The following is a 70,988-nucleotide window of genomic DNA, read 5'->3' on the forward strand; positions in this document are numbered from 1 at the left end:
AAACCGGGGATTCCTGTATAGGATTTTGGAACTGGCAGGAGAGCACATGTTGGTCTCTTAAACCTTCTAGGTTTTCACAGATCGGATTCCTGTGGATGAGAAAGTATATTTCAGAACAATGGCTGTACCTAATTTTTTTGTCTTTGAAATGGTAGGAAAATCTTGAAAGTTGGAGATAATAGCCATGAGCTGAGTTACCATAAGCCCAGAAATTGTGCCAAAGGTCTCTCAAGAAAGAATATCATAGTGGTTACATGCGGGAGCTTAGAAGCAAGTGTAGATTTGAATCTCAGCTCTGTTATTTATTAGCTTAGCTGTATAATCTCAGGCAAATGACCTAACTTTTCTGAGTCTCACTTTTCTCATCTATGAAATGGTAATGATAACAGTACTTACCTGGTAGGGCTGTTTTAAAGATTAAATGAGTCAATGCAGGTAAAATTGCTTAGCACTGTGAGTGCCTGGCACATATAACTATCACTTCTAAAATGGTAGCTATTGTTGTTCTCCTTAAACCTTCTTCATTCACATTACCAATGAGACTCAACGCCTGCAGTGCTGACAACTCATATTCTTCCTGAGCAACACATTTCTGAGTTCCGTAGGTATAATCCTCAATTTAACACTTCATTTTTTAAAAAAAGATTTTATTTATTCAGTTGAGAGAGAGAAAGAGACAGCACAAGCAGGGGGAGAGGCAGAGGGAGAGGGAGAAGCAGACTCTCAGCTGAGCTGGGAGCCCAACGTGGGGCTCGATCCCAGGACCTAGAGATCAGGACCTGAGCCGAAGGCAGATGCTTAACCAACTGAGCCACCCAGGCGCCCCAATTTAACACTTTTAAAGAAACAACACTGAATAGGAAATTCCCTAGGAAGTTGTCCACACCTTCTTTTCTTTGAGCTCACTCCATCACACTAACCAGCAGAGGGTGCACAGTAAAGAAAAGCAGGTGCTGGACTTGGTGGGAAAGTCTCTCACAGAAATAAGGACACCGCCACCCTTGCTTCAGATGTTCTTGACCAAAGCGAGCCTAATGAGGCCTGGAAACTGGCAAAGAATCTGGCCTTTAAGTTTGTCAGTCTGGTTAATTGCCTGGCTACCAATGGAGCAGGGATAATTAAGCATTCTACCCTTCCTGATAAAAGCTGGATATTCTGAATTCAGGCTTACTCCATTTCCAGCTTTTTGCACTGAAACCCCCACACTCACTGCACAGCTGGTGTTCCTTTCCTGGCATACAGTTTTCTGTCAGGTGGCACCGAGGATCTGAACAGTTCCCGGCAAACTATGAGGAAAGAAAAGAGTGGAAAGGTTAATTAAGAAGGGGTAGGCTCAGGGGCGCCTGGGTGGCACAGCGGTTAAGCGTCTGCCTTCGGCTCAGGGCGTGATCCCGGTGTTATGGGATCGAGCCCCACATCAGGCTCCTCCGCTATGAGCCTGCTTCTTCTTCTCCCACTCCCCCTGCTTGTGTTCCCTCTCTCGCTGGCTGTCTCTATCTCTGTCGAATAAATAAATAAAAAAATCTTAAAAAAAAAAAAAAAAAAAAAAAGAAGGGGTAGGCTCAATTCCTATTTCAGCCAGAGAGATGGGGGCAGAGAATGGCTGCTCTTGCAAGGTCCCAAACAGAGGCTCTGGGGAAGCTTCCCAACCCACCAGCACCGGCCTTGCCTCCAGACCCAACCTGGAAGAGCTCTGCCGTCAGAATTGCGCTTGCCGACCTCTTTGTACTTGGGTCTTCTGTCCAGCCTGCCTTGCTTCCTCCCGAAGTCCAGCCTCGCACGGGAAGGTTTAGCAAAGCAAGTCAGGTGGGCCAACGGCCTGAGGGTTCGTCTCCCCGTCCAGAATCGAGGAATCGGGGTTGGCGGGGAAAGCCGGGCTTCAGGGAAGGCCCTGCAATGCTGGGCGTCCCGCGCGCTCTGGGTGCCCCGGCCCAACTCCTTTGAAGAGAGACGTCTCGGCGCGCAGGTTTCTGGGAACGGAGCGTGGGACTCCCGGAGGCCCGAATTCAGGGCTTACCGTCACCACCACGCCCGGCCGCACGGGCTTTGCAGCCACCCCCTCTTGCCCTCTTACCGCCGCAGGCCCCGCCACCCTCCTGCACCGGGACGTGCTGACAGCGAGCGCCTGAGGGCACGCGTCCCGCGCCACACACCTCGCGCCGCTGTCCTCGCGCACTGCGCGTCGCCGGGCCCGACGTCCTTCCTCCTCCCCCAGCCCGGGCTGACGTCTGCCTGAATACGTCTCATCCCCATTGGCCGAAGGCTTCTCCGACGGCCAATCACAGGGAGAGGAGCACTTTGGGCGGGAGACTAAGTCTCGAGGGACTTGAGGGCTAAGCCAAGGTGGTCCGGCTGCCAGAGGTAGGCGGGAGGCCCCCCTCGGGAGGGATCCTTATGGAGGCCGTCTTCTTCCTCGGCACTCGACGAAATCACAGTGACAAGAGGGTCAGGATGCCCCAGTAGCGCATGCTCGAAGTCTTCCCTTTGAGGAGGCTATCAGTAAACGGCCCTGGCCCTGTGAGAGCGCTCCTGGCTTTCCAGAGGAAAAAGCCCGTGGATGGCTCTCCTCGCACCTTGATCAGGTCTCTCCACTCTCGGTAGATCTCAGTCCAGGGATGTTCGGGAACCAGGTCTTTAGGCTAGTGTCTAAACTCAGGCTTTTCACAGAATCTACTCTACCCTAAATCGCGGAGAACTGGTGCGACCAAGGGGGTTGCAGAACTTCCCGTGTGGAGTGGCCTCCGGTGTCCTTCCAGACGTGATTTATTTAGCGCACTTCCTGACTGGAAACAGCTGTTTTCAGGGGTGATATAAAAAAAAATCAAATGATTTCAGGATCAAACATTTAGCGAGAATGCCAACCCACGTTATGAATCTGGACAGCGATTCTTACCCGTGTGTGTGTGTGTGTGTGTGTGTGTGTGTGTGTGTGTGTGTGTGTGTGTGTGTGTGTTAGGACCTGGGGCCTGGTTTCGGTTAGATGCCCCGCGACGTCCAGCTCTGGACGAAGAGGGCTGAATCCAAAGCCATTGGTGACGGAGTGTGGCGAATTACAACGGAGCAGCTTTCGCGGAGGCCAGCTGCAGGCACAACGCCAAGATGCCTGCGACAAGGGGAACCTGCAAAGGAGCAGACAAGAGTGTCGAGAGGTGAGTAGTAGGGTGCTTTCAAATACGTCTTTATTGATATCTAACACCTGTTCAAAAAGGATTTGAGGAGTAGGGCAATTATATATTAAATATATATATTTAATAATATATATAAAATAATATATAAAAATATATATTAAATATTTTTAAAGGATTTGGGAAGTTTGACTGAAATATGGGGGGGGGGTGGAGTGCATTTCCAAGTCCGGTAATATTTTCCTAGTTTGAGGCCTCTGCTCTCAAGGTGGGTAGATCAAGGAACAGAAGGCGTTTTTGGTCGAAGTTATGTTTTGAAGAGCAAGCAACTCATGAAAGGACATAAAACTTAACAGAAGGAGGACACACACAAACAAGTAAGAAAAAAAAAAAAAAAAAAAAAAGAAAGAAAGACAGACAGACAAGGCAGAACAATGTTTGTTTATGGTATCTTACTGTGGAATCAAGACTCGAGTGGACAGGTGAAGTACCAGTAGAGGTGATCCTGTGGACTTGTAAGAGAAATAGAAATATTATATGCCCTCATGAGTTTATTGTTATTAGGATTAGATTAATATTCAAGAAGTAGAGAGGACTCACTTCTTGGTTTCTTCTTCTTCTTTTTTTTAATCCAACACCATCTAAATAAATCTTGTGATTGAATTTCTAAAGGGAATGATAAACGGCTATCCTACCCAGGGCTTTAAAAATGACAAACATTCGATGGTAACGTGTAGCCACCAGAGGGTAGAAATGAGTAAAAATATTTTGTCTTCCTTTGTATGGATAGCCAGTGCTTTTTGGAGTTGATTTTTTTTTTTTTTCCATTTCTTCTCCTTGGCATTTATGGTTTTAGCTATTTTAGAAGTAGAGACAGCACAGCACTCAGCCCTACATAATAATTTTAATATTCCTTTTTTATTTTTATTTTATTTTATTTATTTTTAATATTTCTTTTTTGTTTTGTTTTTGTTTTTGTTTTTTAAAGATTTTATTTATTGATTATCTTAATGACCAGGAAACAGAGGGGAAAAAGTTGAAAGACAGATACATGGGGTGAATAAATATGGAAGAGCCTGACGTGGGGCTCGATGCCACAACGTCAGGATCACGCCCTGAGCCGAAGGCAGACGCTTAACCGCTGTGCCACCCAGGCGCCCCTAATATTTCTTTTTTGAATACAAAATTATTTTGCAGGTCTTCCCTAATCTTTTACCATTTTATGGAATGTTGTTTTTTTTCTTTGTGTGTTAAGGTAATGGCTGTGGCAGGGTGTGTGTGTGTGTTCAACTTTGAGTGTTGTAAAACCAAGCACTGAATGTAATATTCCATGCGTTAAAAACAAAATAAAATGAAAACAAACGAAAAGGAAAAAAACCCCGAAATAAAAAACAACCACGGATCTCTAAACATATTCTCAATCCATGGACTTCTCTCCATTTTTACTGCTACCATGTAATCAACTCCGTATTACTGCAGCTTGACCTTCAAACTAATTTCCTTGCTTTCACCCTTGACCCTCTTTACTCCATTTGTCACATAAGCAGGCAGATCTTTTCAAAGTCTGAGTTAGAGCATGTCGTTCTGCTGTTGAAAATGCTCACAGGCTTCCCTCTACCTGAGAATAAATTAATCAAAACTTTCTCTAACCTGTAGAATACTTCGTATTTCTATCACTCCCTCTTCATTTCAACATTCTGCTGGGTCCAGCAGGTTTCAGCCTCACACATGGGGGCTTTGGCATTAGTAGTTACCATTGCTCATATGTTCTCATGGTTGGCTGCTTCTTCCCAGATTTCAACTTAAATGCCAAACTCTCTGGGGAGTTTGTCCTTGACATCCAATGTAGCACAAGCCAAAAGTCATTCTCATCAGTCTGTTTTAAATCTCTGCTTAGTGTTCCATCTGACATCTTATTTATTAATCTTCTCTCTCCCTCCACTAGAATGTAAGCTTTCTGAGAGCGGGGAACTTGTCTACTCATTATCTAGAAGAGTGCCTGGCTCATAGTAGGTGCTCAGAATAACCCAAGCGGAACTCATCTTTTTACTTTCAGTCACGTGAGTGTAAACAATTTTTCCCACTGAGTATTAATCCTTGTGATGCTTTATTTGGAGACAGCTGTTTCAGATAGATTGAACTTTCAGCAACTTTTTCACCACCAAGTTATCTTTTTTTTTTTTTTAAGTAGGCTCTTCACCCAATGTGGGGCTTGAACTCACGACCCCGAGATTAACAGTTGCATGCTTTACCAACTAAGCCAGCCAGGTGCCCCCTGAGTTATCTTTTTTGATTTGTACATAACTTTATTTCAAATGTTATCTATAAATTCATTAATATAAAATTATTTACCCAGGATTACGTAACTGGTAAGCCGAGAGACTTCATTTACTCTTCCATCTGTTGCTAAATGTAAGATATTAGGCTGAGCTCTGGGGATACACCATGAACTAGAAAGACACCATTCATGTCTTCATAGAACTTATCTTCTGGTGAGGGAGACAGGAAAGCAAAAGGAAGGCAAAATACTTGCAAGTTTTTAGTGGTGATGGGAAGGAAACAAGAAAAATCTATCTCTAGAAGATCATAGAATATTCTAGAATATGGCTCTGATCTAGGAATCAATGAATCAACAAATGTTTCTCCACTCCTCCCCCCCCCAACATTTCTTGTGCTGGCTGTTTTCCTTTGGCAATCATCTTTGGCTTTTGAACTTGCTATGGAGGATCAGGAATACTAGATGGAAAGTAGAGGTAGAAGCTGTGATAAGAGGGGTGCCTGGGTGGCTCAGTGGGTTAAGCGTCTGCCTTCAGCTCAGGTCATGACCTCGGGGTCCTGGAATCGAGCCCCGCATCGGGCTCCCTGCTCAATGGGGAGTCTGCTTCTCCCTCTTCCTCTCCTTCTGCCCCTTAGCTCGATCGCTCTTGCTTGTGTGTGCTCTCTCTCTCAAATAAATAAAATATTTAAAAAAGAAACATCTGATAAGATAGTAGGAGAAGATTCTTAGATAATGAGAATTAAAGGTTGTTCATTTCTCTGTTAAATGTATTCATTTCCCAGTCTGGTTTGTTTAAAGCCCATCAAACAAGTGCTGTGATGCCTACTTGAGAGAAATCCTTTTTTTGGTCACGTGAGATCAAATATGAGGGTCTGTGAAACTACAGACAGAATGTGAGAGGGTAGATAATGACTGGATCAGCTTCATTAGAAGGGCACATACTGAAGAGAAGTGGAATTCCAGTTTAGATAGATAAGGAAAGGTCAGATTATGGTAAATAAGTGTGAATTTAGTGTATTGAATGAATAAGTGTAGCACTTTGAAAGCAGATGAGGAACTTGGCCTTTATCCTGACCACAGTGTAAAGCGATGGAAAGAGCATGGGCTTTGGAGTCAGATGGATGAGGGGTTCACTTCATAGCCAGCTAATCTCAGGCAAGTTTCTTCACCTTGTTGAATCTTAATTTCCTCATTTGTAAAATGGTGGTAGTACTATCTCCATGGTGTTGTTTTAGAAGTTAGAGATAATGAGTGCAACGTGCCCTTCACTTGATATATGCTCCATTATTATTTGCTATTATGGGGCATTGTTGAGCCACCGAAGATTTGGGGGCAGGGTTGATACTGGTAACTCATTCTAGTGAGTTTATAACCAAATGCTGTACGTTGTTTTAAGAACTTTATGTGTATTTTAATTCTCACAGTAGTCCTGTGAGAGAGATATAGTTATTATCCCCATTTTACAGTTGAGGAAACAGAGGCTCAGAGAGGTTATATGATTTGTCCAAGGTCACATAGTAATACATTTACTTAAGTGTTCTTGCAGAGGAGGAAGGTTTGCAGCCAGACAGTCTGAGTGCAGACCTATGCTCTTAACCATTATTCTAGGTTGTGAAATCTTATGAAGATTCATTTGGCAGCAGTCTACAGGATAGAATTTAGATTTGTCACTAAGAAAGAAAAGGGAAATTTTAAATTCATCATTATCATCTTTGTTTAGTAACCACCGAATGACCATAAAATACTAGCCTTTGTCAAGCCTGTTATAAAAAAAATCCAATCTCTGTCCTTCATGGCATAACAGTGTTAAGAACATATTAAGGAAAATTCTTAACTCAGGAAAAGAATACTCATATAATCCTTTACTTGGGTTAAATGTAAAAAGAGAATGTATGAATTAGATCATCTTGAGCTTGAAGTGCATAAAGAAATTGAATTTTCTTAACAGGAGACTTCTTTTTTTCTTACACATGCTGTTATCTCCTCTAAATATATTGCTTACTTGTTGAATTCCATTTATTCTGCCCCTCAAACCCACATTATTTTGCTTTGGGGACAAATGGGAAGACAGTGATTTTCCTCAACAGCCCAGTGGATTCAGCCTCCTTCTAGTTGAGAATAGAGACACCAAAAACTGTTAACAAGTCCAGGCATTAATTTTTTCTCATTAGCTCTAATGCAGTTAAACGAAAACAATGAAATGGAGAGTTTACCTCAGATATTCCCTACCATCCCAATCAATACATAATAGTCCTATTTCTAGGATTTTTCTCTCCTTCCCTTCCTGTCTTCTTTTGGGAAAATGCCTTGGGGTTGAAAGCAACAAATCAAATACCAGCAAATAAAATCAGCTTTTCTTCTCCTATTTTCCTACCCAGAAAGGACAAGGGAAAGAGAGCAAGAACCCCACCATCCAAGAGAACTGATGCTTAGGCGTGCCATCCTAGAAAGCCCTTGTTCCTTCGCGTACCCCCCCTCCCCCCGGAGCTCTGCAGCAATTCCTCAGAGATTGTGTAGTCTCCACTTTAAATATAAATATATATATAAAACTTCCCCCTGTCTCTTTCTCTCCTCCTCTCTCTCCTTTTTTATTTTTTTAATTTCCTATAATAAAGTTTCCTATTGGATAAAATCAGCTCCCTGATTTATGCCTGGTTTCTATTGGAAGTTCTCAGGGGCTGACATCACTTAGGAAAGCGAGGGGGTAGGGCTGCCAGATCAGTTTGTCACCACCCAGGCTCCCTAGCCTTTGGCTGGGTGCAACTTCCATTTTAGGTGTTGGATCTGAGAGAAAAAAAAAAGAGAGAGAGAGACTGAGAGAGAGGGAGAGAGAGAGAGAGAGAGAGAAAGAAGAGCAGGAAAGATCCTGAAAGGAGGAAGAGGTGGCGAAAAATCAAGTACCTTGCTGGATTTGTCTTTCTCAGCACATTGACGAAGCCTTGGGTTTCTTTCTTAAAGGACTGGTTTTTAGAAGTCCACATCTGAGGTGTGTGCCTTTATAAAAAATGTGTGTACAGACGGGTAAAGGAGGAGAAGCCAAGTCGAATTTTTGTCTTACGGTAACCAGAAGGAAGTTAAAAACGAGAGAATCTGCTCTGCTGACGGGTGACTTTTAAGCAATTACTATTTTTCTTTCTAATTACTTTGGGGGAATTTGGGTATTTTATTATATTAAAAAGTAAAATATTTAAGACCCAGAAACAAACTTCTAGGTCTCTCTAATATAGAGATGAATAGATTCAGAGGGGTGAGAGCAAATTCACATTTACATGTAAATTTGTATTTTGGTGTGTTCTCTAATTTTATATTTTTTCTGGTTTTAAGCTAACAAACTTCTGTTTTCAGAGCCCAAACCAAAAGTTCGGTTTTTTGGCATGTTGGTGTGGGTTGGGAAAGGAATTTGTCCGGGTCGGAAGCTAGTTATACAGATGGTTCTTCATATGTTTCAAAACTTTTTTCTCCCCGTTATCATTAGATTTGTGGAAGTGAGAAGTTGTAGGGGAGCTTTGCAGCTTTAAATGGTGGTGGTTTTTCACCCCAGAGAGTTTGAACGGCCCAGATCAGTTTCAGCCCTGCTCTTCCTGGGTGGATCCCTCTTTTACTTTTCCAGGTGCGGTGGGTGGGAGCCTCATTCTCCTGCTAGACGTAGCCTCCCTGCTTTGCTTTATAAAAGAAAACAAATAGATCCATGTTAAACAGACTGCCATTCCTTTCTTCCTGAGACTACGTTTGACGGCAGAGATTTGTGGAGGTGTCGTGGACTTAGTTTGCAAGTACATAACGTTTGATTTATGTGCTTCAAGGGATAAGGAAATTCTAATCATGCGTTTTCAGTTCACCTGAATAAAGTGGCAACACACCTGGAAATATTTTCAGCTTTGTGCCCTCTGAAAGGGCCATGGATTAAATAAGATGAGGCTAAGAGAAAGCACTCAGTGCAAACTTTAGTGTTTAGAATGCATTTAAGAAAGCACAACAGGAATTCTTATTTTTAAGCCAACTGAAAGTTGTTTTTTGGAGGTGAGTTTTTTTGTTTGGTTAATTTGCCGTGAAATCAGAAATCTGTAAGAGCTGGAGGCCCATGACTGCTTTCATATATTTAATCTTAAGATTTGTTTTGATTTTGTTTTTGCAAATACATTCTTGCAAAAATACTGTTTGTAGATAATTATATAGCCAACTCATCAGTAGCTGAAAACTGAGTGTTCCCTTCTTTCTGTCTTTGAAAATGCGAATCGGTCTGAAAATTACAGCGGGAATAGATACTGCCCTGATTGTAACAGGATGGGCCTTAATAGATAAGCTGCTCTTTAGCTTTAAACTGGTATGTATCTTTAATAATCCTCTCTGGTTTTGTGCCCTCCTCCCATTTTTTTTTATACCACAACACTTCCTTGAATTTCTTTTCCAGAATGAGAGTATTTCTTGAAAGATGATTTCATCCTTGTGAGGTTGTGGCTTCAGAGGAAACAACTTTGTTCCCTCTTTTAATACAATCTATGCGAGGGCTGCAGTAAAATCTTGGTGTCTGGATCTCATAATTACAGCAAGTGCAGTTAAAAAGAGAGGAAAAAGACAATGTGTACAGTCTGTTGGGCTGTAGTTCTCGTTTAATATTTTCTAAATTTTCTTTCAAACATTTCTCTGCCTTGACTCCAGCCTAGGGGAGATTTCTTGGTGGATCTTCAGAGGGTTGGTCATGTTGCTGCCAGAGTGTCGGTTTCCCACTCAACCTTTAGGGGGAGGGATGAGGGAATCTGAAGGAGGAGTACAAAGGCAGTTTGAAAATAGGTTCTGGATGACTGAGTGGTGGTGATTTGGTTCCAGCTTTAAATACTGGGCTTTGTGTGGCTGCAGTGAGCATCCTAGTAACTAGCGTCCAGGACTATTTCCACGACTGAGGCTTTGTTTTGACTGGTGTGTACTATAGAGCTTTTGGGTTGATAAGATGGAAGATTTGTCTTTTACCTCGCCTCTACTAGTTCTTTCAGGGAATGTAAGGGGTGCAAATAACTAAATCTTTTATTTTTTTGTTTTGTTCCTCATTTTGGTTTTTGGGTAAAAAATGACAAGTAAGTACGAGTTGTGCAGATTTTTCTTTTTTTTGTTTGACTCCTATATACTGTTGGTTTCTTTGTTATATGACTAAGGTACGGTCTGTGTATTCCAGGTGGGTGTCTCTTTTGGGTGGTTAGAGTGCTAGTGCCTTTCTTAGGGTTCCAAATTATGGAGTGTCACAGGGGCAAGGATATGTTCTCTGAGTATAAAATTGGGACTATTGGAGATGTTTAAAAAAAAAAAAAAAGCTCCGAGTAATTGCAGTTCACCCTTAGGTTTATGAGGTAGTTGTTCTCTAGGGACGGGTGAGACAGGATGGATGCAAATAAATTAAGCATAGATCACCATGCAATTGGAATAACAAAATGATTAGCTCTGTATAATTTATTGCTTTCTATTTTAGTACCTGATGGTCCCCTGTTACTTACAGCCCTCTCTCCCCACCCCCTTGTTGTTTTTACTGCATGCTAAGCATTTTGCATAAACTATTTACTTAATTTCCCACAACTGTTTTTTAAGGAATGTGAGCCTCAGAGAAGCTGAGGTTTGCTGAAAATCTCACTGGCTGTAAGTGGCCAAGGCCAGGATTAAATCCTTGTCTGACTAACTACAAAGTCCATGGACTTAGCCACTAATGTACTACTGTTCTCCAGAGAGAACAGAAACAAGAACCAGAACTAAAGTGAGCCCTTGCTAGAGGCAGAAGTGTTTAATTTTGCAGAGGGCCAGTCCCCACTTAGATTTCCAACCCCCTGCATGCTGGGATAATAATATGTAAAAAGTCCATTTTCCATAAATCCCATAGGGAGCTGAATATGTTAGAATAGGTATTATCTTAGTCTTTAAAACAGGGATCTTCCCATATGCTCATCATTGCTGTTCTGATTTCTTAAACTTACCGGAAATGCCTCCAACTTTGATTATCAGTGAAATTTCTTCTTCCAGACAATTTTTAGGCATGTGGTTTGGAATGATCTTCCCAACTTGCAGGGAGAGGCTCGTAACAGTAGCTCGAATAATGTTTATCACACTGCGTTAAAATTGTCTACTTATTTTTGTCTTTCCCTCTAACTGTGAGCTGCTTGAGTGTAGATGCTGAGTTACTCTGTGTCCTCTTAGCACCTATCTCAGTGTCTGGTACATACTGAGGTGTCAGTAAGCCTTGGTTAAATAAGGCACTTGATGGGAATCACTGAGGGACTTTTGTGGGGAAGGCTGAAAGGAAGTTGAGATGGGAAGCAATACAACCTAGATTAATGAAATCACAGTGTGATGTAGAAACTTCTGCCGTAGTTTGTAGTTCTGACCTTTTACACATTTCTTACCTCTCATTTTTAAGTAAGATTTCTGGAGATAATTGAAGATTTAAAATTTCATTAAAAACAAAATTCTGTTTCTTTTCTGGGCAAGCTGTCCAAAATAGTATAAAAAGTAAGGGTCCTAATATTTCATAATCCGGGCAGCTGTTAACTTCAACCACTGAAACCTTAAATAAAGCCATTGTCTAGGGGGGAGGCACTGCTTACCTGGAACTTACTAGGGCAGCAGCATGGAAGTATTGCTTTCAGACATGTTGGAAGTGAGTGGTTTTTATACTAGTTAATAAAAACATAAAAAGCTTGGGACGATAGTTTTGAACATCAGTGTTCTAAAGAAAGTATGTTCGAATATCATTGTATTTTTTTTTTATCAGTGCTTCTGCCATGAAACTGCAGGAGATTTTGTTCAAAATTGGGAATTTTATGAATTAACCCAAATTAATTTTCATGGGTAATTTAGAATGATAGTAACAAGAAACTTGCCTAAAAGAATGATGCGTAGGTTATCAGTATGTGATTTCATGTTCTCTTCCATTGCACAAGGATTCAAGTGCCATGATCGTAAAGCTGAAATAGGGATCGTGCTGCCTAAATGTAGCTGCTTGCAAGGTTTCCAATAGAGAGCATTGATACATCCTGGCAAGGACAGAGTAAGGAGGGAAGAACTGATATTCTGGTTAGAACTAGCAAGGGGGAAATAAGTGGATGGATAGATGTGTATTTGGTTGTGTATAATGAATTTTTGGGAGTAAATGTGCCCCCCTCCCTCTGTATTTGGGATTACATGTCATTGGTTATTAAATATTAAGCATTGAGAATGGAGCCCGCATTTACTGTTGTGGTTCAGGGACAGTGTTCCGCATTTTTAGGGCCATTTCCTCTCCAGTGAGTCCTTCAGTCTGACTGGAGTGGTGTGGGCAATTTAGATCAGGCATTTAGTGGGGACATTATAAGGATTGTTTTCTTAAAGCCTTTTTTGCTGGCCAACAGGTAATTTGGTCATCACTTTTACAAAAGATACCCCATTATATGATGATAAAAGCAACTTCAAACTTTTAATTTTGAAAAAAATTTCGAATGTAAAGGAAAGTTCCGAGAATAGCATAAGACCGCCTGTGTATCCTTTAGTCACCTAGACACCCACAGTTAACCTTTTGCCTCAAATGCTTTATTATTCTGTATTTTTTGATCAATATGCTGACCAAACGGAATTTCCAGTCTAAGAGTTCCACGGATCTGGAGAGGCAAGGCAGTGTAGCGTAGTGGTTAAGAGCATGGATCCCTGAGCTAGTCTGCCCGGAATCGACTCTTGCACTGCTGCCTACTAGCGTGTAGCCTTGGGCAAATTGTTGAACCACTCTATGCCTTGATCTCCATTGGTAAAATGAGGACAGTATTATTGATCTCATAGAATTGTTGTGATGCTTAAGTGATTTAATATATGTAAAAATGGTGCTCAAAGTAATGCCTTGTAAGTTTTTGCTATTAGAATGGATGCTTTAAATGAATTCAGATATCTTTTGTCTGTTGGACTAAATACCCTTTCAGGTCTCTTAAATCCTAATATTCTGTGGTATAGATGTTTGTGTTAAAGATTTTATTTATTTATTTTTAAGGATTCATTTATTTACTTGAGAGAGAAAGAGAGTGCGCACGCAGCAGGGAGGGGCAGTGGAAGAGGGTGTCTTAAGCAGACTCCACATTGGGGGGGCAATCTCAGGACCGAGATCACGACCTGAGACGAAACCAAGAGTCTGATGCTTCACTGACTGCACCACCCAGGTGCCTCTAAGATTTTGTTTGTAAGTAATCTGTATATCCAGCGTGGGGCTTGAGCTTACAGCCCTGAGATCTTGCATGCTCTACAAACTGAGCCAGCCAGGCTCCCCAAACTAACTTTTGGAAAGATAAGTGTCTAATAATAGGCAAGTCTGGGGAGTTATTTGGGCAGGGTTGTCCAAAATACAGCGATGGAAAACTTTTAATAAAGTAAAGTGAGGCATTACTGGGAGAAGAGAAACAAATTGCAGAGCTTACAGTAATTTCTTCAGACTTGGAGACTTGGCTCTTCAGAAAAGAGCCCTACAGGTTTCTCCCATCTTTTCTTTTTCTTTTACTTATTTATTTGAAAGAGAGAGGGAGAGGGTGCCCACATAGGTGGTGGGAGGAGAAGTAGAGGCAGAGGGAGAAGCAGGCTTCCCACTGAGGAAAGAGCCGTAGGTGGGGCTTGATCCCAGGACCCTGAGATCATGACCTGACCTAAAGGCAGATGCTTACTGACTGAGCCACCCAGGTGCCCCCTCTCCCATCTTTTCTATCTACAAGAGACAAAACTCCAGCATCCAAGGGTAAACTTTAATTTTGCAGAGACTGGACTGGAAAAGCTTTGTTTGGGTTTATTATTTTTTACTTTGGACTAGGTTCTTTATCTTGAAGTATTGTCCAACCAGGATTTTGCAGGATAATATTCAGCTATGAATGGTTGTACAGGAAACTACATAGAAATGAAGGCAGGCTTTTACTATCCCTTTTCTTGAAATAAACTTCCCTCTTTTATGTTCAGGGAACATCATTCTCTATTTTTAACCCTTATTTCTGGATTTGTAAAACTGGGGTGTGTAGAAATTTTGAGTTCATCAATGCTTCCCATGAGAAGTGTGCTTCTAAGAAAGAGGTCTGCTCTTGTATGTAGAAAAGGCAAACTGTGGCCTGTGGGAAATATATATGTGTTACATGCAGCCTTGCCTGGAAACTTCTAGGTTTCTTCTAGCTGAAGGTTTTCCTTCTCGTCCTACTAACTAACCCATGAAACCGGTGTTCTGAATGGTATTTAAACTAATTTCTGCTGGCACTCCATAGCTTCCCCACCCAACTCTTTACATTTTTTTTTAAAAGATTTTATTTTTTTATTCGACAGAGGTAGAGACAGCCAGCGAGAGAGGGAACACAAGCAGGGGGAGTGGGAGAGGAAGAAGCAGGCTCCCAGCGGAGGAGCCTGATGTGGGGCTCATCCCAGAATGCCGGGATCACGCCCTGAGCCGAAGGCAGACGCTTAACAACTGAGCCACCCAGGCGCCCCTCCATTTTTTTAATCCACATTTCCGTTTGCTGATTCTTCTACATTTTCTCCCTTTTGTTTTCTTTCCTGATCTCTGGTGTCCCCTATCTTTTCTCCTGAGATTGGTTGTCTTCATGGGCATTGCTTTGCCTTGCTAACACTTAATATGGAAGAAGTTTCTTCCTTCCTTTTCTTTTCTTTTCTTTTCTTTTCTTTTCTTTTCTTTTCTTTTCTTTTCTTTTCTTTTCTTTTCTTTCTTTTTATTTATTTGACAGAGAGAGACACAGCCAGCGAGAGAAGGAACACAAGCAGGCGGAGTGGGAGAGGAAGAAGCAGGCTCCCAACGGAGGAGCCTGATGTGGGGCTCGATCCCAGGACTTTGGGATAACCCCCGGAGCCGAAGGCAGACGCTTAATGACTGAGCCACCCAGGCGCCCCTGTGGAAGAAGTTTCTGATTCTTACCATAGAATAAATTGTACTTATATGCTAAAGGTACAAGTATTAGGATACTGCTTCTGGTTTATTTCAGTTAGATCTAGATTAAGATAAATTGTGATTCAAGAAGATCTCTTCTAGTAATTCAGATTAGTTTTTATCTTTTTGATTTTCAAATCTCATCCACATTTACTAATGAATTACCCATTTTGGGTCACTTGACAGTGGAGCTAAAAAAATGTACTTTTCCAAGAGTAAATTACCAGTTTTATGTGTGTGCTTCCTGTGTTGTTTTCTGTTGGAATGCAGTAGCACATTGAGAGATTGCTTTGTGGCGTGAAAAGATTTTTGTTTTAGGGAGCTTGTATTTTAAGAAACCAAAATATATTCTGATGGTTGAGGACATAAGACATTGTTATAGAAACTGGGTCAACTTTTCAATACTTTTACCAAAGCACCTACAGTTTCCATTTCTTTGCAAGTGGAGTGAATCTCATTGAAACAAAGTAGCTGGTGTATATTCAGCACACTTTTAAAATAGGGTAGCCTGTTTTAAAGGAGAAATTAGTGCCAATCTGATTTGTTTCTGCTCTTTCTGTGTTGGAATGGGGAAAGTTCTGTAACCTCTCTGCTGTTCTCCTCTCCAGTGAGTACTTTGTCAACCAGGGCAGAATTGGTTGTTTGAATGTGTACCCTGCTGAAGGTCAGCCAAATGTGCAGGTCAGGCTACAAGAGACCCCAGCTGATGGGCCTAAGATCACAATTAGAAAAAAAAAAAAAGTATAGAAAGTTACATTAAATGGAAATCAAAGATGTTATTAAGTGCATTTCTAAAATTAAGTATTATCACAGATATTCGAAAGAAGGCTCCCAACAGTAAGCAAGAATCTTTTTACTCTTTCCTATTTTTATTTTTAAAAATTGCCTTCTTAGGCTATTTTAAGAAAACATGACAGCATTCTTTGTCCCATCCTTTTACTACCTTACATGGGCTCTTATATACATGTGGAAATATCTGTTTCTCAACCATTATTAAGACTCAGAAGACAATATATAGCCCAGCATATTAATTGAAAGAGTGAATTGTTGGGGCACCTGCCTGGCTCAGTTGGTGGAGCACACGACTCTTGATCTCAGGGTTGTAGGTTTGAGCCCCATGATGGGTGTGGAGATTACTTAAAAATAAAACATCTTAAAAAGAATTAAAGACTGAATTGTTTTGAATTGTTTTGCACGTGTATATGTCACTTTTGGTATAGAACTTCATTGCAAGAAACTTTTTTTTTTTGGCAGGAGAGGGGCAGGATTTCTTTACTCCAAATATTTAGTTGTAACAATACAAGAGTTGGGGCGCCTGGGTGGCACAGCAGTTGAGCGTCTGCCTTCGGCTCAGGGCGTGATCCCGGCGTTCTGGGATCGAGCCCCACGTCAGGCTCCTCCGCTAGGAGCCTGCTTCTTCCTCTCCCACTCCCCCTGCTTGTGTTCCCTCTCTCGTTGGCTGTCTCTATCTCTGTCTAATAAATAAATAAAATCTTTAAAAAAAAAAAAAACAAACAATACAAGAGTTATCTTTTAAATCTCCTAACAAGATGTAGTGAATAAACCTTCGTGCTCAAAAGTATAGAAAGAAAAATGAACAAAGTTGATTTATTTTTCTAAAATTTAACTTTCTGTTTTCAGTGGAAAAGTGAAACATCTTCATTCATTTAAAAAAAATTAGGGGGAGCCTGCTTCTCCCTCTGCCGGATGCTCCCCCTGCTTGTCCTCTCTCTCTCTCTGACAAATAAATAAATCTTAAAAAAAAATAAAAAATTTGAGAGCCTGTGGTATGCTATGCACTAGAATATAACAGTACACCAAATAGACCTCACAGAGTTTATAGTCCAGTTGGAAGAGATAGATAATAAGTAAATGTATAGTATGCCAGAGTGTGGTGATACAACTGAGAAAAAAATAAAGCAGAATATGTAGAGTGGTGAATAAGAAGTGCAAGGGTAGGAGTGAAGTTTTTAAATATAAGGAGTGGTTGGGGAAGGCCTCACCTAATAAGGTATGTTTGAGAGAGACCTTAAAAGATATTAGGGTGAAGTCATGTAGATAAGAGTAGAAAGTGCAAGTCCTGAGGCTGCTTGTTACCAGTGAGCAAGAGATATGGGGGAGAAGTAGACCTACTCAGAGAGTTTCAATAGATACGTGTTGGGGGGAAGAGGGGATAATTTAGGACCTTCTCATTCACTGTACAATGCAAAAAAGTGTTTCCTCCTCACTTAAGACCCCAGAGACAACGGATGGTAACGAATTTTTGTGTGTTCTCTGTAAATAGAGTTGAGGCCATACCTGACCCAGCGTCCATCTTTGTCCCATTGCAGAAGTTCCGTGTGAGTATAGTCAACAGGTAATTTGCAGAGTAGCAGATTTTGCATAGGTTGATGACCCTTGTCTTGGAGAATACAATAGCAGGGCAACTATTTACAATAAGCTTATATGTGTTTGGGAAGTGAGATAAAACATTTCTTCCCTAGAGAAATATATTTCTCTACTTTCTTACCTACATTGTCAATTTTCTATGAACAGGAGAACTGACAGATCTGGTGTAGTTTCCTTTTGAGTACATTTGTTGCTTTGGTTTATGACTACATATGCCCCACTTATCTGTTGCTTTTCTTTTTGTTCATTTGACCAAAAAGCTCCTGCTTCCCCAAAGTTGTAATCTTTGGTATTTAATGGCTTCAGGGACCACATTATAGGTCACCATAGTCCTATTTCTGTTTTGCACTGTTTTCCCTTTCCATATGTGTGTTTAAGCATTAAGGGTTATTAAAGCATATACTGAACCACTTGGCCTGGTTGACTTTGGTGGGATGGAGGAATAAGCACCAACTATTTAGTGATTGATGTTCTATGGCAGCCACATATGGGAAAGTAAAAGGATATTTGATTTTCAGAGTACTTGTGTCTTGAATCACCCATTCTTACTTTCCCTCTCAAGATAATCTGGTTTAGCTAGTCTTGTCCTTTAGTGAAAGAATCTCTCTGTCCTCCTTTCTCTCACTGTTTGGAGTTTAGCCCTGCAACTTGACCTGGTTACCCTCTGTCCTTTTCTTTAATTATACCTATCTAGTTGTCATCTTGTTACTTAATATCATCCTTGGAAGATGACCTCAATCAGGAAACATTTATTTCCTTACCATCCTCTTCTGCTTTGGTCAAGTAACTGTGTCATCTTGCATAGGAAATACACTAGGCAATCACAGAATCCCCTAATTTTGAAGTTGCTTTAAATAACTGCGTGATGCGTATTACTTCAGCATTCATAGATGCTTGCAGTTGTCTTTTTAAAAAATACTTATTTATTTTAGAGAAAGAGAGAGCGTGCAAACACATGAATGGGGAGGGGCAGAGGGAGAGAGAATCTCAAGCAGACTCCCCACTGAGTGCAGAGCCCCATGCAGGGCTCGATCCCACAACCCTGAAATCATGACCTTAGCTGAAACCAAGAGTTGGATGCTCAACCAGCTGAGCCACCCAGGTGCCCTGTGTTTGTAGTTGTCTTGGAAGTATGTTTTTGAATGGCATTCTTCTTTCCTAAATCTTTAGTGATGCATGTTTCCTGTGGAAATACTCTCTTTATGGTTCTTCTAAAAACATTTTGCTACTCGCTTGCTCTTACTCAAACCAGAAGTTAAAGTGACTTTTGCTTGAATGAGTGTCAGAGGTAACCCTTGAGTCAGTATTTTCAACTGGACTAGAATTATCTAGGGTTGTGAATTCTAGATTTGGAACTTTGGACTTCTTTTGGGATGGGATATAGAACCAGTCTTTGAAAATGTTGGCACAACTCTTTGTTTCTTGGAGGACAGTTGAACTAAGTTGTTTTAAAAATAATCAGGGCTGTCCAGTCTGCAGTGTAAATAGGGATGTTCTCCAGTGTACAGCTCAGGATTCCAAAAAAATGAGATAATTCTTTTCTAGGTTCTGAGTCTAGAGTATAGGATTTAGGACTGTGTCATTCCAGCCATCCTTGTATTTAAACCCATGCTTTCCAACAGCCTCTAATCTCACCTGGAATAATGATCTGAGCTGTTTGGTGGACAATAATAGGCCCAATACAGTATTTAATAACAAGTGCCCTTCTTGCTAGAGGAGTGTGGTGGTCAGAGGATTGCCCGGGATAGGCTAGTACGGTGGTTCCCAACAGCTGACTATCATTTTGAGAGCTTTTTAAAAGCATGAATTCCCAGGCATTCCCTCTAGAAATTGAGGTATGGGGGATGAGGAAGTAGATTTGGGAGATTGTATTTTTAATTTTTTTATTCTTTTGAAGTTTATTTATTTATTTAAGTAATCTCTGCACCAAACATGGAGCTCGAACTCATGACCCTGAGATCAACAGTCACATGCTTCTCTGACGGAGCTAGCCAGGTGCTCCAGAGATTTTTTTTTTTTTTTTTTTTTTTTTTTAAAGATTTTATTTATTTATTTGACACAGAGAGAGACAGCCAGCGAGAGAGGGAACACAAGCAGGGGGAGTGGGAGAGGAAGAAGCAGGCTCATAGCGGAGGAGCCTGATGTGGGGCTCAATCCCAGAACGCCGGGATCACGCCCTGAGCCGAAGGCAGACGCCCAACGACTGCGCCACCCAGGCGCCCCGAGAGATTGTATTTTCTTAAAAAGCTTCCCAGGTGATTCAGATCACTTAGGTTTGAGAACCATAAAACCTGAATATTTGAATTAAGCTACATATCTATGTGATTTCTCAGTTGGGTGGTTATTTAAATTAATATGAGAAGTAGAAAAGAATAGTTCATGGTAGTGGACATGGTGAGAAGGTGACTGATTTGAAGTTTTCTACCTCTGTATGCTGTATTGTTTAGTAATTACAGATGTCACTGCCTGACTTGGGGGTTATGCCAGTACTTAGTTAGCATGGTATGGAGGACTGGCCTGTTGTGAGGGAGGGAAACTTTTAGACCATATCTCCACTTCCCCTCTCCATTTTGAAATTGTGGAACACATTCAGGAGAGGATGTTCTCATTGAAACTCAGCTGGACAGTTTGTTTAAAACTCGGACAGGAAGGGCCAATGTTACTTCCTGTCTGAAAAGGAAGTGCTGGCTTCCTTCCCTTCCTCCTTGGCTAGCTCTGGCCAACTTCTAATGTGAGTGGGGGAGGGGCTGATCATGTTAATACTTTTCACTGGCTACCTGTGCCTTGGGAAATCAGGTTACCATCATTGTTCAAGTGTGAAAATATCATGTTTATTCCCTTCTTTCCTCATTTGAAACATGGAGACGGGTGCTGTGTGGTCTCTTGTGTGAGAGCCCTGTGCTCGGTTTGGCTGTTGCAGTCCAGGGAGCCTCCCAGTCTCCCAGACATTACTTTACATTTAACCTTATACCTCCCCTGTATTCCCTGACATTTGAAAATAGATCAAGGAGCTGTAGGGAAGAAACTCAAATCCATTTGACACTGAGGGGTAGGTTGCGGAAAAGAGAACATAATTGGGCAGAAGGGAGTGGGTGACAAAGGTTTCTTATTTTTAAATTGAGCCAAGAAAACATTCTTTCTGAGTGGGGCCAGTTGGCACTCTTCCTGCTATTTTAGTCCAGGCTTCTCCTTCCTACTGGCCAGTCAATTGTATTAAGTGTTTGATGTGAGTTTGAACTGTGGTCTCTGGGGTTGGGGGGAGGGAGCGTGGTGGAAACAGCTGGTGCCTTCATCAAGCTATCTCAATTACGCTGCTTTTCAGAGTGTTTGAGGGTGGGGGGATGGAGGATTGGAGGAATTGGATGTATGTTAGCAGAGCCCCAGCAACTCCCATGTAGTGGGATTGGACTCTCAGGCACTCTTAATACCATGTGGGATGCTGGCTAGTTGGAATGTAGCTAAACCTTCTTCAGTCACATTCTTTTCTCTGCCTCCCCACCCCCCTCAATTCTTTCAGCTTTGGGCCTGATTTGGAAAGAGGGGTATGTGGGAAGTTAGATAGCAAAACAAATTCATGCCCTTCCAACCACTGAGTATTCAGCATAAGTCTTGGGCCCCTCCGTTGACTTTCTCCTTACCCATTCATTACTCCTTTGGTTGGGTTTTCTAAATATGTCTGCAAACGGCCAGAGATACAATTAGAACCAGGATCTTTGGTGAAGTCATGCTAAATTGTAATCGGTTGGCTATACTGTTCTCCTTCCTTCCCTCACACCCTGGGGTGACTGTATTTCTGAGTCAGCACAGCTTTTCTGTCTCACCTGCTCAATTTGAGGCAGAGAACCTGCCAAGCATCCTTTTGGAGTGGCAGCATTGATATGGGTGTGGCCAGTCCTCTGGGGCGAGTCTTTCACAGCCCTCTTTTTTTTTTTTTTTAAAGTATCTCTGAAAACACTCCTACTAGATTTTTTGGTCTCCTTTTGTATAGCTGTCTCACATGATACTGCTTAATTGACTGATTTATTTGACCTGGGCTATGATGAGGGAGAATGGGAAAAGAATAGTAACAATTGGGGGCGCCTAGGTGGCTCAGTTGGTTAAGCGTTCCACTCTTGGTTTCCACTCAGGTCATGATCTCAGAGTCTTGAGATCAAGCCCCGAGTCAGGCTCTGCAGTCCGGGCAGAGTCTGCCTGAGATTCTCTCTCTTTCTGCCCCTCCCACTCATCCTCTCTCTCTCTCAAATAAATAAAATCTTTAAGAAAAAAAAATACTAACAAATGGAACTACTTTTTCAGTTATTCTTTAAAAAAAAAAAGATTTATTTTACTTAGCGCGCGTGGGTGTGTGCACGGGGAGTGGCAGAGGAAGAGGACCTCAAGCAGACTCATGCTGTGCACAGAGCCTGACACGCATCTTGACCCTGAGATCATGACCTGAGCTGAAATCAAGAGTCAGACAGACCCTTATCTGACTGAGCCACCCAGGCGCCCCTCAGTTACTTTTGAGAGAAAAAGGGAGTTAGTCTGATTCAGTGCTAGGTAAGGGATCTTAAACTTTTGTGTGTGTGCTTCAGTGATAGTTTGCAGTGGCTAGGCTCTGCTGTTGAAGTTCTGTTCTAAAGCCTAGTGTTGCTAAATACCCATTTTTCTACCCAGCCCTAGAATGGCTGACTGTTGTGTATATTCCTGCCCCACCTCCTTCTACCTGGTTATGCCAGATCCAGATATGAGTTAATTCCTTCTAAGTTGTGCTGTTTCAGACTTAGGCTTCTTTTGCATCATATACTATCTAGATGACGGTTCAGCCCAGACTACTTCTAGCAGATCCAAGAAGGGGGAAGGAGTTTTTAGGGGAAAGAAAAGGAGAAGAAGCAATGAGAAATGATAGCGTATTACTAGTACCCTGGTTGGAGAACTGTGCTGAGCCTGAGCTGTGCTTCACGCGGAGGGAATTGAGCCCTGTGGGCAAAGGGTGTTCCTTTGGATTTCAAGAATCTCTGGTTAATAGATTAGCTTGACTTCTATCTGAATCTTTGCTTCTGGGGTTTAGGGCCAACGTCCAGTGGGCTTGTACAAGATAACAGAAGAATGCATCATTTTTCCCATTCTTGGAAGTAGCTGAGGACCCTTATTAGAAAGGAAGGCTTCCCTCCCCTCCCCCCGCCCCCAGAAGAGGTTCCAAATCTATAGTCCCTGACCCACTCCAGGGGGAGTAGTGAGCAGGAAAGGCTGAGGTTGCTGTCTTGACCTCTTTGCTGCCAGGACTACTGTGCAATTCTAGTCCTCCCCTCCTTCCCTAAGGAGGTAGAGAACTTTGCTCCCAGCACCTGCTGGTGCTTATCCTGCCTCTTTGTAGGGTGGAGCCTGCTGCCTTTGTTTGTTCTCTGTGGGGCCTCTAAGAATCAACTTTATGCTTGTGGGGAAAAGGGTTTGAAAGACTGGAAACAGTGGAAATGGGTGACAGAGGATGTGTTTTAAAGTCATTCTCCAGGTGGGAATGTTCCGTTGACTGAATCCAGAGTGGCAATCAGACTGCCATCGTGAAGTTTTCTTTGGGATGTATCACATGTATTGGAACTGAATATCACAGCAGCAGCAGCTTTAAAATCCCCAAAGCCGTGCTTCCAAATTGAAGAAACTTGCCAAGTAGGAATCTTAAAAATCCCCTCACCCCCTTGAAACCCTTAGATCCACACACAGTGTCTTTCTGAGATTCTCAAAGGCCTTAGCTTTGTCCTATGTAGTGTTGGCTTGGGGCAGGGAGGAGGGTTGTTTTCCCGAACATGATAAGGAACTGAGCAGGGCAAAGTGGGAGCTCTGGCTGGTGATTGGTAGACAGGATGCCCTGGAATGCGGTTGGCCTGCAGCCCAGAATCCAGCACTTTGTATTTGTTTGTTTCTGGGAGACTGTGGTCTGGTGCTACTGTGACAGGAAGTGAGAAAGCTGGGAGTGGGGGAACGGAGAGGGGCCATGTCTTTGTGGTTCTCCTGTGAAATCTCTTTGTCCCTGGAGAGCAGCTCTGCTCCAGGGCTCTACTGAGAAGAGAGCAGCCTTTGTGTGTCTAATGGGTCTCCGAGCATCTAGCTACTCCGAGGGTTTAGGGAGTGTGAATTCTGACTGGCCTTTTGCGTCTCAGCACTTGAGTTATATAAATGGCCTCCATCTCCTAGCACTGGGGAATTTCACTGAGTTTTATGTGTGTTACTGTTATTTATAGATCTCTAGGATTTAATTAAGAAAGGAATTCTAGAAAGAGATAGATGTTTGTTTATATAATGTTTATTCACTCTGTATTGCAGATACTTTGTTGGGTCTGAAAGGGACAGAGAGAAACAGGCGATGCTGGGGCCCAGCATTTTACTTTTCACCCTTCCAGCTGGCACCCTACTACACACAGAGCTAGAGAAATCTACCCATTCTTTGATTCAGTATTGGGAGGTATTGGCAGTTCATTGTTTGCACATAACTAGGGAATGGTTGGTAGTTTCCTGGGATTCTTCTACCCCCCACCCCCACTGAAATAGCACCTGTAGCACTCTCTGTGCCCCTCCTCCTTCCTTTCCCCCCTTGTTTTGTGTTTTCCCTGCCGTCCATTCCAGCTGTGAAACAGGCATCTCTTCTAACTTTGTGGATTGGGTGGCTGAGTCCTCAACTTCTTGCCAAGCTGGCTAGTCCCTGAGCACACACACAAACCGGCCTTTGATTGCCCAGGAGGACAGCTGCCCCAGAGGCAGATTGCTAACATACCGCTAGAACAATCCCTCCCCTCTGTTCTGATGCTGGCCAGCACAATCTTCCCCGCTTCTAGTTCCTTCTGTTTCCTACCCAACTCTGATTTCTGCTTTTGGTTTAGTGAGATGCCACTTTAAAAATGAGAGTAGGGATATTTGTGATCAGGTTTTCTTTCTTGAGGTAGGGATGGTTTGAGAATGTGGCATGTAGCCAGATTTCTAGAGCAGGCCCTCCAGTGGAAGGATAGGTGATTATGTAAAAAGTTGTATTACTTTTGCCCCTAGCACCTTTCCCTGAATTCTTATTCCTTTATAAAATGGGAAATCTGAGGTAGATTGCAAGCTATTCTTCCTCAGAATCGGGTAAGTTCTTGCTCATTAAAATGAAGATAAGAGCCAGGGATGCCTGGGTGGCTCAGTCAGTTAAGCACTCCACTTTTGATTTCAGCTCAGGTCATTATCTCAGGGTCAGTCAGATCGAGCCGTGTCAGGCTCCGAGCTCAGCACACCTCAGCACACAGTGTCTGCTTCAGATTCTCTGCCTTTCCCTCTGCCCCTCCCCAAGCTCACGTGCACATTTTCTCTCTCTCTCAAATAATAAATCTTTTAAAATTTTTTTAAAAAAATAAAGTGTAGGTAAGACCCAAAAGTTTATCTGCTTCCACACCATCCGCCCCCCTCAAAAGTTTACTCTTGGTCAGCTTCTCTATTGGAATTAGAATGACTTTTAACCACAAGATGAGTAGAAAGTTCATACCCCCTGTACTCTATCAGGAAGAAGGAACATGAACTTGGAGCAGAACAGATGCGTTTCCACCACTCACTGGCTCTGTGACTTTGGGCAGGATACTGAGGTCTTCTGACATACAGTTTACTCATTTATAAAAAGGGGCCAGTGTCATCCCAGAGGTTGCTGAGAGGATTATGTGTGATAACTTGGGGAGATCACTAATCAATAACTTACAACTTTTCTTCCCCTATAAAGTCAGATTTTCTTCTTTCTTTTAGATAGGGAAAAACGTTTCCTTCAGCACTCTGTCCTATAGCTGACACAGGACCTTCACACTTCTCTGATTTCCTCATAGACTCTTTGTTGTTTGTCTCAAAAGGGGTGTATATTCTAAACCTGATGGCGGGGTGTCTTACTGCTCTTTCCAGTGCTTTGAGGAAGCAGGACTGTAAATGTGACTCAGTTACTTGCTTTCAGCTTTCCCAAGTCACTGTCAAAGGATGGGCAAGAGGGACGCCTGGGTGGCTCAGTCAGTTAAGCGTCTGCCTTTGGCTCGGGTCATGATCCCAGGTTGCGGGATCAAGTCCCGCATTGGGCTTCTTGCTCAGCAGGGAGTCTGCTTCTCGCTCTCCTTCTGCCCCTTCCCCTGCTTGTGTTCTCTTTCTCTCTCTCTCTCTCTGACAAATAAATAAATAAATAATCAATCTTAAAAAATGAAAACAAAGGATGAGCAAGGAAATGTTGAAAATGCCATAGATAGAAAGTAAGGGGGTTTGGTGAGAAGCTGCCTCTTTAAAAAAGGAATGTGAGCTCAAACAGTTGGGTGACCTCTAGAAAACCCTAAGGTTAAGCTTTTTTTCCATGAAATTTTTTTTTCTAGCCTAGGGTAAGGACGGGTATAAGGTATCCTAGTTAATTTTAGGATTTCTCTTTATGACACAGGAGTTACACAATACCTTCCCAGTTTGATTAGACTTTTTCTCATTTCCCATTGTGTACTTGACCTCCCTCTTTTTCTCCCTTCTCCTGTAGGAAGGAGAAAGGCATTTGGCCTCTCCCTTTCCTCCAGTCTGACACCTCCTTCTTTTTGCCCCTCCCTCTTATCTTTGTTTCCTTATCGGCCTCTCCCTAAAGCTCTGCTTTCTCCTTATAAGGCTAGGTGAGGCTCCTTTGGCAGGGTTGCGTCAGGGATCCAGGTAAGTAACTCATGTATCTCAGACTTTCAGGATTGAGAGAAAATTCAGCGCTGTCTGTCCCAGTGGAGGGCCTTGGAGAGGCACGTGGGTAATGGGGGTGGAGAAGGAGGCGGCCTGGCCTGAGAGATCAGAAGGACTTGTTAGACCAGTCCTGTGTGTGTGTCATACGTGCCCCAGAGAGAAGCAGGTTTTGTTTCTTTCCATACCCTTTCAGTCCTGGGCCCCTCACTAGCTGAGAGCCACACCCTTCCTTTGCTTCAAAGCCAGTCCAGCATTCAGCCATTTAGTATGTTTATGGTTTGGGGGGTTCCCAGAATACTCGGTAGGGGAAAAGAGAACAAGGAGAATGTTCCATCTGGTTTCTGAATTTAGGGTCAAGATGATGGAGTTTTGTTTTGTTTTGTTTTTTTTCTTTTAAAGTCACAGTAAAAAACTAAATTCTGATTATAACTTTGGGTCAGGATAAGAAGACTGAAGTGAGTTTAAGGTGTCTTGTTGATCTCTGGAGATTGCCAGCTTAACCTCCTTTTAACAAGTAGTTTTTTTTAAAAAAAGGAAAACGTTCATATATTTATTTTCCTTCTTTTCTCTGAAACTCCAATCAGAAGTATCACTCTTTCCTAAGAGGACAGTGATTTGTCAAAGACTCCCTTAATTCATCAGAGAGGTTCATGGTGGACACATTGAGATCTAGTCTTTCGCTGTGAAAATGAAAGTCCCCAGTCTGCCTTTTGGGTGCTCTTAAGTGGAGAAGCTGGGCCTTGCATCAGGCAAATCCACAGGGACGCTCAGAAACTGCTAACACCGAAGAGAAGGCCATTTCAGGAATATCAGTTGTAACTCTGAGAAGTGGTCGGTTGAGATCCCGAAGTGAGCAGAGTACTTAGGTCTCAGTACGGATCACGTCCAGGGACTGGGGCTTAGTGTGGGAGTTAGGTCTTCCTAACAAACGGAGGGAATACTGGAATTGTTCTCACTGAGCTTGGGATGGTGGAACCTCAGGTGGTAGGTGGGGCGCTTAGACCTTGGACTCTGGTACAAGCACTCTTGGTGATAAGAAGCCAGAGAAAACTATTGACAAAATACATTCCTTTGATTTAAAAATAAAATGGCAATTTTCTGTTAGTTGTGTGTATGGTTGAACAGGAATAATTGCTTTGAATTTTGGAGCACATGCCATTTTAGGCAAACAGATGCCTTTTAGGGATCTAGAAGACCTACCTTTGTTGGCTTGAGCGTTACGTGGTACAGCTCTGTGGTGTTACAGGTGCTGTATTTTATTGATTGGTATTCTTCAGTGCGAGGCTCAGTGTGCTTTTTATTTTTATTATTTTTATTTTTTTTTTTTATTTTTTAAGATTTTATTTATTTATTTGACAGAGATAGAGACAGCCAGTGAGAGAGGGAACACAAGCAGGGGGAGTGGGAGAGGAAAAGCAGGCTCATAGCAGAGGAGCCTGACGTGGGGCTCGATCCCATAACGCCGGGATCACGCCCTGAGCCGAAAGCAGACGCTTAACCGCTGTGCCACCCAGGCGCCCCTCAGTGTGCTTTTTAAAGTAGCCATGTGAAATCCCTAGGATGATGCAGAAGAGGAGTTTTGCTTATCCTTGCTTTTGGAGGGAAGGCATCACTTTGTGACATTGGTTTTGATTTAATAATAAAAAGGAAGGAGGAGAGCTGGCTTTGGGATTGGCTGCAGAAGATAAAATTTCTTTAAGAAACCCAAAGACTATTTTGTGGGGTTTTAGAGTTCTCCATCTGAGGACAAATACTTTTTCCTCTTTCCACAAGGGCTAGCTTGCCTAATTCTGGTCATGTCTTTGGATACACTTATCAGAATAGCATGGATGTAGGAGAGACGTTCAATCACCCAGCCTATAGTTTTACATATATTAGCCATTAAAGCTAAACCCTAACACGTAATAAAAGTGAAGCTTATAGGGGTTATAACTTCCCCTGCAAGCTAGTTCTCACAGCTATTTTTGGGCAGAGCCAGGACTTGAACCCCAGGTCTTTTGACCCCTAGTCTGGAATTTTATTTTGTTTTTCCCTTTGAGAGTGTCAAGAATTCCTGTAGTTTATTGGGCTACTTGTAAAGCAGGGAGGGGAGCATGTGGAGACATGTGTGGTTTATTCAAAAGTCCCATTAACACCACCAAGCTCTAGTCCCTTGTGTTAGCTATTTGTGGTAGTGTTTGTATCAGTAACCATATTAATAGCTTGCTGTGTGTCAAGATATTTTTCTAAGCACTTTATATGTATTGTCTCATGTACTTCTCACAACTACCGTTAGGTGTATTTTATTTCCCCCATTTTACAGAAAAGGAACCTGAGGTTTAGAGATTAAGTGGTATTTTGACCAAAGTTCTATAGCTAAGAAGCAGTGGAGCTGGGATTTGAACCTAGTCTGATTCTAAAGCCTGTATAACTTGTAAGAATCCTATTTCCAAATTACATTCCTATGGCCAGGTTACAGTAGAATAGGCCATTCCAGGGACTGTGTTATTGGTGATGTTTTCTACCCAGCCACCTGGTTGGCATCGTCTTTCTGGTCCTTCTGGGTATTTGACCCAATTTAACTTTTGGTTTGGGTTTCTTACAGAAGAGACTGAATTCTTACCATTGTCATCGCCTGAATGTTGGAGCCTGGCTGTAGACTCATAGGTCTATAGGACCTATGGCTTGTTACAAGTAAAACCAGTTATAGTCTTAGGGGAAAGTCTAGTCTTAGGGGAATGTCAGGGCTCACTTTATGCGTGGCCTTTCTCTCCTCACTTTGAGAATTCTGTGATGGTCTTTTTGTAGTGAGAGTCAGTGTAATTCATTTGAAAATCTTTTAAGAAAGGTGTTGGCCTGGACTCCTGTGACTTTAATTGCCAAAGTCCATTAATGGTTTGCAGATTCTGGTTTAAAGCATAATTTTTATGCGTATGGCATGGATGAAGACTCCTAAAGTCTGAGTTGTGAAGAGGCAGTGTACTGTAGCTCGCCAGCGGCTTCATTCTCTTCCCCCACTTCCGTCTTTTCCTCCCATTTGTTTCCATTCTCCCACTTATGTCTTATATGTAGACATTACGAATAACCCTTTAACGTAAGGAAAAATGGAAGTCCCCCCCCCCCCCCCGCTTTTTTCCTGTGATGTTTGGGCAGAAAGTGCAAGGACTGTGGAGGAGAAGGGCTGGACTGTCCATCTTATACTGGGCTGGTACTTTCTGGACTTGACAGCATGTAGTAGAAAGAGAACACATTCTTTGGAATGGAATAGATCTGACTTTAAGTTCAGAATTTGCTATTAACCGAAACCTTGGGTAATTTCTTCACCCAGAGCCTATTTTCTCATTTGCAGTAAAACTTCCTTCCTTAGGGTTGTATTACTATGATAATAAATGTAAAACTCTCAGTAATTGCTAGTTCTTTTCACCTTCCCTTTCTCTGTGGTCATAAACTGCTAAGGCCTCAAATAAGGGGTCAAGAACTTATTATAGCAGATGTGTAATGCTGCACTCTGTGTCCCAGAAACACTGGTCTGGGTGGGACTTCCTGGTAAATAGAGTTGGAGTAGGGGAGCCAGCTCATCCACTCCTTAGAACCCAGTTATACTTTTGATCCGGTTAGTCTCACCTACTAGTTCACAAAATAGTTTTGGGCTGAGGCATTGCCATTAAGTAATATAATTGGGAGATAGAAACTAACTCTTGAAACAACTTAATACCTCACATTTGTATGACATACATTATCTCACCTGATCCTCTTAGTAACTCTCAGTTAAACTGGGCTGGTGATGCTGGCACTGCTCAGATGAGAACATGGCAGTGACTTTCTGCCATTGTTGGCTAGTGACAGAGCTAGGACTGGGACTAGTCTTCTGCATCCTATCCTACACAGCCTCTGCTTCTGCCCTCTTTCAGGCAGAAAATCTCCTGATCCTATTAGGCCTAGGAATCTGATCCTCTCTTTCTACTTAACTGTGCTGTCCTCTTCTCCAAAATAGAGCCTGGTGGTCAGCCTTTAAAGCCATGAAGGGTGGGAAAAGATCCTGCGTATCTAGAGCCCTGGGTAGTTTAACTACTAACCTTCCTTAACTCCCTTTATTGAATTAAAGTTGTAGGGGTAGAAAGTAGCTGTTTACGGCAGGATGACAAACAGTTTCTCTGCAGCAGGGAGTGTTGTCACTGTATGCCCCATAATAGTGGTAGTTTGGGCTTTTATTAGCAAAGAAGATTACAGGGCGGAGGCTGCCAGAGTGGTAACTGCAGTTCAGGCGCTGTTGAAATCTAGAACTGGAAGAATCTCTCTTGAGCTTAAAGAGTCCTATTGGTGTGGAAGGATCATAGGTCAACGTTCATAGCGGATAAGGACAGTGCTTAAAATGAAGCAATAGAGATGAGGAGGGAGCAGCATTTTTTTTTTTTTTTAATGAGGTTGCTTATTAAGATGTTTGAGTGGCCTGTTGGGGTGTACGGTGGGAATACGAAAACTCAGCAACAGACCGGAAGGAAGAACAGGAGTTGATAAGTGACTGTGGGAGCCCGGAGCCAGGGTCGGAGGAATTTAAAGAAGGGCTGCCACATTCTTGGATTTTGGTGCTGGATCCACTGGAAGGAGTCTTAGTGGCGGAGGATTAATTAGGGATTTTATTGGACACCTGTCTATCTGTTCCTCTGGGTGTTCTTGCTTGCAGAATGCTGCATATACTCTAAAGCAAACAGGCCCAAGCGTTTGTGTTTGGTAGGGCCGTGGGGAGCGTGGGAAAGGGAACTGAAGCAAAAGGCTCAGCCTAGGCTAGTCCCCACATGTCTTCCTCACTACGACTACTGCGTTGGTTTCTCAGTGTCTTTGCGGACATGCTAGGACTGGGCTTTGAGGTTTCTGCCTTAGAGGTGGGAAGGAGGGGGAAGGGAATTTCAACAACAGAAATTTTTCCCCCCAGTTTGATTGCTGGGAATAGGGGGTAAGTGAACTTTTATCTATAGTATAACCTACACCTGGTTCTGTACAGAAGTATTCCATGACAGTAGAATACAGGTTTTAATAAAAACTACATCCAAGGTCCAGGTATCTGAAGACAGAGTAAAGTCCAAAGGGCATTTGTCACATTAAGCAATTCCAAGTCATATTTTACACGACTCCCTTCCATTCCCAGATTGTCTTTCTCCCAATACCTGCCCTGTTCCTCTTATTTTTTTTAATGTTTTGTGTATATTTTATTTTCCTCTCAATCTCATTTTTCCTCCAAATATTTCTGCAGCTCTCTCCTTCCTGCTTCCTCCTTGCTGTGGTGGCTGGGATGCTTCTCCCATGATATTTTGAATCTAGACTGGGCTGTTCTCTGTGTTAAAACCAATCAGTTACGACCTTCTCTTAACAGGTGTGTATGGAAATATGTTTCTTAAGAATAAATTTTTAAAGTGTCTTTTTTCTTTAGGGGGTTGAGAAGAGGGTGGGAAATAGGGGAAGAGAGTTTATTTTAAAACTTCTAGACATGGTGTATGTTGGACTGGCCATAAAGTCTCCTATAGCCAGTTTGTAAGCGAGACACCCTATGGAGTCCAGTGATGTGACTACTGTGCCCCCCACTTACTGGCCAACTTGCAGGTAATGCAGTAGGGTATGGGGAATTCTTCATTTTTATACAACAATCATACATTGTATAAATAGCACACAAATCCTCTAGATACTTGGATATTTACCCCGAGTTGGAATAAGTAAAGATGTAAAAATATAGTTGGTTTATTTAGAGCTTTCTGCAGGATAACAGGGATGTAGGAAGTTCCCAGCCATTGACTGTCTGGAGGTTAGAATGTGAACTACTTCGAGGGGCAATTTCAGAGTTTGAGCCTAATGTTCATTTTACTCTTTCCCCAAAGAGGTGAAGGTTGCTGCAAGCGGAGCCTTTTTACATAAGAATTTTTTGTGGTTTTACTGCTCTCATGTCTCCTTTAGCCAAGGCCCACGGATTGCCTTCAGTATTATAGAAGGTCTTGAAAGAAAGACTCCTTCATAAATGTATTAAATATGAGGGCCTTCATTTTGTTACCTGCGTTTGATGGTAGGAAGTATTTTACTATTTCTATTTCCGATGAGCATTTTCACTTTGCATATTCACTTAGTAAATTTTGCCACCACTGAGGCAATTTCAGTGTTCAGATTTGGGGATGTAAGTAAGATCTGTAGGTCTGTACTGCTCCCTTAATTCTAGAAATGGCTTGCCCCTGCAGGACAGTGAGTGCTGGTGTGTACTGTGGAGTTACAACTTTCATTGAGTTAATGCCAGCAAATTTTTCCAGGGAAAAATAATCTAATATTAATCTTCTGTCATGACTACAGCCCTTAGCCATATTCTCCCTCTCCTGCCAACAGCGTAGACTTGGATTTAGTTGCACCTTTCCATTCAATGGTTATTTCTGGTGAGGTGTTAAAGGGTAGTGGGCAAAGGATCCTGCTTGAGTGGACACTGGTGATGGGCTCCCAGGCTTGGTGGTGGCTGGCTTTCTGTGTTGCAGTAAAACCACAAGAGGGCATCTTTGGCTCTGGGATTAATGATTCATCTGTCTTCTCTGACCTGTGACCTTTTCTCTCCTCTCCCTTACCTTCTCTCGGTAGTGTGAAGTGAGGGGGGACTTCTCCCTCCTTGCTCCTCCCTCTGTGATCCACCACCTTCCTTTTTACCCTGCCCTGCGGCGGCTCCGCCCCTTACCTTCATGGACGACTCAGAGGTGGAGTCGACCGCCAGCATCTTGGCCTCTGTGAAGGAACAAGAGGCCCAGTTTGAGAAGCTGACCCGGGCGCTGGAGGAGGAACGGCGCCACGTCTCGGCGCAACTGGAACGCGTCCGGGTCTCACCACAAGATGCCAACCCACTCATGGCCAACGGCACCCTCACCCGCCGGCATCAGGTAACCCCTCTCTCCATCAGACCTGCAGGTAGGAGTTTGGCATGGTCATAGAGAGGCTATAATACTACTTGGGAAAGTACTTGCCTCATGGTGATGGGCTGCCCAGTGCCCATGTATCATGGTGAACCTTTCCAGTACTGATGTAAGAAATAGGGATATTGCTGCTCTGCTGAGTTGAATGGATGTATGGCGAGAAGCAGCCATCCGACTTCCTGTTTTGTCGAAGTAGGGTTTCTGGTTTGGGATGTAATTCTAGTCGTGGTGGATTATGTAGTTTGGAGCTGTACTTAAGGTCCTTCTGTTTTCTCTGATGTTTTCCCCCCAACTTGGTATCAAACATTCAGGAAGATAAATGCCTGCTTAGTGGTTGGCAAGGTTGGGCATCTTGTACTCTTCAGCTTCAGTTCAGTCTCCTTCAGGGAACAGTCTGCTCAGAAGGTGTGGCAGTGTCCATAAATTGTGTATTCCTGCTCCATATTGTCCTTGTATGCTTGTTTTGTTAGCTTTGCAAATCATGTCTTGGAGGGAGGGGGTCATTGGTAATTCTGTTGGTTAGAGCTTGAGAAGGAGCATCGTGCTGATATTTAACCCAGATAACCACAGGAGCCAGTGGTCTCTGGGCTGGCTGATTCTGTGAGTGACTTGGGGGAGTTGGTGTTAGAAACGAGAAGTATCTTGTGTTTCCTATGGTTTCTCTGGTCTGACTTCACTGTGATGTAATCTGTCTGAGGTTGGTTTTGTGTGTGTGTGTGTGTGTGTGTGTGTGTGTGTAGAGTAGACCTTGCCTGGTAGACTCCATCTTAAGAGATCTCCGGTGGGAACTAATGACAGTGCTTATGCTTCAATAGTCCTTTCTATTGATTACTTATTTATTTTTTTAAGACAGAGAAGATCCCTCATGCTGAGGAGCATATTGTGTGAGAGGACAAAAGTCCATTTAGGGGACTTCGAGGCAGTATGTTTGCAACATTCCTAGGATTTTTATAGGAACCAGAATAGAGGGTTAGGAATGAGAGGTATATATATTGAAAGGGGAGAGTGGGACTGGTGAGGCTTGGAGGTGGTGGGGAATTCCAGGATTTAGTACTCGGTTTTTCTCTCTTTTTTTTTATTTTTAACTTCTGTTCAGCAGTGAAGCCACACCCTTCCTTCTTCCTGAAAGTAATGTTTAACTTCCTCTCCCTGCAGCATTACACTCCCTATGTAATGGGAGTAGGGTGGGGGAAGTCTCCCAAGGTGGCTGCATCTCACTGTTTGCTGCTATTGGAAGAGAAGCAGTCAAGTATATTTTTACATAGTATAATGTTGTTAGATTATTTCCTGCTGCTCAAAACAGAGCAGCTTATGTTCTATGGCTCTAAAAATTGGTGATGATGATGTTGAGACAACTGTTTTTCCTTGAGGGGAAAAATTGGGGTACTCATTTTCTTCCTGCTTGGAAATGGAGACTCCTGTCTCTCACATCTCTCTTTCAAAAGCTGGCGGATGTGGGGGTTTCCAGTGGTGGCAGAACACGAAGATGCACGGAGCAATAAGGAAGGCTTTGGAAACTCCCCAACCTAGGTTTTCTAACTCTCCTTATATTTTTAAGGACTTACCTGACTCTGCTATTTACTCAGTAAATAGTTTTTGAGTGCCTGTTATGTGCCAAGCATTATTCAAGGTGCTGGAAATATATCATTGAACAAAACTGACCAAAAAATAAAAATACAAAAAGAAGTCTGCCCTCATGGAGCTTACCTTCTTATGTTCCAGAGACCCAGTCTGCCAGTTCCAGGCCCAGTGCCACTTTTGAGGAAAGTGCTAGAACTAAGGAGTGATGTGGTTCTTTTATAAGTACTTGACAGAAGGACTCCAGGCCACAAATATCTTTTTGAAAGCCCTTTTCCTGTTTGGAAAAAAAGATCATTTGTATTTGATAGAGCAAAGGAAGGCGACAAAATGAATTGTCTTCTTGTGGGCTATGTTTCAGAACGGCCGGTTTGTGGGCGATGCTGACCTTGAGCGACAGAAATTTTCAGATCTGAAACTCAACGGACCCCAGGTAATGTCTTTGGCTCAAGGTCTGGGTTTCTTCATTTTTCTCTTCCTACTTCCCTAGCCTATAAGAGCATATTGGTGCCTTGCAAAGTGCCTGGTACATTGTAAGGACCCACCCATTAATTAGCTTCATTCATTTAGGAAAATAAAATAGTGGAGCTTAAATGTATACACGTAGTTGTATTTTGGAATGAGTTTTAATGGCCATTGATCCTGTATTTGATCCCTCAGTTACGGCATCCCTTTTCTGGAATGGGCATGCTTCTATTTCTACCTGAAATCTGGCTGGTCTTGAGCCTTAGGCAGTTTCTAAAGAGTAACGGAGCTAGTCAGAAGATGGTTTTTTTGGGTGATTTTCTGGTTCATCTTAAAAGTTCTTTACTGGTGAACTTTTTTGAAGGATCACTCAGATGTAAATGTAGCCACAGTTAACACAGTTCATATTCACGTCGACGACCAGAACTGGGAAGTTAAATCTGCTGTCTCTGTCACTTGGGTGTGGAAGTGGCTATAGTTAACTCAGTTCATATTTGTTAAATGACTAGACCTGGGGACTTAAATCTTCTGCTCTTTTGTACAAGTTCAAAAGGTGGGGACAGCTACCCCACTAAAACTCCTGGGGCCCATGGAAGATGCATGAGGAGTCTGTCTCTAGGGTGACTGCTTCTCATTGGGTTGGACTGTTGATATATATGGCTTAATAGTCATTCCTTCCTTTTCCGCTTTTCCGTACAGGATCACAGTCACCTTGTGTATAGCACCATTCCCAGGATGCAGGAGCCAGGGCAGATTGTGGGGACCTACACGGAGGAGGACCCTGAGGGAGCCATGTCTGTTGTCTCTGTGGAGACCTCTGATGATGGAACTACTCGGCGCACAGAGACCACAGTAAGCTAAGTCTTGTGTAAGGTCTGGGATAATAGAGGAGGTCCTCCTCTGGTCTTTATTGGTGAGGGGGAGAGATTAAGCACTTAGGGTGGATGAAAAGTATTGATCCGTAGTGAAGGCATAAAGAAAGTGATCTCTGGCTGGACAGGGAAGATAGAAGAGAGGTGGGAAAATTGAATGGAATGGGGAAGGGAGAAGTCTACAAGGTCTATAGTAGCTTCCCTAATAGGCATAGATTTCCTGCCTGGGCACTTCCTATAAGGTGGAGAGAAGGGTAGATGGTAAAATGGAAGGCATTTCTATATAAAGTGAGCTGGCAGTAGGGGTTTGTTTCATTTCTTAGAGAGGTCTAAAATTTAGGCTTATATGGTTCACTCTTTTCTCTTTCTTACGTGAAGGTCAAGAAAGTAGTGAAGACTGTGACAACACGGACAGTACAGCCAGTCCCTGTGGGACCAGATGGGCTGCCTGTGGATGCCTCATCAGTTTCTAACAACTATATCCAGACTCTGGGGCGTGACTTCCGCAAGAATGGCAATGGGGGACCTGGTCCCTATGTGGGCCAAGCAGGCACTGCTACCCTTCCCAGGAACTTCCACTACCCTCCTGATGGATATAGCCGCCACTATGAAGATGGTTATCCAAGTAGCAGTGACAACTATGGCAGTCTGTCCCGCGTGACCCGCATTGAGGAGCGGTACAGGCCCAGCATGGAAGGTTATCGGGCGCCTAGTAGACAGGATGTGTATGGGCCCCAGCCCCAGGTTCGGGTAGGTGGGAGCAGTGTGGATCTGCATCGATTTCACCCAGAGCCTTACGGGCTAGAGGATGACCAGCGTAGCATGGGCTATGATGATCTGGATTACGGCATGATGTCCGATTATGGCACTGCCCGTCGGACTGGGACACCCTCTGACCCTCGCCGACGACTCAGGTAGGGAAGAAAAGGGGAAGGTAAGGGTCTTAAACCAAGACAGTGAAAAGGGGTAGCTCTTCCTTTTCCTTCTACGTGTTTTTTTGAATCAGAGACACTTGTGTCTTCCCTTTTGTGACTTTACCAAATATTGACTTGCTTTTTTGTCTTTTTCATGACAAAGGCCTATATTCTAGATTATCTATAGATAATGACTTGTGGTTACTGGTGTACATCCTGAAGAGTGGCCTTTGCTTCCATGCCAAGAGTTTCTGCTATTTCTGCCCATGATCTGGCTCCCTTTTAGTGATAGGCAGCAGCACAAAGGAGCTTGATGCTTTAGGGCTGTGGGATACTCCCTTGCTCCTGTGAATTTCTTCAGCATCTGGTTTGGTAGTAAGACAGAATTGAGGGTTTTAGGCTTTCAGGGCCAGAATAGACAGTTAAGGGTGTATGTGAGAACCCTTCCTGTGGTGATTTTAGTCTCAAGTTAAAAATAAACCTTGATCTCATCAAAGCCCTGACACTTTGTGTTTTGGTTCCTATGTTTGATTATAAAGTGAAATGGGGGTGGCATCCTTTGAGGGTGGTATATTAGTGACATTCTGAAAGGTCACTAAGCAGCTGCCTATTCTGACTTTGCTACTCATCTGGGGGGATTCTTTGGTGATGTGAAAAAGGGAGTGATTGATGTTTGGGCTGGTAGAAGGTTTGCCTTGAAAGAATGCTTTGGAATGGGGGTTGGCAAACCTTTTCTGTAAAGGACCAGATCGAACTATTTTAATATGCTTTGCAGGCCATATATCATTTTTGTTGAACGTTGTTGTTCTCCTTTTACAACCTTTTAAAAATATAAAAACCCCTTTTTAGCTCTGGGACTGTATAAAAACTGGTTTGGCCCGCGGGCTGCCAACCCTGCTTTAGAATAACTCAGAGACATGGTGTTTTCCAGGCAAGGAAAAATGATAAGAAATAAAGGAGAAGATCTACAGATGTCTTGGTAGTAAGGATATCCTAGCAGCTGTTGAATTTCTGAATGGGGTCCTAACCTTCTAAAGCAAATGCCTTGGTGCTCGTTTTCCTCATATTAGGTAGCTTTAGTTAATAGTGAACTGGGCTGGGCCTAGGGTAGAGGCCCCATTATCTAAGCCTGAGTCATTCACGTTTTAGGTATTGTATCATTTGGACAGCTAGTCTCAACTCCCATGTGACTCACCTTTTATTGGGGCAGGGGGCAGCAGGGTGGGCACCAGACTTCAGCTGGTGCGACTTGAAGCAGTGGTAGATAACAGCTATCACCAAAGGAGTCTGCCCAGGGCGTTGGCCTGTCTGCTTGTTAACAAGTCTGCTTTCCTGACTTCCTCATTAGAGTGATTGGACCTAGGTGGGTGTGGGTGGCCAGGTCATTCTCTGCTGTGTCAATTGATAGAAAAAAAGAGCATTTTGGGCCTGGTTTTTGGGTCTGTTCCAGGGTGGCACTGGACTTGGAAACCTGCTTGACTAGCAAGAACATTAGCTGCTTCCTGTTCCAGGCCTAGGAGAGTAATACAAGGTCAAACGGAAACAGTAAGGCAGAATGATTAGTGGAAAAAGCACTGAACCAGAAGACTTCTAGTTCTAGTTGTGCCTTTTGCCACTAGCTATGTAGCCTCAAGCAAGTCATTTAATCTTTCTGGGCACAGCTTTGTTATTTGTAAAACAAAGGAAAGAATGTCATGATCCACTGCTGGTAAAAGTGGGAAATACTACTGAGAGACTGAAATCTTCTTGGTTGTGGCGATTGTTTTTGTAATTGCTTATACTAAAATAATAATGAAAGTAAAACATGCTCACTACAAAACTGGAAAAACGCAGAAAGGCACACCAGCCATCTGGAAAGAACTATGGTTAACGTTTTGGTACACTTGCTTTGGGTTCTTTTTTCCTTTGCAGGTAGACATACTCGACATACTCTGACTTTATTTTTCCCCTACTGAAATGGAATCTTCCTTAACATTACTGTTCAGTAGCCTCCTTTTAAAACTTAGCTTTAGTGGCACCTGGGTGGCTCAGTTGGTTGAGCATCTGCCTTCTGCTCAGGTCATGATCCCAGGGTCCTGGGTTTTAGCCCCACATCGGGCCCCCTGCTCAGTGGGGAGCCTGTCTGCTTACTTGTGCTCTCTGTCAACTAAATAAATAAAATCTTAAAAAAAAAGAAAACAAAAACTTAGCTTTATTACCTGTTCATTTTGTTTCAATGATATTAAAAAATAGAGATTTTTCTAAATGCTTTGTCCATCAGAGTTGCTGTTGAGTGGTTGATGTTGACAGCTATGAGGCAGGGCCTCTGCTCCAGCTAACTTTGAGGGTTTGGTGACAGTGGGAGGGGTTTTGTGGAACAAACAACAGGCTTATTTGGAGAGTTCCACACAATAGATTCTCCTCTCTCCTATGGGAGCCAGAGTGAGATGAGCTCTCAGATAATGGGTCTCTTCCTTCCTGGTGGTTATGAATAAATAATGGTGTGACTGATTCACCCTCTAGTGGTTGCTGGTAGTACTGAAATTAGGAAGAATTCTCTCCGGTGAGACTTTCTCTAAACCTTCCGTTGGTTCGTCTCTTCTTTTTCTTAGTCATTGGGTATCCCAAATGCCGTGGTGTTCAGTAGCCTCTGTTTTGACAGAATCCAAGGTATTGTCTTTAGAAATTTGGAGGCTAGCAATCATATCTGGAACACATTTGTTGAGTAGCAGAGATGACGTTGGGTTGAACTGTGAAAATTAATGTTCAAACTTCTACCAAAGCCAGGTCCCCCTATGATGTAGCTTGAAGGCCTATACTGTTTTTACTCTTATCATCTCCTCTTTTATAATTTCCAAAATAAGATAAGGAGAGGCTTAAATAAGAAGTGTGTTTAAGGGTTTAATCCCAGCAGCTGTTTCCTGTGTGTAAGTGCCTCATTTCCTGTTTAGCTGAAGGCTTGTAAGAGTTGTTCTCAGACATTGTTTGCTGACTTCTTTGGTTTAACTCTGTCGTCTAAGGGTTTATTTCAGTCTCTATCCAGAGAGCTTAGCTGTCAGGTATCATTTAAGTGCTAAGCAGTCAGGATTTGGTTCTGTTTTTGTGATTAACATCTCTGAATGCTTGTTAACTCTCCTCTGAGCTAGTAAACTTGACAGGAAAATGGTAGTTTTAATCTAACTGCAGATGCCTTTAAAATTGTTCCCTTATCGCCTTAAGAAAAATTGATCAGTATATCATTTATGCAAAGGAGAGGTAAGACCTAGAGTACTAGAGCTGAAGTTACTCCTGCCTCCTGCCTTGGAGGTGAGGGGTCACGGGAGCTCACCAAGAAACCAGACTCGACAATTTGATGTATTCTTTCCCTCTTGGTTCTTCCAACACTGTAGGAGCTATGAAGACATGATTGGTGAGGAGGTGCCGTCGGACCAGTACTATTGGGCTCCTCTGGCCCAGCATGAACGGGGAAGTTTAGCAAGCTTGGATAGCCTGCGTAAGGGGGGGGCACCACCCCCCAACTGGAGACAGCCAGAGCTGCCGGAGGTGATAGCCATGTTAGGGTTCCGCTTGGATGCCGTCAAGTCTAATGCAGCTGCATACCTGCAGCACTTGTGCTATCGCAATGACAAGGTGAAGACCGACGTTCGGAAGCTCAAGGGGATCCCAGTACTGGTGGGATTGTTAGACCACCCCAAAAAGGAAGTGCACCTTGGAGCCTGTGGAGCTCTCAAGAATATCTCTTTTGGGCGTGACCAGGATAACAAGATTGCCATAAAAAACTGTGATGGTGTTCCTGCCCTTGTGCGATTGCTCCGAAAGGCTCGGGATATGGACCTCACTGAAGTCATCACCGGTGAGTTACCGGCACAGGGGCAACTATTGGGTTGGGGCTACTATGACCCGTAGAGATGTTGAGAGCTAGAAGGACTTTCAGCCCCTTTATATTTGACTCAAGGTTGTGGACTAGTGGTCTTTGGGGCAGATCCATCTCACTGATTTGTTTGGATCACACAAGGTTTTCAAAATTTTAAAGAATTGGTTGCTGATATTTAAAATTCAGAAGATTTCACCTAAAATTCCAGGTGCTTGGCTTCTATTAAAAATGTGTGAGAACTGGCAACAATGGATCTGTTGTGCTACCTGACAGTAGTTGGTCCGAGCTGACTGGTAACAGGTGTTCTCCCATTTGCAATAATCCTGAACATACTCCGTTGTCTTTAGCCAACTACTGCCATATAGCAAGTTGTCTCCCCAGCACTGAAGCTGAGTGTCTTGCTACTTTTCCACTCTCTTGTAATTTCTTTTAAATATCTGCTTGTCCTGACTCACCTGCCTGGCATGTGTAGACATTTGAGCTTGTGATCCTTGCTTTTAGAAGAGTTGTTTTTCATATTGTGGTTTGTGATCCATTAGTGTGTATTGAGCACGGTTTTGTGGATCCCAGTCAGTATTTCAAAAGGAAGAAAGAACAAGAAGTGGGATAGATTATTAGTTCTCAGTTAGGACTGACCTTGCCTGCCAGAGGACATTTGCAATGTCTGGAGACAGTTTTGGTTGTCGTAACTTGGCTTGGGAGGGCAGAAGTGCTACTGGCATCTAAGGAGTAAAGGCCATAGATACTGTTCAACGTCTAACAACGGACAGGTCAGCTTCCCACAATAAAGAAATACCTGGCCCAAGAGGTCATTGGTACTGAGGTTGAGGAACTCTGATGTAGATAACCCAGAGAGCCTTGTTTATATATAGTAAAGCTTTCTTTATGAAACTGTATTTCGTGATGTACATGTATGTATGTATATGTTGAGCCATAATGTATATTTCTTATCATGGGTCACAAACAAAAGCTTGAATATCATTACAAGGTATTTGCTCATTGGGGAAGACTGAGAAATGATAGAATAAGGGATTCTCCTTGGCATTCTTCAAACATCCTGTCTTGGGTGTTGGAGAGGTATCTGATGAGTTGTCTCTGCCAGGAACCCTGTGGAATCTCTCATCCCATGACTCAATCAAAATGGAGATTGTGGACCATGCACTACATGCATTGACAGATGAAGTGATCATCCCACATTCTGGTTGGGAGCGGGAACCTAATGAAGATTGCAAGCCACGCCATATTGAGTGGGAGTCGGTGCTCACCAACACAGCTGGCTGTCTTAGGTAACATAGGGCTTCGAGAGAATGAAGACTGAATTTTTGAGGACTAACTTAAATTTAAAAAAGAAATTCTTTTTTAATTCTTTAGCCTGTCATTCAGCTTCCATTCCTATCCATATTGCATACTGTGACTCCAGCCTGTCCTACCTTTGTCACTACTCGCTCGTGTGCCCATACGTCTATGTCGGTTTACTTGTTCGCCTACACATCCTTACTTCTGTGCCTCTTTGACTTTGTTCATTTAATTTTGTGAACATTTGTTCAAAATCTACCACATGGAAGGCAGTTGTCTAGTCCAGAGCTTAAGTGTGTCTGTGCCTCTGTCCTCAATGACCTGTATTTCAAGTAAAGCTGCAACAAATGCAACATAAGGAGTACAAAGTACTCGGGGCACCTGGGTGGCACAGCGGTTAAGCGTCTGCCTTCGGCTCAGGGCGTGATCCTGGCGTTCTGGATCGAGCCCCACATCAGGCTCCTCCGCTATGAGCCTGCTTCTTCCTCTCCCACTCCCCCTGCTTGTGTTCCCTCTCTCGCTGGCTGTCTCTATCTCTGTCAAATAAATAAATAAAATCTTTAAAAAAAAAAAAAAGGAGTACGAAGTACTAGAAGGGTGGTGGTGTAAGGAAGAGATGTGTTCTTTCTTCAGTGCCCTTGTCTCTTTATCTTTTTTTCTTTTTTAAAAAGATGTTAAGTAATCTCTACACCCAACATGGAGCTCAAAGAGATCAAGAATTGCATGCTCTACCGAATGAGCCAGCGAGGCACCCCTCCTTATTTATCTTTTGAGGCTAAACTCAAAAGTGCGTTTATTACATGAAAGTTTTCCTGATTTCTTCTTATAGCCTATAAATGCTGCAGTATATTCTTTCTCTTTTTGGAATATACCCCTGTGTGCTCTGTCCCATTCTTCTATTTGTACTTCCGTGCAAGAAATAATCTATTTGGGGGCGCCTGGGTAGTGCAGTCGTTAAAGCGTCTGCCTTCGGCTCAGGGCGTGATCCCGGCGTTCCGGGATCGAGTCCCACATCGGGCTCCTCTGCTGGGAGCCTGCTTCCTCCTCTCTCACTCGCCTGCTGTGTTCCCTCTCTCTCTGGCTGTCTCTCTGTCACATAAATAAATAAAATCTTTAAAAAAAAAAAAGAAAGAAATAATCTATTTGATCTTAAAGTATTGTTCTTGGACCCTCCGTAGTCATGTGTCATTCCCCTACCCCCTCCCCCCGGCCTTGTTATAAATGCCCTGAAAGCAGGAATTGTCTTACTCAGCTTTCTCTCAACTGCAGTGCCTTGCTTATAATAAGTACTCACTAACTGTTACAGTAAAAAGAAAAGGTATGGAGGTGGCTGTAGATGTTGAAGATACTAAGGGGAGGATTTCTAAGTATGAGTCATCTTGAAGCCTCTCCCTTCCCCCTCAGGAATGTCAGCTCAGAGAGGAGTGAAGCTCGCCGAAAACTTCGGGAATGTGATGGTTTAGTGGATGCCCTCATTTTCATTGTTCAGGCTGAGATTGGGCAGAAGGATTCGGACAGCAAGGTAAGTTAATGGCTGAGTGAACTCCATTCACAGCAACCGTGAAGGTACCTGTAGTGCAGACCTCACCATCTAAGGCTTTGAAGTGACATTAGGTATCTACCAGCCCCCGTTCCCTAAAGTAGATGTTCACTTTAGAAGAAAACAGTTTTCTTCAGATTTCCTTCACCTATATCATCTATTTTAAAGCCGTTTAGCTGTATTTCCAAGGTTATATATTTTCCTAAGTAGGAAAAAGTCAGGGTGATCCTCGGTTTTGTGTCACACACCAAATGGTGGCGAAAACCTTCCATTAGCCTGAGGCTGCAAGGATTTCGAGAAGCTTGGTGCACTTAAGAGGCTTTGTGAGTGATGACGGATGGGGCTGTGCTTTTGGGGATCAGTATTTCAATACTTGAATCATGGAAACCTGTACTTGCTGGGAAATCATACTAGGCATTCTCCTCGTTCACCGACCCCTTTATCTTGTGTTTCCAAGCTTGTGGAGAACTGTGTTTGCCTTCTTCGGAATTTGTCCTATCAAGTTCACCGGGAGATCCCACAGGCAGAGCGTTACCAAGAGGCACCTCCCAATGTTGCCAACAATACTGGGCCACATGCTGCCAGTTGCTTTGGGGCCAAGAAGGGCAAAGGTGAGTCTTCGTTCTTTGTTCCTTGCTCTTTAATGTAGGATGGGAAGAGGAAGGAACGCTTTTAGCTTTAGGTACAAAATACTTGCTGAGCAGTATGTGAGTCTGCCTAGTCAAGGATGTCTCCTTGCTCTGCAGCTGCTTCCCTGTGTCGTGTGTTTCATTCAAGGCGGTGATAATGGTGGTGGTGGTGGTACTAGTATCAGTATGGGGGCAGCGAAGGACGAGAACTCAACTAATCTGGGGCCTTCTCCCCCGTTCCTCCTTTGTGTTTCCTGTGTTTTTCTTTTCCTTTCTGCTTTCCTACTTATTTGCCCATGATCCTGTTGACATCGCTTTCCTGCGTTTTTCTTCCTTCCTTTCTTTCTGCTTTCCACCTTGGGTGACGCACTGGAAGATGAGTGGTTCTCCAGAGGTGAGTGGAATCTTTTAAGGCGCTTCCCTACTTCTAATTTGCATGCTTTGGTTTTAGCTTCCCTGGTATTTCCTAACCCTTCCCTGTGGATGCATGTAGGAAAATTCAGTTGAGGAAGACCACTGAAACAAGTTCAGCTCTTTGGAGCCAATGGCTCATGGCATGCTATTCCTGGGCAGCAGTCCCAGTTACCAGAACTCAGGACAACAGCAACAATGGTGCTTATCCTCATCTTACCTGTCTGCTGCCTGTTTTCTGTCCTTATTTCTGTGCAGCCACCTGCTGGGACGGGGGAGGGGATCTTGGTTTTTTGTTTTTTCTTTTTGGTGTTTTTTTTTTCCCCCTCTTGATGCATCTCTGATCCAAAAAGATTTTGACTGAAGAATAAAAAGTGCACCAAGTGGACTTTTTCCTTTCTCAAACTTTTTACTCCTCTCTCCTTTTTTTAATTTCCAAAGGGAAAAAACCCACAGAGGATCCAGCGAACGATACAGTGGATTTCCCCAAAAGAACTAGTCCAGCTCGAGGTAAGTTATCTTTTTCTTTTTAGTCTCCAGGAATCTCATACACATAGTCTACAGATGAGTCGGGTAGCTTACATTCGACTGTGCAGTGTGATCACTGTTCTGTCCTCCAGCTGTGGATGCAGAGTGATGGCGAAGCATTGGGAAACTGGTATTGTAGCAGTAACTTATGAAGGACGGCTTGCTTTGGCAATTTTCAGATTATTGGAGGATGGGTAAGGTCCTGAAGGCAGTGTAGGCCAGAAACACAGGTGCGCTAAGTAACCGCTACAGTTCTTAGGACTCAATCATTACCTGTTATAAGAAGCTTCTTTCTCACAGTTTGGGGGTTCGCATTTATCAGTACAGTGGGTTTAAAATTCATAGCTCTTCATGGATATAAAAACCTTACATGTTGTTAAATCTAGGATAGGACTTTCACTTAGTCGTAGTAAAGGTGGGCAGAATGACTCAGTTAAGTTAGAAACAATTCATTTGAGGTGAGGAATCTGTTACCCTTAGTGTTGTCAGTGGACAAACGATTCCCCCGAGTGCTAAGGCCAAAGTAAACTGTGAAAGAAAAGAGGAAAGGAGGAAGGAGAGAGAGGAGTTGCATATGATGGGTTGATGTCTCTTCTTCTCCTCTTATCATGGATGAATTATTCTTAAGAAGGTATGGACTTAAGCCTCTGAGTTGGCTGTTGGGTGGGTGGGAGAGTGTAGGGAGCCTGATGGTATAGAAGCATAAATCCATCAAACCAGAATACTGAGGCTGGACTTCAACTAGCCAGAGCCTGGCATGTAAGTACTGACTGGCCTCTGTTTTTCTGCCCTTTCTTGTGCAGGCTATGAGCTTTTATTTCAACCAGAGGTGGTTCGGATATACATCTCACTCCTCAAGGAGAGCAAGACTCCTGCCATCCTAGAAGCCTCAGCTGGAGCTATCCAGAACTTGTGTGCTGGGCGCTGGACGGTGAGTACCTTTTAGAAAATGGATTTAGAGGTGGGAGAGCTCAGCTAACGAGTTTGCCGCCATTTGTAATCTGTTCCATCTCTTTCCGTGTGTTACTTCTAGTATGGTCGATACATTCGCTCTGCCCTGCGTCAAGAGAAGGCTCTTTCTGCCATCGCCGACCTCCTGACCAGTGAACATGAGCGGGTAGTGAAGGCTGCGTCTGGAGCACTGAGGAATCTGGCCGTGGACGCTCGCAACAAAGAACTCATTGGTAAGGGGTTGGATGTGAACCATTAGTTCAGCATGTAGAACAGAGCCTCCATCTGGCTGGTGCTATTTAGTTTATTACTGAAATGACAGAGGAGGGATCCCAGCTAGCCCTCTGTAGTTTACAACCCCGAGGGTTCCAGTTTAATCGTTCTTAGAAAGACAAGAAGTGATATCTCTTCAAAAGCAGAACAGAAACAGCTTTATTTATTAAGCATGTCCTTTGTTAGTAGGCATTGTTAACACTTCCGCATGTTCTCATTGATCATGACCGTTTTACAGAAGTCCAGTTTTTTATAGAATAAGGAAACCAAGGGTCAGGGAAGTTATGTAATTTCCCCAGAGTTAATATAGGTGGGCTTTGGCATAGCTCAGTTTTTAAATTCATTATGACTATTTTATTGAACTATTACAATTTAAATATGTATACTATTTTCATTAGACTATCTGAAAAGACTAGCATATTTGATACAAAGTATCCATGTTGTTTCAATGTGACTAGAGGAGAGAATAAAGGAATAGAAGGACCATAAATTCATGGCTATTCCAGGTCCATGCTCTTCTGGCGTGATAATCCTGTAGCAGAATGAAGTTGATTCCTGTGGACAGTACCTGCGTTTTCTGTGATCAGGGTAGTTAAGTATAGTCTTAGTTCCTCATAGCTGGACTTGGCTTGTTTTCCCTGCACACATTCCTTTCGTCTTAACGCTATAGGTAAACATGCTATTCCCAACTTGGTGAAGAATCTGCCCGGAGGGCAGCAGAGCTCTTCCCAGAATTTCTCTGAGGACACCGTGGTCTCTCTCTTGAACACCATCAACGAGGTTATTGCTGAGAACTTGGAGGCTGCCAAAAAGCTTCGGGAGACACAGGGCATTGAGAAGCTGGTGTTGATCAACAAATCAGGGTGAGAGTTTAATGCTTAAAATGACAGCTGGAAGAGTTTGAGTATGAGAGGGAACCTGCCAGGATGGAGTGCTCCCCTTTTGCTTTTTTCTATAAAGTTATTTTCCCTTATTTACATGTGAAGTGTGAAGAGATGTTGCTCTGTTTTTTGTCTTAATGTTGAGCTGTCAATTGATAACCTGATTTTCCATCAAACTTTTTTTTGTGTCACTGTCGGGGACAGAATATAGAACTTGGTGAATACTTGATCTTGCCCATTTTGGCATTTCTGTTGTTACATTGTATTAGAGAATACAGGTTCTCAGCTTCTTCCCAGGTCTTTACGTCCAAATTCCATCTGGTATTACTTTCCTCAAAAGGAACCGTTCAGAAAAAGAAGTCCGAGCAGCAGCACTTGTATTACAGACAATCTGGGGCTATAAGGAACTACGGAAGCCACTGGAAAAAGAAGGATGGAAGAAATCAGACTTCCAGGTAGAGTAGCTCTGGGGCCTGAGGCGTGTACCTTTTTGTCCTGGGTCTCAGGTACCACTCTGTCTTCGGCTTCTTCTGCTTCACTGTCACATTAAGTCCTACTTTATCCCAAGTCTCTGTTAGGAAATCATTTGGCTTACTTTAACCTCCTCCCCAAAAGAGTGGTGCCTATGCTTCATTTGCTGCCCAAACAGCTGTGGTCTTCCTCTGCATCACAGCATGCTGTCAGTGCTGTCGTGACGAAGGATGGTGGCCTTTTTGACTTCTCCCCAAATCTGCCATGCCCTTTGAAGGAATTTGCCAGAGACTGTGTCACCTTCTGATAGTATGAGTGTTTGGTACCTCTGTTGTCTCCTGAACACCATCAGGAACATAAATAGAAGCTGTAACATCCTAGTTTATTTCACTACAGAGTATGTTTAACCTGTATGAGTCATCTTTCGGTCAGAGTTGTATTTGAGAAAGGGCCCTAAAGGTCTCTGCCCACTGGGGAATAAGATGTGGGTGAATTCAGTATTCTGTGACATTTTTGCATTTTATGTTTGCCTCCAGGTGAATCTAAACAATGCTTCTCGAAGCCAAAGCAGTCATTCATATGATGACAGCACTCTCCCTCTCATTGACCGGAACCAGAAAACAGGTGCAGTATCCAGGGGGCATACCCCTCTGCTTTTATTCCACCACTGCTGTTCTTTAGTGGACAGACTACCTAAGGAGTAGAATATATATTTAATAGTGAATAAGCTGGTCTTTTAATAGAGGGTAATAATACTTCACCTGGGAATTGTACGAGGCAGGAGCCTGGATGGGATCCTCTATCCTTGCTTGTACTTAGAGTGACAGGACAGTGAACCCTTGTCTCACCATATTCTCTCTTTGAGAGAGAATGGACATCTGTCATTGTACAAATGTAAGGTGTACAACACAGTGATTTGATATATGTATATATCACCTAATGATTATTTTTTGCTTTTTAAATTCCCACATAATACCAAGTAACATATGGACTGTTAAAAATTAGAAAATACAGACAACCAGAAAAGAAACAACAACAAAACCACTTACTTCTATTACCCAGAGATAACCACTGCTCTTTGTGGTTTTATCTTTTACACACTTGCCATGTGAGCAAATACATTTTCTCCCAAAAGATGAATTACATATTTTGTTTTATGAAATGTTTTCTTTTTCATGGAAGTGTATATTGTAACCCTTATTATCTTGATGACACTTGGCTTTTGCCTCAGGGCTCTTGAAATGTGGTGTGAGGATCCCCGTGTCTGTTGACGTTTGTGCCGATTGTGCGAAAGCCCTGCTGGTACGCACTGCTGGTACACACTGGTGGTACTTGCTGCGGCAGCTCTGGCAGTGACACCAGACCAAAGCAGTCATCACAGTCTTTGTTGCGTGGACTCACAACTTAAAAGAAGAGCCAGTTTCACCCAAGAATGTACTTGATGGAGCTGTAAAAATTAATTTTGCTGTTTCTAACCTTGAGTATACATCTTCTTGAAAGATCCTATGCTGCATACAAAGCATGATGGTTGACCTGAGGGAAAGCACTGGCGCTATAGCTGGAGTTTCTAAGTGGACTAGCCACTCTTTTTATGGAATGCCATTTTTCCTTGAAAAAAAGAAAGACCAACTACAGCTCTTCAGACTTGGATATTTGCTAGATATTTTCTCAGAAATGAATGCAGTGAGCTTGTTACTTTGAGGAAAATTAAGTGTGACCATACTTGTTGCCTGAATTTTCAAGTGAAAATGATAACTTTGGCAAACTTGTACCTGCCATTATGAACCTGGTAACACCCCAATACTTAAGACTTTATTGAAATCAGTGGTGATGGTAATGAATGTGATTTTTTTTTTTTTGATGTAGGATAATGAAATGTGTTAACATTTAGAAGATCTGTATTACGCTATGAACCAGTGTTTTCCAAGTGACCAATGCATGATGTTTCAGAATCATGCATGGGTAATTGACCCGTTCAAAGTGCAAGACAGACCAGTGCATTTTAATTTAGTGAAGTATGAAGAGATCATTCGTTTGGATTCAGGTTCCATAGTGTTGCTAACTTTAGAGGAACTGTACTTGTTGAGTGTTAGTATACTATTGAAGAATATCCACAATTATCTGAAAAGATTGTTAAAATTCTCCTTTTTCCAATGTTTTATCTGTGGGAGGCTGGATTTTTCTCAGTTCAGCAAAATAGTAATACATATGGCCTACACCAATGAATGCTTTTTGGATCTTCATAATTTTTAAGACTGTAAAGGGGTCTGGAGACCATTAATGTGACAATTGCTGGCTTAGAGTGAATGGTTTCTTATGTTAGGAGTCCTTTGGAAAGGGATCTCTTTATGTCCCATGAGGGCTTTGTCAGTTGTCTGGCGCATAGTGAGTGCTCAGTAAAAATTTGATGAGAGGGAGGGAGGACCAACCAGAGAGCAATTTTTATGAGTATAGAATTTGAAGAGTTGGTTTTTGACCTGGATAACTTTCTGACTCTGTATAGATAAGAAACCTGATCGGGAAGAAATTCAGATGAGCAGTATGGGATCAAACACAAAATCATTAGGTAGGTGATTAATTCCTGTCTGAGGACATGGAGTAATATTTCACTGGGATGAGAACTGTCTGGCCTTGCAGTTTTTTTCTAGCACCTTCACCATTTACCATCCTGGGAGAGCATTCATTGGCTGGACATTTCCATTTATAAGGATATGAGGAGATTTAGTGAAACTAGATCCATCTACTTTATTCCACATTCCCACATACTAAAAGGTTTAAAAAAAAAAATCTCCACCCCCACCCCCACCCCCGCTTAGTACAGAATCAGGTGTGGGTCCTTAAACTGTTAAAGCCTTTCACCGGCTGGCCCCCGGCTCCCTCTCCATCTTCCTTCCATGTATTCTGTTTCCGCCCCCTGGTCTAATTTGCTATTTTGTCTCTTTATACTTTTTTGATTTTGCTCAGGTAATACCTCCTACTGGAATGCCCTTCCCTTTTGCTTTGCTAAATTTTCTTCATCCCCAAAGGCTTAACTAAGTCCTGTCTCCTTTGTTAGGTCCTTCCTGACTGTTGGCCGCGCACCTCACTCTCTCTGCTCTTAATTCCAATACCATTTATAGGCAGCTCACTTTTGTTTAGCTTTATTATCTATGTCCTACAAGTTCTTTTTAAGTCCGGGACCTTAAGTCAAGGACCAGACCTTAATGCCTTTCTGGAACATTTGACAAAGTTTACTTCCCAACAGGGGTGCCTCATTCACACTTCTTTGCTTAATACATATTGTACACCAGAGGGAATATCCTGTTGTACTTTTTTCACTAGATAACAACTATTCCACACTGAACGAGAGAGGGGACCACAACAGAACACTGGATCGATCTGGGGATCTAGGTGAAATGGAGCCATTGAAGGGAACACCCCTGATGGTAATTTCTCTTTTATATACTATTGTCCTTCTAAGACTAGTTCTGTTTTGAAACCTCCACGTTTTGTGAAATAGGATAAAGAGTACCTAGTGAAAGACAGTAAGTATCCTTTCCCGGTAGGGATTTTCAGGTAAAATAGGAGTTTTGACTCTCTTTGGGATTTCTTGGGTCATAATTCTACAATGGTCAGGTTAGGGGAAGGAAGACAATAAATGTGTTACTGATGTGACTAATGCTAATTTATCTATTCTCATACGTTACTCTCTTCCTGTACCTGTCTTTTCTTGAACATCTTGCCCTTTTCTTACTATTCTCTTGTTTTGTTTGAGTTGACCAGTTTTGGGATTTTCCCTTAGATCTGGCACAAACTCACGAGGTTTCTATTTCCTAACCTCATACTAACAAATTGCATGTGTTCACAGCAGGACGAGGGGCAGGAATCTCTGGAGGAAGAGTTGGATGTGTTGGTTTTGGATGATGAGGGGGACCAAGTGTCTAACCCCTCCATGGTATGTCCTCCAGCCACCCCCAAGATCGTCTTGAGGAAGGAGGCCCCTGTGTGCCAGCAGTTTGCCAATCATGCTGATCTGATCAGGCCAGAGACCCTAGTCTCAGCCATTTGGAGCTTGGGGGGTGCTGCTTCTCTGATTGTTGCGTCTTAAGAGTCTGGGACATGCCTCTGGTGATCTGATTCTCCATTATGTGCTACTTTCCTCCCTCCAGATTTGCTCACCTGTTGTTTGGTTCTCCTCATTCCCAACCCTATTAACATCTCTTTCTCTTTTTTCCCTACAGCAGAAGATTTAGCACCACTATCTCCGCTACATCTGAGCTTATAATATATGTACTTTTATTTTTTGGTGGTGAAATGGACTGATGATTTTTCCCTTTCTTCGCTGGACTATTGTGCCAACTGCCAGGCTGCCTCCTGCCCTTACAGCCCTTATAAGTGGCCGCCTTCTTTCCACCAACTCCTAACTTCTTCCAGTGAAGCTTAATTGTCCTTCCTCCCCCCTCCAGATCCCCTCCAGTTGCTCCCAAGAAGCCTGTCAGTTACATGCATATCTCAAGAAACTGCTGCAGATTAGTTCTTTTTACCAGTTCTCCCTGGAACTCATGGCCTTGTATGGAGGGAGGGAGTGAGTGGGAGTCCTCACTGGAAGCCATGGGAAGAATTGGAAGTTACATGCTGTATATGCAGTGTCCAGCAGTCTGATAAACTGATGATTCTTATCAAGATTTTTTTTTTGCTGGTGGGGAAGGGACTTTTATTTTTTTGGAGAATGGGACGTGTGAGCTCTTCCCTTATCCCTGATGACTATTTTTGAATCAAAGAAGGCTGGCAACATTGGCACATTCGACCTGGTAAGGGCCCTTGAGTAAGTGAAGGTCTCCTAGAACTGAGATTAAGAAACCTTGCTCTCCTCATCTCCAGGGCAGGGACCATCACGGACCTACAGACTCCATCTCTTCTCCAAGCCTTCTGCCAACCCTGGGCTCTGCCGTTGCCCCTCACTGAGGCTGTCCTTAATCTTCCTCTCCCATCCTGTGATAATATCTGCTGACTTGGTCTGGCCATTTGCAAGAGGCTGTAGAAAGAGGAGACTGTATCAAGGAAGATTTTTTGGGTGAGAAGGAGCAGAAAGATGTCTTCTGGGGAGGAGAAGAACCTCTAGGAGAAGCTAGTAGGAATGTACATGAATCAGTTAGTCTGAAACTGGCAGGAAGCTTTGAAGCTGGCTTCCCCCTCCCCCCCTTATGTGTCTCCCTTTCCTACCCTGATAGCCCTGCCCTCCCCTGCCTCTTCCCTGGATTGGTTGGCTGACAAAAGGACTTGATGTACATACTCCTGCCCCCTTTACCCTTAAAAGGTGGGGATCGCCCCTGGATTTGCCTCTTCTTTGTGCCTTTGGCCTGGGGTGCATCTCCTCCTTCCCTTCCATGTGCCTTTCTTTGCCTCTGCGGTCTCATTTTCATGATTTTGCAATTATATTTTGTTGCTTTCTTACCCACTATTGGCCCTAAATAGCAGAAAGGAGAGGTGACCTAGAGAACCTCAGATTCTCCATTGGGAATTAGTAGAGCCTCTGATTTCAGCCATTCAGCTTTTGCTCAATAGTATATGGTTGGGATTTTGCAAAAATCCTGTTCTGATGAATCTCAAAATGTGGGAGGAGTGAGTGGTGTGACTCTTACTCCTTAGTTGCCCAGATTTACTGTCATCTCTGAAATGGCTGGAGGGAAGTCACTTCAGTGCCCTCCCTCCCTGCCTTCCCCGCTCCCCACCCCAATACCTCCTCCTTTCAGTTAGTGTTTATTAGTGGGTTGGGCTAGAGGAATCAGCTGCTATGCTGGTTTTTTTTTTTTTTTTAAACTCTTCTCCTTTTTTGCCCTTTACTCCTCCCCTTAATCTAAAAGCTCTGTTGAATGCAACTGGAAGTCTTTATCCTTCTCTCTCCCCCTCCCCTTATATATTGAGGCTATGGGGTAGGAGAAAAGTGCACAACCCACCACCACCCTCCCTTCCCCTATGCATTAGAATCCCTTATTTACCCTTTCCCCCCTCCCATTTCTTCCCACTCCTTTTCTGGCAAAAAGGAGCCTTTTCCTCTCTTTGACCCTAAGAATATACTGCACAGGGGAAATTGCCCCCATCTGGACCTGGCTCCACTCTTGGTTTCTCTTGTCCTCTTCTGCTCTTTTCCTGGTGCTCTTTTTCTCGGTGGGGTGTGGGTAATAGAACAGCCATGGGCTTTTGGGGACCTCTAACTATTTTTTTTCTTTTTTGTTTATAAAAACACTAAACATTCAATTCCAGAGAACCAAAAATCCCACCTCCCCACCGAACACTACTAAGGGGCATGTCTTCTGCTCCATACCTTTCCTGTTTTTCTTTCTCTCTTGTTAATGCTTTTAAAAACAAATGAGTTTTTTATATAAATAAAGTTTTTAAAGTGTGTATGTGGGGGGTCTGTGTCATTTCTTCACTTTAAGCTATATTTCTTCCCTCCTTTTCATCTTGGTTACTTCCTTATGTGTATCCATGTCCTTCTTCTCTCCAGAGCAGCCAGAAGGGGTTACATACCAGGATGGATTTATTGTGGGCTCAATGCCAACTCTTACCAAGCAATGTTCTTTTTAATTACGTGTGAAACGTTTTTCCTCTTAAGATTCTTAAAAATTAAATGTGGCTAAGTAGAGCACAGGAAACTTACTGCTAACTTAGAGATAGGAAACTGAAGTACAAGGAATTAATTACTTTCTTAGTCACTGGAATTCTTTTGCAACATTTGATAAGATGAATGTTGAACAAAGCCCATTGCAATACATGGCCCTCTTGAACATTTAACATTTATGACTAGAAGGTTAGAAGCTACCAACTCCAACTGCCTTCCTAATAAATAAGAAAATGTATAACTAAAAGGCTCGTATAAGTACTGAATACTGGGCCACAATGTTGCTTTTCAGGCTATCGGTAATCCTTTAGTAAGAAGACAAGGGACAGGCCTGTAGCTGTTCTTGTGTCCTACCAAATAATAGGTGGATGGGTAACGAACACTTGTTGGGTTGCTAGGGATTGTCTTTACTGCAGAGGCCAAGGATTAAGATCTATGGAAAGAGACTTATTTTTCTGGGGCCCCTATTTCCTGTTATATAATTAAAAAACTTGAGAATTTATGTAAAGTGCTTGCTGTATGCCCAATCTTTAGATTAAAAATCTAGCTTCTGATGATGGTCATGTCTCAATTTTGTTGAAGTAGGTCTTGGGTATGAAAACTTTCTTTGGGTTAGTGAGACCAGGAAATCTAAGTACTGTGACTGGTCCCTTTTTTTTTTTCTTCAAAGATTTTATTTGTCAGAGCACAAGCAGGGGGAGCGGTAGGCAGAGGGAGAAGCAGCCTTCCCGCTGAATAAGGACCCCAATACGGGACTTGATCCCAGAGTCCTGGGATCATGACCCGAGCCGAAGGCAGACACTTAGCTATGCCACCCAGGCATCCCATAGCTGGTCCTTTTTAAAGCTTGTATGTAACAGTTGTAGTTTTAGATTAGAAGGGTGAATCACAGAGCCAAAAAGCTATCAGAGTTTGCTTTCCAAAGAGGTTTGGTAGCTTCACTTGAGATGGTTTTCTGTGTCTGGAAAACCCGGGCTGCAGGTGAATAGCCTTTATTTCTGTTGTGTTTATTATCCACTGATACTGAGCTATAAACAAATCTTGCTCTTTTCCCTCCTCCCTGGGCTGCTCCATTTGTTTCATCTCATGAAATATTTACGGAGCATTTTCTGTGTGCTACACATTGTGGATATTAGGGTTAGAGAATGAAACAGATGGATACTTTCTCTCTACAATCCATAAGAATCCTATGTGATTAAGATCTGTGGTCTTCTATTTATTTTTTTAAGCTCTACGCCCAACATGGGGCTTAAACTCATGACCCCAAGATCAAGAGTCGCTTTCTCCACCTACTGAGCCAGCCAGGCACCCTAATTTGTGGTGTTTTAAAAACATTTCTCCTGTCTCTACCTAAAATAAGGTGTTATAAAGAATGATCTGTAAATCCCCTCTACCTCTTAAGTGTCTTGACACTGATTTAATGCTTTTGAAGCCTTTTGGTATCTCCTACTAACATCAACTTGAGGAATCCGGTAGATTTTGTCAAGATTTGCTGATGTACTTCTTGATCCTTTAGAGCCTGACTTGTTTTCTGGAAGTGGGTATAGATGATGCTCCACACTCTTTGCTCTCAGTGAGGCTTTTTTTGGGGCGAGGGGTTGTGAACATGTTTGTGAAATAGCTCACTGTAACGGGTCCTGCTGTGACATACTTTCTGACAGCTCCAAGCTATGACCTCACTTGGCCACTTGTTCATTCTTGATGAACTTCAAGTATTTTGTTACAAAGTGGAAATATCTCCCCCAGGAAGAACTAAGGACCAACCAGCCTTTCTAGATCATTATTTCTCAATTTGGTCTTTTTATCTGGAGTACAGGATAGTAGAGATTCATGTTGATATTTTTATGGATAGACTTAATAGACCAACTAGACCTCATCTTCTGGATCTGAACAAGTGTACAAGAATTACCTGGGAAGCTTGAAACATGCAGATCCCTATGTTCCATTTCCAAAAACTGATAGAATAAAAGCGACTCAGGAATCTGAGATATTGATAAGTCACCTAGGTTATTCTGATGCCTGTGGTCAGTTAATTGCAACTTGAGACCCTGATCTAGTTAATGACGTGCTTAAGGTTCTAGCCTCAAACTAGAACCCGGGAAGGCTGGCTCCAACTCCGGTGGTGCTGTTACTAGTTCCATGGTGGGTGAGATGATAATCACAGTAAGGGAGAATTCATAGGGAAAACTTGATCTCAGAGTAATGAATTTCTTACAGTCGAATTTGGGATAATAGTGATAGGCTGGTGTGTAGGTAGAAAGAGTTACTATCTTTACAAATTGTGCCCTACAGATAATGTTTAGGCTGCTGAGAGGTGAAGCTAGTCCTTGATACGGGGCCTGGTAGTGCAGAAAGAATCAAAGCTTTAGAGTTGCTGACTTTGACAAGCGTGTCACTTGTGGCTACAAAGTGTACCTGAACTGGGGAGTCTGTGGCCCCATTGGCCAAAGCCAAGGAGGTGTGTCTGGAAACTTAAATCACTCCTGAAAGACAGGCTACTGCAAGAAAGCACAAAGAAAGTAAGACAAGACATTGTAGGAGGCAATTTCTTTTACACATAACTTATGACTTCTGACTTTCCTGTTGTCTGACAGTGTCACTCAAAGTATTAGTTCTTCAGCTGACCCATCTGGAAGTTACAGGCAGACATGGAGAGAAAGCTGGAGGGAAAGCATGAAAATAATCATTTTGGTTTGTCTGCATTATCATATCCTGACTTAGTTTTTCTCTTCATGTGGTCTGAAGTGACCAGAACCAGCTATCCACAGGTGGACCGAGTCAAGAGCTTTACACTTGTTAGTATACATTGTAAGAGCCGTAAACATAATTGTAAGCATGGTGCTTTATTTTTAGCTGAGGAAAAAGTGCTACATTTCTCTCCGTATACATCTCTATCATTGAAAAGGACAGGTTCTTCAGTGAGGTTGCAGAAGGGGATACTATCTTGCTGTCTTTCCGCAGGTACTCTGTTAATGGGCACAGTCTGAATGCCCTAAGGTGGTTGTGGCTGAGAAAAAGAAAATACGGGTTATCTGTGGTGTGAAGTTGTGCGAGGCACTTACTCTGCTCTTCAAGCTTTTTTGCCTCCACCTTTAAGGCAAGGCAAGGTTAGCTTTGATCTTTCGTGAACTTTCTCTGGGTGGTTTTAAACCTACTCTTGCCAGAATCAAGGGTGGGTGGACTGTAGTGTGTATAGCTGGGACTGGTTCAGGCTTCTGTTGGCATTTTGGTGCGTTAGATAATCTGAAATGTCATTTCAGCAGAAACAAGATGCTGGGTAAAAGTATTTATAAATAATACTTATGAACACATTGATGAGTAAGCATAAAAATAAGGAATCTACGGATCTTCAAAATGAAGTGAAAACTGGAATCCTAAGAAGTAAGCAATTGCTAAAAGCTAGCTTTTACCCCGAGTGTTTGCCAAACTCAGCAGACTTTAAGCATCTATTTTAATGACTCTATAGGGTATGGGAAACTGGAAACCAGTTTTACAAGTGACTCCAGGTAAAGCTGGAGTACCCTCAGTGTCAAGGTAGATAAGAAATGAACTGTGCAGAAGGCAGCAGCAGGGGACTTACTTGTCTCAACCATGGTGCTAGATGGAAGGAAAAGAAGTACAGTGTCTTCCCTGAGAATTCATAGCCACAAGATGGCCTTCTGTGGGTTGTCAGTACAAATTCTTGTGCACTGCCTGTGTGGTCCAAAAAAATTGTAGGTGGGCAATTTAAAGTGGTACTTAGTTGGTCATGCCTCCAGGTGATTTCCAGAAGCAATTGCAATCCCTGTAATGCTTCAGTTCCCAACAGATACTCCTAAGGCAAATGAGCAGTCCTACTCCAAAATAATGATGCACAAAGAAATAAGGCCCCATGAGAGAAAGGGACGGATAGAAAGACACAAGCTGATCCTGAAATACTTCAGATGTCGGCATTGTCACACAGATGGTAATGAAATAACGTTTTGATTACAAACTAAAACAGGCTTGAAAATAAGAGGACAGCAATCCAGATTTGAAAAAAGCCATTTTCAATGAGGAAAAAGACAAAGTTGAACTAAAAACTTAGATGAAATAGGTTGGAGAAGTTGAAGGGCTGCTAGTGAAATGGAAGATCTCAACAAATTCTCCAGATGAATTCCACACAAGAGGAAAGAGAAGAAGGAAGAATGGACAATAGCAACGATGTTGAGGTAGGAAGAGGCAATGTCCAAAGATAGGATGGCTGATAAATTTTCAAATTTGGTGAAAGGCACCAGACCTCAGATTTAGGAATCCCAATGAATTTCAAGCAAGATAAAAAGGCAACTCATTTCTAGAGACAAGGTGAAATGCAGACAACTTAAAATCTTGAGCAGCTAGAGCGAAAACACCAACTACCTGTAGAAAACAGCCCGGATGGGTAACTTCTCAACATCAACAATGGAAGCCAGAAACCTGGAATTCTTACCATTCACTCTGTTGAGAACAAAAGAACGGTTATCATGGAAACTGACACTTTGTGGAACTTTTTAAAGAAAGGGGTCTAAGAACATTTTCTGATAAAGGCAAGTTTTGCCTCTTAGAAAAGGTAAAATCTACAGGGTGTTCTTGAGGTGGAAGGAAAATTATCTCAAATGGCAAACCAGATTCAAGGAAGGACACTATAAACAAAGACTGGTAAATGTTGGTAAAAAAAAAAAGCATTAACTTAGAGCAGTATGTAATTTCTGAGAGGGGGATATGGCCTGGAATAAAATACTGGACAATAGCATGTCAGTTGGGGTGATGCCAGCACTAACTTTCATGTTCTTACATTCACGGGAAAAGACTTGTGTGGAGCTATGCATATTAGCTAAATAGCTGAAGAATAGACAGCATATAAGTTCCAAACCATTCTTAGGAGGTAAAGAGCCTACCTCTCTTTCACAGCCCTGGGGCATTTTGTGTGGCCTACGAAGTAGCTGTGTGCAGGGAAAGAGCAGTGAAGAGAACAGATTCAAGCAGTTTCCGTTAAAGTGAAGTTAAAATTTAAATGAAGATTGTTTGCTGGCTGGTATGTGAGTTGGTCAGCCTGACCTAAAGACAGAAGATCAAGACAGTATTTTCATATTTTGTTGACTTAGTTGCTGATCCCTTGAGTACAAAGTCGTATTTGCCTGAGTGGCCTCACCCTATCCTAATAGGGCTTGACTGAGTAGGGCTGGGCTAAGGCTGGAGGCTGTCTCTCTGACATGAGGGAGATGTACCTTTTGGGGGGCACTACTGGCTCTAGGTTAGAAGAGGTCAAGGGGGAGCACTGGGCTCTTCCAAATCCCCCCCCTTTTTTTTTGAAGATTTTATTTATTTGAGAGAGTACCAGTGGGTGGAAGGGTCAGAGGGAGAAGCAGACTCCCCACTGAGCAGGGAGCCCATACATGACTTGATCCCAGGGCCCTGAGATAATGACCTGAGCTGAAGGCAGATGCTTAACTGACTGAGCCACCCAGGCGCCCTACACTGGCGTCTTCTAGCTCATCTCTGGGTCTTAGATCATTCCTGGGCTCTAAGAGGGGCGTAAGACTCAGGGACGTTGGTTCAAATTTCGGGTTGTTGATACATCTCTGTGATACATATGTGTAATATACATATCTTTCTCTTTTATGATCCACTGAAAGCATGTGCATCTGCAATGGAATGCGTAGATTTTAGATGAGACCAAGATGTGCTAATGTCTTATCCAAGTGCCTGTTGCTTTAATACATTATTTATTTTCTCTTTTTTGGGGTTAATACCTCTGAAATCTAGCTGATAGGTTTTTGAGATGATTCAGACTGATAATCTATATAAAAGAACTCAGCACTAAATGCAGGCTCTGGAACCAGACTGCCTGAGTTCAAGTCCTTATTCTGCTACTTAACTGGGAGACCTTGGGCAAATTTCTTAAGCTTTTGGTGTCTCTCATCATGTGTAACATGAGAATAATAATACTACCAATAGGGTCATTATGAAGATTAAATGAGATGATGTAATTGCACTTAAAACAGTGAGGGCACATAGACTTTTACTGTATTGTTATTCTATCAGTCACCAGGTACCGGTCTTCTGATATGAATATGTGATCTGTGTTCAGCTATGTGAGTGCTCTGCTCAGTTATTGTATCCCAGCTACTTCAGGGATAATTTCAAGGGCAACCCAAATAACCAGCAAGTGGTGCACATGTCCAGCCTCTGGTTGAGGAAAAGCTAGTGGTAGTCGCTCACTGGGTACTTAGGACTCTTTTGTCCCAGCCCCATTCTAGATGTGAGGACCTTTAGGAATGAACCTTACAGAATTCACAGTAAGCGCTTGGAGACTACTGTGCCACAGGCCCAGGTGGACATGTCCCTTAAAGCTGGTAGTGCTTGTGACACATAGACTTCTCTGAACGAGAGATATTGCAGTTGTTGTGTATGTCTGAAGCCTTGAGACGTACTTTACATACAGAACCCATGAGAGATACGAAGGGATTCAAGGGAAAGAATGAGTAAAAAGCTACATGTGTGTGGGGAGGGGTGATTGGGTGATGCGGATTAAGGAGCAGACTCATGATGAACACTGGGTGTTGATGGAAGTATGAAATCAGTATGTTGTACACCTGAAACTAATATGACACTGTATGTTAACTGACCGGAATTAAAAGAAAATTCAAGCAGTGTAGGAATTCAACAGAGAAAAATGAGTGTAGTAACTAGATGGGAAGTCAGTGCTTTTATCTAGGTATCTTGGTATATATTTTACTGTTACTTTTCAAGGCAAAGATTTTCTGAAATTAAAATGAATAACCTTAATCAGAAAAGAAAAGCTACCCATATTTGCTATATGCTAGGTCTTAGGCTGGTGATAGAGATGTTGCAGTGACCACACACCCTTGTCCTCAAGACACTTGAGGTGAACGACCCTGAGAGCAACGAGTTTTCAGCAGTGAAGTGACCAGGTCACTAGCTGTAGAGAATAGCATGGAAGGTAAAGGACATGATGACCAGTTAGAAGGAGCTGCAAGATTCTAGGTGAGAGATGGTGGCTTAGATTAGACCATAATGTAGAGACAAAAGTTTATCAATTTTAGGTCTGTTTGGTAATGATAGTAATAATAACTAATATTTAGTGCTTACTATTTCTGAGACATTGAATTCTTTGAGTATATTAACATTTAATCTTCATATCGACCCTATAAGAAGGGGAATGACATGCACATATATAGTAATAGCAAATATTTGGGACCAACCTTTGTGATAAAGGCTTCATGTGCATTATTCTTTAATATTTACTACAACTCTGATTATCCCCATCTTACAGATGAAGAAATGAAATCTTACAGCAGTTAAGTAACTTGCCTTTGGTTACACTCTGGCAAAAGTCAGACTTTGACCAGATGTGTTGGATTCTAAATTCCACAGTTTTTTGTTTTTTGTCTATTTTTTTTATTGGAGGTATAATTGACACATAAAACATTAGTTTCAGGTATACAATATCATGATTCAATATTTGTATACATTGGGAAGTGATCATCACAAAGGTCTAGTTAATATCCATCACCATGCATAGTTGCAAAGTTTTTTTTCTTGTGATGCGGTCTTGTAAGATCCACCCTCTTAGCAACTTTCAAATAATGCAATACAGAATTGTTATCAAAGTATAGATTAACCTGTAGGTCGGACTTTAAGCTGTGGGAGCATCTAAGTGATGGGGCAAGGAGTGTTTATGTGAGAAGAGCAGAGGGTTTAGATTCCAACTCTGGTGTGACATCAATATTTAGGAAGGGAATGGAGATCCTGGGGGAAAAAAAAGACTAAAAGGACTGGAGAGTCTGTTTCTTAGAATGTTCGATGTCACTAGGGGCTTGAAACTAGAGACCTGCTTGGCTTAGGAGCACGTTTTCTCTTTTAAAAGAAGGCTGCAGGGGTGCCTGGGTGGCCCAGTCTGTTGAGTATCTGACCCTTGATTTCGTCTCAGGGTTGTGAGATAGAGCCTCATGGGGTGGGGGGTGGGTGGCTGCGCTCAGCGGGAAGTCTGTTTGAGGACTCTCCCTCTGCCCCTCCCCCTTGCATGTGCACTTGCGCGTGCGCTCTCTTTCTCTCTCCCTCTCTCAAATAAACAAATCTCTCACACACACACAAATCCTGCTTGGCTGCCCAGTGCCAAGAGAAGTAACTTGGAGCAAACAGTAGGGTTTGCTTTGATCTGTTTCATCTTTGGATGATATGTTTTTCTTCTGATCTTCCTTTAGTATGTGTGTGGATCTTGGTCTGAGGTTTGGGGTCTGGGGTTTTGGAACCCTAGAGGACATGGATTCAGTCTTTAAACTCTTCCTCCCTCTGGTGTAAAACTAAGGTTCATTATCCTGAAGGACCACTGTATCAGTTGGACAAAATGGTCAATAGCTCAGATTTTTTCTACTTTCATCCATGTCCCTGTCTTATCTCTCTGCTCCTCTCTTGCTGGTCCCTTGGTCCCTCTCTTTCTTTGCTTTCCTCTTCATTTCTCTTCCACTCTGTCTCTGGTTGCTGCTGCTCTAGACCTGCACTACCTGGTAGCCTGTGAAGAATCATGAATCTCTAGTTCTGTGTCTCCCTGCTCAGAATTTTGGCATTAAGAGTGGTGAGCACAGCCCATAGAGCAGAGCGTCTTCCATCCTGTGACTAATAGAAGGAAGCTGCTTCATGGGAGGGTGCCCTTGTAGCAAAGTCTTCCTTGCAGAGCAGATTCCCAGCTCACTCCAGATAGGGATCCTCAAGGACCGGCAGGACTGACCTGGGAACGCACATCCATCCATTTTTACTCTTTCCATCCAGGGCCCTTACCCTGTGGCTCACTGATTACAGCGGACTTTCTGCCACATCACTCCGTGCTTTCAGAGGTCAGATGGGACCTGTGCAGGTTGGAGACTTGTCCTTGCGGACCAGTTCTCCACCTATGAGTAGAAGTAAAACACCAAGCACAGAGCGTAGGTGCTGAATATAGGAGTACATGGAAGCCACCTGTGATAGAAGAGATAATGAGTAGGTGCCCCCTGCTGGCAGAGCCCATCACCACCAGCCATCTCCACCTCTGCAAGGGGGCATGGACGTTGAGCAGCGTATACCTTAACTTCATCCTGCCACATCGATTTTTTAAAATCTTGGTTGAAATGATAAAAGCTTATATAGCTTCCCCCCCAAAAAAATTTAATATAGCAGATTATTGAGCTAAAACTCTCATTCCCTTTTATGTCACTCCTCAGGGATAACTACTGGCAATCTTGCATATTCTTCCAGATGTCTTTCTGTATGTGCTTATATACTTCTAATGGATTTAATGTATGCATGCTAAACATTGTTCTGTAATTTGTGTTTTGTCATGGACATCTTTCTACTACATCTAAGTCTCCCTTGGTTTCCTCATGATTGGCCAGCTTGCTTCTGCCATAAGGTTATTTAGACTCTGGCACATTCCCGCTTCTGGGCTAACATGGAACCCAACAGCCCGATTCCTCAGGAGGTTGGGTGCCCATGATCCTGTTAGGGTGAGCAGTCTTCCCCTCAGCCTGACCCTCTCTCAGTGGGTCAACCTGTCAACCTCCTCACCCCAGCTCCCCAGAGGATTTGGAGATAAGCTTCCTACTGCTCTGTGCCCATGGGCAGAGATGCTAAGCATCATACCCTCTCCATCCCTCAGAACACATGGAGGGTTTTGATATTTTACTTCGATAGGAGTTGCTCTGCCTGCCATCTCCAGGCATGATTTGAGTGGAGAGACAGAAGGTGGGATGTAGTTGGCTTTGAGTGCTGGCCAGCCATATGAAGGCTGCAACCTGCTTCTGACTCGCTACTGATGGAATTCCTAGGACCCTGGGCCCACTCGATTCTTACTATGTCTTCTCTGTACTTTTGAGAAGACAGGCTTCGAGCTCTTCTCTCTTGGTCTGGTTAATAATGTTTGACTACAGACACTTGGTAACTCAGCTCTGGTTTTATCTTTACTTTTTGTAGAGTGTCTTGGATTCTGGTAATTCTCATTCCAGTGATGGTTACCTCATCGCCAGTCAGTTGCTTTTTAAATTGCATTCTGTATGATCTCACTTAAATGTTACTTTTCTAAACAAATCCTGACTCCATCAGTATTTCATTCATCCTGCAAATATTTGTTCAGTAACTATTTTATAACCAAAAGCCATTCCTGTGTTTGAGGAGTTCTGATCCTAGGGATGGAGAGATTAAATTTGAGTTAATGAGATAAGCATTATTATCTTTTTAGCATTGTAAGAGGGGTGAACTGCTGGGAAGGAGGGCAAGGCTTCACTGAGGTGGTAATTTGGGTTGGTTTCCAAGGATACCTAGGATTCCACCAGTTGGAGAAGATGTGAAGTCATGCAGGTCAGGTGGAATAATGTGCAAAAGTACAGAAGTGTAAAAGGAATATGGTTCACCGGGTATCCTAGTTGAGGGGAAGTTTCTCTTTATAGAAACATTTCATCTAATAAATGGCAGAGTGATCAAAGCAGAATATCATCACTTCGTAATCCTTAATAACTAGATCTTAGGCATTGAGCATCAACAGCTGTTAATGTCACAGAGAGCCACTCAGATACCGTCTGCAGAGTGGTTCTGAAAAAAAAATCCGGAATCTGATCAAATCTCTGGATCCAATTATTATAAGAAATACAGAGGATGGAGGAAATGATGGGGGAATTATAAAACAAGTGACCCAATTTATAAGATGATTTAATAAGGAAAAAAGATGAAAGGATACCTACAGATGAAAAGAAAGTCATCGATTCATCTCAATACGTGAGTCTTACTTGGATTCTGATATAAAGATGATATTTTATGAGATAATTAGAAATTTGAACACTGGATACTTGATATTACTAAGGGATGGTGATAATTTTTTTAGATGTGACAGTAGTATTGTGGGTTATAATTAATTTCTTGTCACTTCGATCAATGTGATGAAATTTTAACAGCCGAAATGTTATGAGGAATTTGTTTCTAAGTAGTATGAGGCAAGAGTAGAGAGGGAGGTATAAATGAAATAAAATTGTCTGAGAGCTGATAACCACTAAAGCTGGGCTATGGGTATATGGAGGTTTATTTTAATATTCTATTTGATTTTTATGTTTCTTTGTCACTCCCCATAATAAGATGATGTTTTTGTTTTTGTTTTTTGTTTTTTGATGGTGATAACCAGTGTGGGAGCTAATTGTTCCAGGTAGCAGAGGCTTGGGGTCATGTAGATAGCAGCAAGAAATAGGACTAGCAAGGGGGTGGCGGCCGCAGCAGTGGTGCTTGGGTTATGACGTTCTTTTCCTGTCCTTACGCAGGCAGACAGGTTTCAAATCACCGTGGAGACCTAGGGTTCTGTGGTGATGCCGCCCAAGCAGCCGCAGGGACGGGAGAGGGGCTGAGCGGAAGATACCCAGTTCACCCACACATTTGAACAGCTTTGCTTCTAACTGCTTTATTAAATCGGGCTTCTGGATAATATTTCAAAACAAGATTCTGCGGTGTTAAAATCTTTCTCTAACCACCAGGGGAACAATTGAATATTTTAAAGGTTATCCCTTGAGCTGTAGCGCAGAAGATTGGAGGTACCGAAATTAGCTATGAGACTATTGTGATATCACAAATAAGAAATTTGCTTTGCGAGGAATTTGGCTAATGAAGATTTGGTCCAGGAGGTAAAAGATATTCTATGATCGTATGTGCAGTCCTCAGAAGGACAACAAAGAGGGTGAGGAAATAACGCTCACTCTTTCGACAGCAAAGTCAGTCTCTCTGAGCACCTACGTGAGTAAGGGCTGCACCCCAGCTCCCTCTCCTAGCCCATTTTTGGCCGAGCACCGGGAGAGCTCGCATCCTCCTGGCTGCAGTTCCAGCCTCACTGATGAGAGTCTCTAGCCTGGTCCTCCTGTGTGCTGTGACTGACAGTGTAGGGAGGAAGGGAATGACGCCAGTTATTTGGGCTCATGGTGACCACTTCTGTCATCGATGGCCCTGTCTCAACTACAGCTGCTTCAGATGTGCCTCCACCACATTTACCTGACCATACTCTAGTTTAGTATAGCAATTTTAACTCCAGACTGGAAGACCCAATAGTGAACTCACTTTTCTTCCCTTATCTCTGCAACCCAGGGATCTCTCTTCCTAGGACTATCCACTGACCTTCCCTCCTATCGCTCTCCCCTGGGGCTAATATCTTCCTGATCCCTGTGCCTTTAAGCCACACACCCACACACGCACCAAGTTGCCTATGCTATGCTAATAAAAATAAGCTATCAGTGTTCCAGACTTACAGGGGAAAGTGGCTAAGTTACATCCCTCAGGGGCCTCCAGCCATTGGCTTTCACTGTTTCTGATGGTTTGGCTTTGTGGGCTGTTTTTTGTTTTTAAACTTGGCCCCTGCCCCTCTGACTCGATGCTTGAATGAAGCCTCCTTAGTTATTTTTGTGCTCATCAGGATGGTCCTTAGCCTTCTTCAATTATGCAACGCCTTGAGAATCTGATAGTTACGGACCTTCTCTAGAAAAGTATGCACACAGCATTTTGCCTACAATTTCAGAGTCTACACTTTTAAAGCTGTGCTCAGTGGATCAGGAAGCCTTTTGGTGGTGGTGGTAAGGACTGCTTGATAAACACAGTGTTGGATCTACCCCAGACATATTAACTCAGAATTTCTGGAGGCAGAGCCTGGGAACCAGCAATTCAAACAATATCCCTGGTGATTCAAGTATGCTACAGTTTGAGAAATGTCTATTTCATCTTCTCTGCCAACCACTTAACAGTGGCTACAGGGATTCAAACTCTGCAGTCTGGGCCCTCCTTCAAAGAAAACTACAGTTGACCCTTGAACAATGCTGGGTATAACTTCTGACTCCCCAAAACTTAACTACGAATAGCCTACTGTTGAAACTGTATTGCTAATATACACAGTTAATTAACACATATTTTGTATGGCATATGTATTCTTACAATAAAGTAAGCCGGAGAAAAGAAAATGTTAAGCACATAATAAGAGAAAATACATTTACAGTATTTATTAAAAAAAAAAAAACCATGTCTAAGTGGACCCATGTAGTTCAAACCTGTGTTCAAGGGTCAGCTATGCTCTCCTCCAGGGCTGCAGGGAAGCCCCTTCTAGGAGAAGCTCTGGAGCCTGACACTGAGTCTGGGTCTCTTTCATTTTCAGGCGTAGCTCTTGATTTGGAGACCTGTCGCAGTGACCTGTCCCAGAGAGCCACACTTCCTTCTTTCCTTGTATCCATCTCCCATCAATTCTTTCTGTGCTTACCTTCCCCAATCCAGAGTGCAAGCTCCCCTGTCTGGAGATGCACATTTCCACCCAAAGCAAGAGGTCCTGTGCTTTTGCGTGTTTGCCGCATGTCGGGCATGTTATTCCTGTGGGTAGCCAGTGGTTCAGAGTGAGAGGGCCTGGGGAGGGGGGTGGAGGGATACAGGAAACAGATTTGCGGAGTTAAACCTAGTGCTGGCCGGCCCAGCTATATCCTACCAGTTCGAAACTGATGACGAAAGTAGGGTAAGTCATTGGGTAGCTTCCTTTTAATTGATTCCTTTCACTGGCTGGCTATTAAAAAAACCCTTTAAATGTAACCATTGAAAACAATTTAGAAAGTGCAAAAAGTTTTTTTTACAAAAGGCGGAGGGTAAGTGCATTGTAATCTTAGGCCCTGCCACTCTGAGGCAACCACCATTAACATTTTGTCACCCTTCCATCAAGTGTTTTTCTATTTTTTAAAAAACTTAATAGAGCTTCTATAATATAAACAGCTGCTTCTCTAACATTGTTTTATAACATTTCCCAGCTAATTCTTCAAGACCATAATATTTTTTCATGGCTGCATGATATTTAATCAGATGGATATACCATTATTTATTTAACTTTTGCTCAGTTGTTGGGTACTTAGGTGTAATACTTATGTATAGTATTATAAATATGCCATAATAAATATCTTTGTGCCTAAATCTTTGTCATCTGGATTATTTCCTTAGGAGAGGAATTTCTGAGTTAAAGGTACTGAACTATTTTCCAGAAAGGTTAGCTCGATGGGAGTGGCTTACCACACTTGGAAGTTGCACTACACCACGGAAACACGTCAAAGGGCTTCCACACAAGCAAGATATTACAGTGAGGGGTGGGTAATTAGGGTTGAGAGGCCAGGATAGTTGGAAGCAACCCCCTTGTCTTCCGAGGAGGAGGGGTCTAGTTTGTTAGTACTAGAAGTATAACTTTTCAGTCCTACACCACTGTCTCTCAGGCTTGGAGCTTGAGTAAACATCCTGACGAGTTTTGGACTATGACCCCCAACCTAGTTTGCCATTGTTATTCTACACTCTCTAGAGACTTGCCTCTGTCGGTGTTCTTTCTGCTGTGGCTGCTGTTCTTTCCCCTCTGGCCCCTCTCCTGAGACTACTATTGTCTTGTGCCCATGCTGGTCCTGTATTGAAATTGGAGAAGTCCTTGTTGGCCAACTCTGGATCCTCAGCTCTACTGACCAAGGGGCTTTACTCTTTCAATTTCTTACTGTTTCCTCCATTCAAGAACTTGGAATGCGTTCCCCAGAGAATAAGCCGGGGAAGAGTCTCATGCAAGTAAAACTCCAGGGTCCTGTCTTATCCTAGAGCCCCTGAGGAGCGTTTGCACATCAGGACCCCGCCTTGTGCCCACTACACCCCAGTTAATAAATGAATGCATCTTCAAATTTCCTAAGGCTAAGCTCTTTGAAAAATTGGTAGATTAAAGTTAGATTATGTTCTGACCTAGGTGAAAAACACTTACGAACTTGTCCTCTTTCTTCCTATAACCAGTTGCATGACCACAATTTAGTCTGTGTACTCTGTGTGCCCCAATTCCTCATCTATAAAATGAGTCTTTTGGGAATTATAATATTTAGGTTCCTGTCAGCTCTGATAGTCTGTGATCTGAAAGGGAATAGACTTTTTTTTTTTAATTTATTTATTTGACAGAGACAGCCAGCGAGAGAGGGAGCACAAGCAGGGGGAGTGGGGGAGGAAGAAGCAGGCTCCTAGCAGAGGAGCCTGATGTGGGGCTCGAACCCATAACGCTGGGATCACGCCCTGAGCCGAAGGCAGACGCTTAACGACTGTGCCACCCAGATGCCCCTTGTTTTTTTTTTTAAGATTTTTATTTGAGAGAGAGAGAGAGAGAGAGTGTGTGTGTGTGTGTGTGTGTGTGTGAGGGGTGAGCAGAAGGGGAGGAAGGGGGCGAGGGAAAGAATCTTAAGCGGACTCTGTGCAGAGGGCAGAGCCCAACCCTGAGATCATAACCTGAGCCGAAACCCAAGAGTCAGACGTTCAACTGACTGAGCCACCCAGGTGCCCCAGGAATAGACTTGTTTTTGAAGTTCACTGTACAAACCAGGGACATAGAAGGCTAAGAATAAAGATAAACTTACGGGGTGATGAGTAGATCAATTGTAATTGAAAATGTTAACTGGACCAACAGAAGTAGGTGCTACTGTACCTAAGAGTGTGATAAAGCATCACGAGGGAGGGAGGAAAAGTCAGTGGATGATGTTGGCATGACGGAGTTAACAATTAGGAGGAAAGGACTCTTTAGATTTCAGTGTTACACAGAATGATTTCACCGCTCTAAAAATTCTCTCTACTCTCCCTATTCATCCCTTCCTTCTAAACCCCTGGCAATAACTGATATTTTTATTGTTTCCATAGTTTTACCTTTTCCAGCATGTCACGTAATTGGAATCTTACATTATGTAGCCTTTGGAAGTTGACAGTTTTCACTTAGCAATATGCATTTAAATTTTCTTCACATCTTCTCACGGCTTGATAGCTCTTTTTTAAAAAAATATTACCAAATAATATTTCATTGTATGGATATACCAGTTTGTTTATCCATTCACCTCGAAGGACATCTTCATTGCTTTCAAGGTTTAGCAGTTCAGAAAAAAGCCGCTATAAACATGCATGCAAATTTTGTGTGGACCTAAGTTTCCAAGTCATTTGGGTAAATACTAAAGGGTGTTTTCATTGGGTCATGCGGTAAGAGTATGGTTTAGTTTTGTAAGAAACGACCAAACTGCCTTCCAAAGTGGCTGGACCACTCTGCATTACCATCAGCAATGTTCGAGAGCTCGTGTTGCTGCGTATCCTTAACCGCACTTGGTGTTACCAGTGTTTTGGATTTTAGCCGTGTTAATGGCTGCCTAGTGGAACTTGTTTTTTGTTTTTGTTTTAAGTTGCAGTTCCTTAATGATGTTGAGCAGCTTTATGTCTTCTTCAATGAGGCATCTTTCAGATCTTTTGCCAATTTTTAAATTGGGTTGTTTGTTTTCTTATCGTTGAGTTTTAAGAGTTCTCCATATATTTTTGGGGTGCCTGGCTGGCTCAGTCGCTAGAGCATGAGACTCTTGATCTCAGGGTTGTGAGTTTGAGTCCCATGTTGGGTATAGAGATTACTTA

At 42.8% G+C, this 70,988-nt stretch overlaps 2 protein-coding genes across 5 annotated transcripts in view; one reads left to right on the top strand and one right to left on the bottom strand.

The window, feature by feature from the left end:
* The window catches only part of BTBD18 (BTB domain containing 18), a 6,767-nt gene extending 6,719 nt beyond the window's left edge, over nt 1-48 (bottom strand). Inside the window, exon 1 of the mRNA XM_008694149.2 lies at nt 1-48. This exon is cut by the window's left edge and continues 76 nt beyond it. Within this exon, the coding sequence (XP_008692371.1) occupies nt 1-48 (48 nt within the window).
* Nucleotides 49-8,113: 8,065 nt separating this feature from the next.
* Nucleotides 8,114-55,108, top strand: CTNND1 (catenin delta 1). Of its 4 annotated transcripts, none has more exons than XM_008694152.2 (19): nt 8,114-8,389; nt 31,611-31,730; nt 32,966-33,258; nt 35,231-35,302; nt 36,034-36,186; nt 36,585-37,120; nt 40,489-40,952; nt 42,076-42,259; nt 43,674-43,791; nt 44,267-44,420; nt 45,291-45,359; nt 46,181-46,308; nt 46,411-46,561; nt 47,272-47,464; nt 47,823-47,937; nt 48,490-48,577; nt 50,457-50,519; nt 51,275-51,378; nt 51,801-52,167. In XM_008694152.2, exons 3-19 carry the CDS (start codon nt 33,064-33,066, stop codon nt 52,038-52,040), a joined length of 3,027 nt encoding a protein of 1,008 aa, XP_008692374.1. In that variant the 5' UTR covers nt 8,114-8,389; nt 31,611-31,730; nt 32,966-33,063; the 3' UTR covers nt 52,041-52,167. The 4 variants fall into 4 exon arrangements, with proteins under 4 accessions (XP_008692374.1, XP_008692373.2, XP_008692372.2 ...); XM_008694150.2 differs by lacking the exon at nt 51,801-52,167 and adding an exon at nt 52,174-55,108 and having other exon boundaries at nt 8,117-8,389; XM_008694151.2 differs by lacking the exons at nt 50,457-50,519; nt 51,801-52,167 and adding an exon at nt 52,174-55,108 and having other exon boundaries at nt 8,115-8,389.
* The last annotated feature ends 15,880 nt before the right edge of the window (nt 55,109-70,988 follow it).

This window comes from Ursus maritimus, unplaced genomic scaffold (assembly GCF_017311325.1).
Source record: "Ursus maritimus isolate PB19 unplaced genomic scaffold, ASM1731132v1 scaffold_23, whole genome shotgun sequence".
Lineage (NCBI taxonomy): Eukaryota > Metazoa > Chordata > Mammalia > Carnivora > Ursidae > Ursus > Ursus maritimus.

What these genes read in the sequence shown, in the direction of transcription:
- CTNND1 (XM_008694152.2), top strand. Translation starts at nt 33,064, where the DNA reads ATGGACGACTCAGAGGTGGAGTCGACCGCCAGCATCTTGGCCTCTGTG. An exon ending in GACCCTCGCCGACGACTCAG is followed by an intron (nt 37,121 to 40,488) that starts GTAGGGAAGAAA and finishes CCAACACTGTAG; the next exon opens with GAGCTATGAAGACATGATTG. An exon ending in TCGCAACAAAGAACTCATTG is followed by an intron (nt 46,562 to 47,271) that starts GTAAGGGGTTGG and finishes TTAACGCTATAG; the next exon opens with GTAAACATGCTATTCCCAAC.